This window comes from Equus caballus, chromosome 6 (assembly GCF_041296265.1).
Source record: "Equus caballus isolate H_3958 breed thoroughbred chromosome 6, TB-T2T, whole genome shotgun sequence".
Taxonomy (NCBI): Eukaryota; Metazoa; Chordata; class Mammalia; order Perissodactyla; family Equidae; genus Equus; species Equus caballus.
Window position 1 is genome coordinate 45,671,471 of NC_091689.1, and position 70,892 is coordinate 45,742,362.

General features: G+C 48.2%; 1 protein-coding gene and 2 long non-coding RNA genes across 8 annotated transcripts; 2 read left to right on the top strand and 1 right to left on the bottom strand.

Annotated features, from left to right (window-relative positions):
• The first annotated feature begins 7,774 nt into the window (after positions 1-7,774).
• Positions 7,775-16,471, top strand: LOC106783290 (uncharacterized). Of its 6 annotated transcripts, XR_011439954.1 has the most exons (8): positions 8,668-8,793; positions 9,207-9,277; positions 9,526-9,627; positions 10,568-10,670; positions 12,224-12,494; positions 13,046-13,229; positions 14,228-14,306; positions 15,653-16,471. It is a non-coding gene; the product is annotated as an uncharacterized lncRNA (long non-coding RNA). The 6 variants fall into 6 exon arrangements; XR_011439952.1 differs by lacking the exon at positions 12,224-12,494; XR_011439956.1 differs by lacking the exon at positions 12,224-12,494 and having other exon boundaries at positions 13,050-13,229.
• Positions 16,472-18,550: 2,079 nt separating this feature from the next.
• Positions 18,551-25,903, bottom strand: LOC138924760 (uncharacterized). The gene is made up of 5 exons (XR_011439957.1): positions 25,643-25,903; positions 23,679-23,867; positions 20,107-20,280; positions 19,948-20,020; positions 18,551-19,625 (listed from the first exon to the last, which is right to left on the bottom strand). It is a non-coding gene; the product is annotated as an uncharacterized lncRNA (long non-coding RNA).
• An 8,869-nt stretch (positions 25,904-34,772) lies between these two features.
• Positions 34,773-37,682, top strand: KCNA5 (potassium voltage-gated channel subfamily A member 5). Its single transcript, XM_005610855.4, has one exon. It carries the CDS (start codon positions 35,097-35,099, stop codon positions 36,882-36,884), a length of 1,788 nt encoding a protein of 595 aa, XP_005610912.2. The 5' UTR covers positions 34,773-35,096; the 3' UTR covers positions 36,885-37,682.
• Positions 37,683-70,892: the final 33,210 nt, after the last annotated feature.

A 70,892-nucleotide genomic window follows, 5' to 3' on the forward strand; every position in this document is an offset into this window, starting at 1 on the left:
CACATGCTGATGTGCCTTTCATCTGGCGTGTGGAAGGAGCGGTCAGACTCTTGCTGCTTTATCATTAAAAGGAGGAAATCAACTGATGAAAATGAATTTCATACAATTTATTCAGCTTCACTGTGTGCCAGTGTTTCAGTTATCTGTTGCTGTGTAACAAACCAGCCCAAAATTTAGGAGCTTAAGACAACAGTTTTTTATTTCTCATGATTTCTGTGGCTTGACTGGGCTCCAGTGGGTGGGCAGCTTTTCTGCTGGGGCTGGAATGTCCAAAATGGCTTCTTCACACACACGTCTGGCACCTCCTCTGGGATGGCGGGACCAGTTTTTGGGGAGAGGAGTGCTGACCAGGTGTCTCTCTGCAAAAGGTGTCTCCAACAGGGCACCTAGTTCTCTTCTAGGGTAGCTCAGGGCTCCAAGAGCTCCAAGAGTCTATGAAAGGCTAAGCCCCAACACGCAAGCACTTATCGAAACTCTGGTCACATTGCTTTTGACAAAGGAAGTCACATGGCCAAGCGCAGGGTCAATGCAGCAGGGAACCGCATGAGGGTGTGAATTACGAGAGGCGTGTTCACTGGGACCTCCCGTGTAAGTGTCTTCAACAGCCAGCCAGGGTCCTGACGTGAGGAGCCCTTGCTAACGCTGTGTGGCTGTGTCCCCAGTAGATTTGGGAATCAGGATGCTTATTGCTGCTGCTCTCCTACCCAGGAATGACTTTTAATTGGGAAATTCTAACGCTCCTGTAGCCTGGCGTGGCAGGGGATGATAGACAAGAGGTCTGTGAAGTCTTTCTTGGTCTTGAGTACAGGCTCTAAAGGCTGACCAAACACCCCTCCCCACCAGCTTGAGGACTGGCGACTCCTCAGTAGTTCTCTGCTTCATTTCTCTGAGTGGGAGCCATCCCAGCAGAGGCTGTCCGCACATAAAAGGAGCACCGTAAACTTCCGCCGTTATTTCTCCTTTCCTACATGTCATCGGTGAGAGAACGATGGCGTCGCAGGAGTAAGGCATAATGGCGCTAGGGTGTGATGGTGAACACATCGAATTTTGGAGCTGGGCTCCAGATACAAGGTCCAAAAAACAATTTCCAGCTGTCAAGTCTTAGCTGTTTGTTCCATTTTTATCTCCAGCATAGAGGTTTGGGTCAATCATACTCCTCAGGTCATTAAACTGGTCTGTCCTCTTTTATTATTTATGTGTGTATGTATTTATTTATTCATTCTCTTTGATTGCCATCCCCACGCCTCACCCCCACTGGCAAGCAGTCCGCTGTACTTCATGTCTATCCTCCTGTTTGCATGCATTCTTCTGAGCAGTGCATTCCTCTCTTGTGCACATACATGTTTAATGTACATAAATGGGGTTTGGTTATAAATCTAATTTTGCGTTTTACTTTTTTCCTAGTACGTGGTCTTTAGGTCCATCCGTGTCGCTCCATATTCTTCTCGATTGCTGTTCCGTGCGGGCCCTCCCCCAGCGCCTTTCTCCGTTCTGCTGTTTTACGGGGCCTTCTCCCAGGGGTGGGCTCCTGCATTGCCTCAGCTCCCGCCCCACAAATATCACAGCTGGGGGCCTCCTCAGCAGACTTTGTGAGAATTTCTTTGGGCTGTCTGTGCAGGAGCAGAAGTGATGGTGTGCGGGGGATGTGTGTAACACAGCGACTTGGTAGTGTTTTTCTCACCTCACCAGCCACCGTGGCTCTCCTCCCAGGGACAGTGCCCCAGGGCAGACCCTGACTTCCCAGGCCAGCCCAGCGTTAGCCGTAGGTAGAAGATGCAGACACAGCCCCTGCTCGCCAAGTTCCTGTGACATATTCCTCCCTGCATCCCTGGGACAGGGCCTCTGTGGACTTGGGTTTTCTGACCACCCTCACGCGGTCTGACTGAGCCCCTGGAGCCCCAGGCCACATCTCCCCTCCTTGGCCCCTGTGCCCCGTCCACCTGCCCTCCTCAGCTATGTGTCAACAAGTCCATGTCATGGCAAATGCACCAAAACTATTGGGAAGTGGATCTTCTCACAGACAGGAGCTTGATGAAGATGAGGATCCGACCTGCCCTGGTTACACGGCGCCCTCAGGTGAGCCAGGCCGAGATCACCTGTTTTAGACACTTCCCTTCACGGGAAAAGATGCTGAAACCCAGAAAAATGATCTCAAGACTGGGTAATGGGTAATGAGAGGCAAAGTCGAGGCCGGAACCCAGGAGCCTGGTCGTCCAGTCCCAGCCCCCCTCCCTCCACACCACTGCCTAGTTCCTCCTCCACTGTGGGGACCCCAGACCCACAGACAGCCCCCCCACTCTGTCCCATGAGGTTGAACCCCTTCCTTTCCCGGCTCAGTCTTAAGAAAGATGCAGAAATACTAAACTGGCTTTGTTGGTGGCTCCCCTTCCCTTTCCAATTCAATCAAATCAAACAAGAATAAATAAAATAGAGAAGGAGGAGAGAATAGCAATCAGAACTGTTTCTCAATAGTGAAAAGTCAGCAGTGGAATGAGGGAATAATGTCCTGTAAGAATTCTAGGCTAGTGGGTGTTTCCCCTGCTTTCCAGATGGAGAAACAGAATCAGAGAAGCACCAAGGGGGGACAGGGAAGAAATCTGGCCATTCTTTAGCCAATAGGTCTCAAACTGCCTGTCCGTATGGTTCCATGTTGTCCCGTCCATAAGTCACCAAAGTGGGTTTGGATCCTTTGTCTCCTCCTTGTGGCTCAAAGCATCATTCTTAATACCCTCATATTATGCCTTTATTCTTTCGTCCAACGTTCCCTGAGGCTCATAATAATAGTGGTAGCTCCAGAAACATTCAAATAACGTGTATACAACACTGTCAAAGTGACAAAGTCGAACATAAAGATTGATGAGAAATGTTAAATGTTAATTCTGGACAAGTGATTACTTGGGTGGAACGACAGGATTTGAAGAAGAGGGAGAGAGTTGTGCTAATAAAGAAACAAGGATTTCATTGGACCAGTTGAAGGTCCTTCTCCCTGGACGGCCTCCTGCTCCACGTGGCAGCATGCTGGGGCGCCCCAGAACCTTCCCTCATGAGTTCCAACAGGCTGGGGGAGAAGGGCCCCCCACAGCTGCCAGCTGACTTGGTTACCCACTCAATGGGAGAAGTGTCAGAGAGGGTGAGTGCTTTCTTTGTGCCAGTTTTGTGAACGGTCCAAAGAACCCTTTGAAGGGAATATGACACATACACACCCAGGAGTCTGTCTGCTTCTGTTCCCAGGGCTGTGCCAGGAACCGACAGCATCCCCGGTCCTGCAAGTCCAGCACTTGGCAGCTCCCAGCCCACCCCGTGCTTTGAGCTCAGGGAACGTTTTCTTATTTTTGAATTCACATACTATAAAATTCACCCGTTTAAAAATGTGCAATTCAGTAGTTTTTAGCTTATTCATAGAGTTACATGACCATCGTCACAATCCAATTCCAGAAAAATTTTCATTGCCTCAAAAAGAAACCTCACGCCCATTAGCAGTCACTCTCAATTTCCTCCCTTCTTCTGCCCCCAGCCCCTGGCAGCCACTGATGCGTCTACCTGTGCTGGGCACTCATGTGAACGGGTCAGACAACATGTGGCCTTTTGTGACTGTCTTTTTTCACTTAGCATAATGTTTTCAGGGTTCGTCTGTGTTGTAGGATGAATGAATACTTCATTTTTATAGCTGAATAATATTCCACTGTGTGGATGTGGCACGTTTTATTTATCTGTGCATCAGTTGATACAGTCAGGGTGGAGGTTAGTACTAATCTGAGCCGAACTTGAAACCTAAAAACAGTCTGCAGCTTTTTCCATTTCCTGATCGGGTGGCTGATGTGACAAAATTAGAGATTTAGGACGATGACCGGGCGCACCTGTGCAGATAAGATCTGCTGTGAGGCAGAAAGAGGGGGCGATGGAATTGGGAGCTTCCTTCTCCTAAAGAGGAGGAAAAGTCAAGGTCACCTAGGGAATCTTTGTGCCAGAAGCAAACCTGAACTCCCTCTGTCTCCAGCTCTGACCATAAAGCCATAAAGCCACAGGTTTAACCGCAAGGCTTATTCTGGGGGTGACAGCCCCGCGGTGGTTTCAGCTTTGTCTCATATTTCTCCTGGAGCTCCATTGCACACCAGCCTGCCACACGCCTTCCTGGAATGCACGTGACTGATAACGGCCTCTTGCACCATTATCTGCCAAACCCTGTTAATGAAATGAGTGATTTAGTTATCCTTGTTAGCAATGGCCCCCACTGTACAACGACCGTGAGTGCATGCGCAAGGCTGGCAGGGATGCCCTCCTGGGGCACCTGTGAGCCATCCTTACCATGAGCTCTGTCGGCTCAGCTGGATTGGGAGAGGGGGGCTGCCCAAGGTCATGCGGGTGCAGCCTGTGCCCTGCACACCCCGCGATGCATCAGAGCTGGGAGCATCTGGGGAAACAAGAAACGAGGCCAGAGCACGGCTCCATTTGCCAACTCTGACCTGCAAAGCTGGATGCTGCCTTCTCTCAGCACAAGGAAGGGACACACCGAAGGATCATGGTGACACGTGAGGGTCACTCAGGCCCAGGCAGACCATTTGTCTGTGGTGTTGGGTTTCTGGGCTGGTGCCTCCTCTCTCTTCCAGTGGTGGCTGTCCAGCCCTGAGTCCCTATTTCCTCTGGTCCAGTCTTCTTGCATTTCTCACACTCGCTGTTTCTCAAGGAAAGCAGGGAGGACGGGAGAAAGAAGATAGAAAGGGGTGTGGTTGGGGCAGGTAGGGCTGATCAAGGCCAGTACAGGCAGAGATATGGAAAGTTACTTGGAGCACATCATGTTCAGTGCACACACGTGTGGACACCTGCACACACACGCATGTACACATTTTCTCCTCATCTTGTCTTCAGGAATGTTCTATTCAGGAGTGAGGTCCTCAGGTTCGGAACTAGTTGCCCAGAGTTGCGACTGAGAAATGTGCCTCAGCGTAAAGGGACAAGACTCACGTATTGTTAAGGGGCTGTTGTGAAACGAGCAGAACCAAGTGGTCAGCCCCCTGTTCACCAGGGAGCCAGGTGTCGGACGCGTGCAGGTGACAGTGGGTGTACACTGGCCTGACTCCGGCCCCCACTTAATCCTCAGCTGTGTCTGACAGAGGCTCTAGAAATGCTTGCAGATGTAGAGATTGATTTTGACAGCCCCCTGAATGCTCCTCTCTAAAAACTTTGAGGCAGCTTACAGCACTAATAATGAAACAGAAGGGTGAACTAATTTCTGTGAGAGCAGCATAGTGTGTGCAGAGCAGAATGAAATCGAGGGAGGATCAGTGCCTGCCGGGCTCTCCCTTGGGGCTGGAGTAGCTGCACACCAGACCCTGAGGGGTACAGCCCTTCCCACTCCCCAGAGGGGAAAGGGATGCCTGGGTCCTGGGAAGGAGGTGACGAGGTGCCTTTGATAGCACCCTGCAGGGGAGAAGGAAAAGTCCTGGACCTGCTTCTCGGGGGTCCCTCCCAGAAGATGGGGCAATGCCAGCACGACCATCAGTGTAAGATCCAGACCAAGTACTGTGGCCTGTCATCCAGCTTGAGCTGGGGAGAGAATTCCGTTATCTACTGCAGTCATTTTCAAAGTTCTGTAAAAGGCAGTGGTGCTCTTCTCTTCCCGTAAAATCTTGTGCAAGCTCCCCTGAGGGGCAGGGGGAAGAGAGAGAAGGAGGAGGAGGCAGGGAGGGAGGGGGAGAGAGAGAGAGAAAGGAGAGAACCTTCCTCGGTTCAAATGACAGTGGGACCTGGCCATTTCCCCGTGGCCTCTCTCTCTCCACACACATGCGGCTGAGCACCTCTGCTCTGAATCCCAAGGGTTGGAAAAGCCCCATCTGATCTAAGAGAACGGATCCATACCAGGAGGGAAAGAGGGCGGGAAGGGGAGAGGGAGAGAGGAAGAAAGAGGGGAGGGAGGGAGGGAGGTTTTTAGTTGCTATTTGTACAGGATCATTGTGAGAACCAATAGGAAAATTTATATCCTGAGTCTGATAAATTGGGCTTCCTCTTCTTGTGAGGCAAGGTCACACTTCGGTTCTTTCCATCCTGGTGAAACAAACGTGGTACACCGGGAGACTGAAGAGCCAGTGTTGTGTACTGGCTGAATGTGTGGGCTCTGGAGCCAGATGCCTGGGTTTGAATCCTGGCCGTGCTGCCTAGGAGCTGTGTGATACTGGACAACTTACTTAACCTCTCTGTGCCTCAGTTTCCTCATCAGTAAAAGGGGCTGTCTATAGCACCTACCTGAAGAGGATTAGATGTGTTGGCGTGTATGTGGTGTTTAGAACAGTGTTTGGCACACAGCAATGACTTAAAAACGTTAGCTGTCATTATGTTATAGGTATCTAAGTGTACCATTTCTTGCAATGCCATGTTTTGCCCACACAACTTCCAGCCCCCTGCCCTCAGGTAGGTGCCCTGTCTCACCTCGAGGTTGCAGAGGTGGCTGAGCTGGCTCAGCATGGGGGCAGCCAGGGCTCTGTGAGCACGGTGGACAGCTGGTTAAGGAGGGTGACGTTTGTTGGGGTGGAAGGAATCTACGGTGACATCCAGTCATGATATTATTTTGCAGTTGCATGATGTTGAAAGATGAGCTTTTCTCTAATCTTTATGATCTATGAACCCGAGGGTCCTTTTAGGAGGGGGTGTGTCGCAGATGACCAGCAGACTTCTCCCTCACAGCAGGTGTGTGCCAAGCTCAGAGAAAGGGCAATAGACTGGGGTGGGTCTTGCCTAAAATTCGTAGTCCCATTCTCTTGATCCCACGTGCTCCCTGGGGATAAGGTGGGGTGGCAACATCTCAGGTCCTGTTGAGGAGATTTTCCAGCGTCTTCCATAACAATCGTGAGGCTGTCCACACGGAGGGGGTTGGTGTTATGGAGACACAGGTGACAGCTGCCAGCAGAGTGGTGACGTCAGCCTTTAGTGCTGTGTGTACCTCTTCCTGACATCACCTAGGTTTCCATCAGCCTGTCAAACGCAGCGTGGAGTCACTCCCCACAGGCAGGTTCCCATGTACAGTCGGCCATCCGCTTCCACAGTTCCACATCCGCGGACTCAACCACCGCAGCTCTAACACTGTGTTTACCAAGCACGGTCGGTTGAATCCACAAACATGGAACCTGCGGGTACAGAGGGCCGCCTAAGGGATGTGAGCATCCTGGGATTCTGGTACCTGCGGTGGGTCCTGGAACCAACTCCTCATGGATACCAAGGGACAACTGCATACTCTGGATGATCAAACTCGCAAGCCAGCCTCTGTGGTACCGACAGTGCCTCTCATGGGGTGAGGGGGGCAGGGTGTGTGGGAGGCTTTGTGGCAGGAGGGGCTCGCGTGAAACAAGAAAGACGAGGGTGGAGAAGGAAGCGTGACCCCCTCAGAGAAGTGCAAGTTGGTGTGGATGCGTCAGGGAGGGTGAGGCGTCCGGAGGGAGGAGGCTCCGGCTGCGATGAGGGCAACCTTGGAGTCCCAGCCAAATCATTTTGACTTGATTCCATAGGAAATGGCGTGTGATGTGTGTAGGAGGCCACAGGGGTCTGTCTTCCAGCTGGAGCCCAGAGAGGAAACTTTCTCAGACAGAGAAGTCGGGGCGCCGGGTGGGCTGCAGCAGCCCATGCGAATGCATAAGGCGTATAACCAGGCGTGTGCAGCCGGCCGTGTCTCTAAACCAGATTCTCGAAGTGGGGGATTATCCGTTACTTTGTCTAGTTCTTCAAATCTCTTAATCCTCTAGGCCCTGAGCACGGATAATCCAGGGCTTATGCTGACGTGATTTTTCTCAAGCCTTCATAAGACCATAGTGTATTGTCTTGTCAGAAGGAGAAACTGAGGCACTATGTTCTAAACAGCCTGGGTCCAGGAACGGCCCCCAATCCCTGTGGAGTGAGACTTACATGGTGGGCTGCCCGGCCCCTTCCTACAGCAACCTGCCATCTAAACTTGGTTCTTTTTCCCAAATCTCATAACGAGAGGAGGAAAAGCTTGTACCTAAGAGATCTTATTTGGACCAACGGCCAGTTCAACTGCTCCTGTTCGGCACAGGGTGACAAGCTGGGTTGGGAATTCCAGGGGTCCAGCATCCTTACCCTGTTGGTGAGCCGAGAACCAGAGGAAGCACGAGGATTCGGCAGGTTCAGAAAGATGTCCTGTATGCCTGATCCTTAGCCGTGTGGGAAAGGGGCAGAGCGAGGAGGAAGACTTGAGCCTGAGAAGAGAGGAGGCGTGCAGTCTGTGATGTCCCCAAGCACGCCTGCTTCTCTGGTGGGACGGCCTTTGCAAAGAATGAAGAGTGCGGGACGCTGGTCACGTAGACCTAAGAGTGGAGAGTGGGCAGTCCGCCTCCCGTGGGTGCTGGCCATCCCTCCATCCCTGACTTTCTCCCCACCCTCTCTGGAGCCTCTGCCATCGACCTTTGCCCTCTGAGTTTCCTCCTCTGACCTGGGCTTCTTCTTGTTCTCATTCTCCCTGGGGCAGTGGGAACAGCAGGCGGCCCAGCCAAAGCATGGACATCAGCCTCAGTTCCCCATTCCCAGTAAGTGTGTGAGTATATGTATGAGAGAGGGCGTGTGTGTGTGTGTGTGTGTGTGTGTGTGTGTGTGTGTGTAGAGGTTGGGGATCATCCACAGATCAGAGCACGGGGGCAGAGAACTTCTAAAGGGTTGGGCCCCCCCATGGGTCACACCCTTCACCCTGGAGCCTGGAGGGCCTGTCTCTTGGACCCACCACCAGCTTCAACACCTCGAGCAGCCAGAGCCGTGCCCGTCACTGACCGGAGGAAGGTGGAAGAAGACACGGGAGTAAGTCAAGCCCTTGGAGGGACTGGGTGCCGCTGGGCTCGGTGAGAGGCTGGAGAAGCCAGAGATGCTCAGAAAGAGCAGGCAGCACAAGGCTGGAGAGGAGAGGGAAACTGGGGCACTTTGTGCCTCTGCCCCTCCCCCTTGCTTGCTGCACAACAGCCATGCCCCCTTCCCTCGGGCCCTGCAATCTGGGGGCGCTGCAGAGGTGGGAGGTCCTACGTGGAGCAGCAAAGGGTGTGAGGATGGGAGGAGAGTGGTGGCCGATGGGGTCTCTCCAGAGGTGCACAGTGCTTGTCCAATGTCCAAAGGCAGGGACGATGGGGAGCCCCCAGCCAGTGGTCATGTTGTGAGGGAGGGAGAGAGTAAATGAGGGAGTGGTTTAGACAAGACAGAAACCCTGCTTTTACTCACAGGTCCTCACAGTGGCCAGTAAGTACCCTGGAAAAGCTCTGGAATAAATACTCCTGGGCCTTAGAAAACGGAGGTAGGAGACGGTATCATCTGGCGGGAGCTCTGGTTTGTTTATTCCCCCCAGACTGAGGTCAGACACTTTGAGGAACGGGAGACAGTGATGAGCAAGGCTTTGGAGCCAGCCGAGGGGAGGGCTCCGGACAGGTGGGCAGGAGGCCAGCTCAGCCGTCCCCCTTCCCCTTTGCTTTTGTGGACCCGAGGACCAATTCCTGGTTCCCGGGACACTGGCCACTCCCTGCCACCCTCCTTTTTGTCTTCTAGCTTCTCCTGGTGGTGGCAGGCCCTCACGTCAGGTCCCAACAGGAGCCTCTGAGGCTGGCTGGACGCCTGCCACCAACAGCCTGGCCGGGTGGCTCTCTCAGGGTGCGTATCCTGTAAGGTGAGGCTGTGGGGGCCCTGCAGAGTTCTCGGGTCTCCTCTTTGTTGGGTGCCTGCGGGATAAATAGCACCATGATCTTCCTGTGCAGAAGGCTGACCAGCCTTGGTGGGAACAGACACAGGAACCGGGGTCTGTTCCTTCTTCGGCTGCACCGTCTTCCTGTGGAGACACAGATTCCCATCGCGGGCTCCCATTTTCCTGTTCCTTAAATAAAAAAGCAGAGGTCAGTGGCAAGCAAGAAGGAAATTCGTTATCTCCCTCACACCTAAAAGAAACGCCTGCCGCCTCCTGTCTCTCCCTGGGCTCTGTCACCTCCGCCCAGTTTTCTGAGCCCCAAACCCGGTGTTCCTTCAAGACGCCTTGCTCTCAGCAAATTGTCAGTCGGCAAGTGCGCCCCGGGCACTTGCTTTGTGCCAGGCTGTGCCAAGAGCTGCAGAGCCAGCGCTGGGTGAGACACACCTGCCGTCCAGGTGCTCACGGTCCAGGAGAGGGAACAGATGCGGAAACAGGTGATTACAAGTCAGTGCGAGCCGGACAGCAGAAGTGTGCACCCAGGACGGGCAGGAGGGCAGAGACCCCGTTGGGATGTGGGGAGAAGCTTTTCAGAGAAAGTGGTCACACTCGCTGATGTTTGAGAGGGGTTATTACGGGGAGGCCCTGCAGTAAGCAGTTGATGAGGATCCGCTCATCCAAGTATCGTGACGGCACTGCCTGCACTGCCCCGCACGGAGGGGGTAGGTAACAGCAGGTGGCAAGGCGCCCTGGCCCCAGAGCCCGCACCCACCTCCCTCCCCTCCTGCCCCAGTGCGCCAGCCGGGAAGAGGCCAGGGGTCCCCCTGAAGAAGCAGCCGCTGACAGCCATACCTCTTCTTCCTTCTCTCCTTTACGGGTGGGCCATCCGTCCTTCATTACGCTCATCTTCAGTCCATTCTACCCTGCTGACAGAACGACCCCTCCGAAACACCAAAGGGATACTGTCACTGCCGTAGGTGGCCCTCCCATGGCTTCCCGGCCAGCAGAGGCTAAGGTGAGACTCCTCCGATGGCATACAAAGGCTCCCTTAGTCCTCTCCAGCCTCAGCTTTCCTGTCCGGTCTTACCTCCCCCTCTCCCCCAGCAGCCCTGCACGTGGCCTCATTGCACATACCCTGCTCAGTGGCCTCACAGCCCACAGCCCTGCTGGGTCAGGCCCAGGCCCTGGCACATGACTGTTTTTCTGCCAGAAATGCTTTTCTCCCTGGGTGCCCTGACGAGTTCCTGCACTTCCTGTAGACTCAGGCCATTGTCATCTCTTATGAAACTTCCCTGACTGCCGAAGGCCCAGTTACTCATGCCTTTCCTCAGCTCTTTGCCTGCACCCTCCGTGGTGGACGGGCAGCCTCCCCTGACGAGCTCTGACGGTGCGTGGCTTCCCAAGCCAGTGTTCAGTGACTTTCTGGTGGCGGTCAGTAGCTTGCAGCCAGCAGTAGGCGGTGGGAGTACTGGCACTGTAGGAATCTGCACGCTGCAGACAGGCCCTGTGTCCCTCCCCCAGAGCCGAGTAGGCATTTACCAAGATCGCCACCCCCGTGGGCTTCCTCCCCCGGGTCAGGGTCATGATGTGCGTATTTGTGTCTCCCCTCCAAACTGCAGGTGCTTCCAAGGCGGGCTGTGTCTTACTTATCCTTTCACAGACAGGCCCAGCATAACGTCGGGTACTGTGTGGAAGATGCACAGAGATGAGACAGGCCCTAGAGAGCTTGTCATTTAACTGTGGTGACAAAGGACTCTGCTGCCACCATGGTCCTTTGAAAATCTGCCATGCCCATGTCAGCTTCCTGCTTGAAGCCCTCTGTAGCTCCCTTCACCTATGTGACCAGAATGCAAAGTCCCTCGAGGTCGAGGTTTTTATCTGTTTTGTGTAACAGAGGCAGCTCGGTGCTCAGACAGTGCCCAGCGTGGAGAAGAGCTTCGTACCATTCGACACATCGTTGTCGAATGGATAAATAAATGGTATAGGTCACGCTCCTCAAGACAGCTTCAAGACCTCCCATTAACCGATTCTGCCTTCTCTCAGCTTCTGTGGCTGCTCCTCCTCTGTTGGGAGCCCCCTCACAGTCGCACTGCTCCCTCACCAGCCCCCTGAGTTAGGAGAGGTCCAGGCCAGGGCGCTCTTCTCCAGGCGTGAGCTCCCCTGCTCTTCATCTGGCCCCAACCTTAAGTCAGGATTGTTTTCTACATCCTCAATGTGGCTCTGAGCTCCCTGTGGGCGGGGCTGATGTGTGGACAGCTTCGTGTCCCCTCCAAGACTGCAGCACCTAACATAGTAGGTGCCCAGTGTGGGTTTGTGGTACATATTTGCCTACATTAAAAAAAAAAAAAGAGACCAGCAAGCTGTATGCAAGTGCCTGCCTCTGACCTAGCCACTCCACGGAGTTTCTCTGATTAGCAGTCATCCACCTAGTGTCAGTGAGGGCTGGGAGGGACGGAGTCCGGAACATGGCTGGAGAAGGTATTAGCCTCGGTGGCCTGAGCCAGTCAAGTCTCAGGGCGGAGGGAGCAGGCTTTGTGACTTGGTCTGTTCCTTCTCTATCCCTCCCAGGTCATGCCACCTCACTCCTGGCTAACTACAGCTGCTTCTGCTAGCCAGTGGACCACCATGGGGCAGCTTGGGATGAGGGGTGGCAGCGAGTGGGAGTGGCAAGCCTGGAAAGCGGGTTGATAGGATGCACTTCCTGATAACTGGAGCTTGGTCAAGATGGCGTCAGTCACCCGAGACTCTGATGGAGAGAATGAAGCGATTGGTTCGGTGCAGGCTCAGAAGACCTCAGTTTGAATCTCAGCTTTGCCAGTAACTTGCCATGTGACAATGGGTAACATACTTGCCTTTCATTGACCTCAATTTCCTTATCTACAAAATGGGCATAGTGATACCTACTTTATACGAGGAAACAATTGAAAGAAGAGTGAGCTAGATGAAGTATGAAAGTGATTAACCCTGGGCCTGGCACACACTGTGTGGTAGATATTTCATTATTTTTAGCTGTTCTGTGTTTCAACTGGAAGCAGAACAAAGGCTTCCTTGTAGGGAACAATCTGGCTGAGGCTCGACAAGTCACCAGGCAGTGATTTGGATGTAGGATCAAGGGATGTTGAAGGATGGGCTAAAGTCTTGCTACTCAAAGTACGGTCCACGGGCCAGCAGCATCAGCATCACCTGGGAGCTTGCTGAAAATGCAGAATCTCATGTCCCACCCCAGGTGCAGTGATTAAGAATCTGCTTTTTGACAAACAAGATCCCAGTGTGATCCATGTGCTCCCTAAGATTGCGTGGCTCCAGGCTGGGGCACGGTTGCAGAGTCCTGCTGTTATCACTCCATGCAGCTTCTCCTCCTCTTTCCTGTGCTAACACATCTTCCTGCAGACAGGTGGGCCCTGTGGGAGCAGGATGTGCAGAGGAACAATGAGGCCTGAGCTGAACCCAGCCCTGCCGGGGCGAGCTGAGCCACCAGCGGGACAGCAGTCTGACTGAACTTCCCCGTCCTGCCCAGGAGATGGCGAGCGTGTGCTGTTGGTGCTTCTCAAAGCCCGCTGAATTGCTTGATACGGTAAGAGCCACATCCATATGCCCTTGTACACTTGTATGGAGTCATCTCTGTCACCCAGGTCTGGTGTGGTTTTCAAGGTGCCTTGTGCAAACGCTTCCCTCCAGCATCCCTATCAGATGTTTGCAGGGTTTGCCCAGGCGGCCGTGCCTGAGGCTGATGTCTGAGCAGAACTTTGGTCCCACTAACCCGGCAGAAGAGAGATGCTCACTGATATAACATCTCACCGCCATAGGCTCCCACGGGCCCCTGCTCTTCATCCATGCACCACGTCAAAGTAGGCATTTACCCCCATTAGCAAGTGGGTTCCAGGTTAAATGAAAATGGAAAGATAAACAAATAAAAAAGCTGATATTATGTGGCAAGAATTATCAGACAGAAAAAGCCATCCTTAAGTATTATTGAAGGGAAGAAACCCTGCTTGTGGATCCAGGAGCTTGCAGGATTGAGTGGGGTGGAGCAAGGTCAGAATTTGGGGGTAATGATGAAAGGGAGGGGGCTCTTTCTTATCGATTTCTTGCCAAAACGGAGTCTGAACAGAGCATCTTTGGGAATGTGTCTGTGGTTCTCTGGGTCCTGGGCTGGGTGTTCAATACCTGAGCTCTCTCCCCAGTGCCCTATGGGGGTGGGGTAGGACGTTGGAAAGAACCCAGTCTCTGAAGCCAGACTGTGTTCCAATCCCAGCTTGGCTACCTGTTAATTGTATGACCTTGGGCAAGTTACTTCACCTTTCTGTGCCTCAGTTTTCCCATTTGTAAAATGGAAGTAAATATAAATTGCATACTATTCTAAGTGTTTATATAATTTTTTTTATACTTACAAAGTACCCGGCACATAGTAGGTGCTATACAGGTGTTTGACTACTGTTATTTCCCTTGAGTTTTAGTCTCTCCCTCAGTAAAACAGGCAGAATCACCCTGTCCTTGGTAGTCAAGGCCCCAGGAGAGGAGTCCAGAGAAAGGAGGCCCGCAGAATCGATACCATCTTCTCTTCCTCTCCAGATCTTCTTTATGTTATGAAAGAAGCCAGAGCAGGTCACCTTCCTGGACGTCTACACCATGGCACCATGCTCTTCAACTGGTAGGCTGGAGTCAAATATATGTCAGGTGGTCAAAGTAAGTGATGCACCTGCGGCAGCTGTCCCAGGCCCTTGTGAGGCAGACCTGTCTCTGCTGGGCTGAGACCCCGGCTTGAGATGTGTGCCCTCCTGTAATATCATGGTTTGGCTCTAATTTGCCTTTCCCTGTGGCCGTGAGACCAGGCCTCTGCTCCCGTTTTATCCCTGTTGCTCCTCAGCACTTCCGAGCCACCCTTTCCTGTCATGGGGGTTGCGTGGGGGGAGGCTGCTGGGAGGTGCTCATAGCCATCAGCCCAGAGAGTGCAGGTAGGTGGAGTTAGTTCTACTCACTCTCATTGAGCATCCCGTTAACTCCAAGCCAGCGTCAGGACTTCAGATGTCTCGCGCTGGACCTCCTCGTGACAGGCCCTTCCCAAAGATTTTCTCTAGAGGATGTGTAGAGGTGCTCTCTGCAGCTCGGAGGATTGAAGTATGAACGAGAAAACCCAAACAACAGCCCCACTCATTTCCGCTTATCTCCCCGCCCCACACTGCAGCCTTCTTCATTGTGATACTGAATTCTTTAGTCTATGTCTTCATGTACCTGTACTATGGACTGGCCAGTCTGGGGCCCCACATGCAGCCCTACCTGTGGTGGAGGTGACATCTTACCATCCTACAGCTGGTCAGAAAGACCCTTTGGCTTCAGGGGCCTCGGCTGACCCCTTGGTTTGATTCTTGGCTCCGCCGGTGACTTGGTGTCTGACCAGGAACAAGCCCTTCCGATCACTGGGTCTTCCTTAGTTTCTCAACTTGCAAGAGTCTCAGTAACCAGCTCATCAGATCTTAGAACCAACCCCAACCTCCTGACGTGATGTGGGACCTGGAGCAAGTGACTTCCATGCTTGGCCCTCAATCTCATCATCTGTGAAGTGAGGATGCTGGGCTGGATGACCTCGAAGTGCTAATGTCCTGTGAGCCTGTGATTACTGATTGGCCCTCCCGCTGCCTTTTGGTTTGGGGAGCATCACTGCCAAATGGTCAAGACAGCCTGAGGTGTCCCTCATGGGGCTCAGGATGGATTGAGTTCATCATCAGTGTCGACATGACATGGCTGGATTGGGGCAAATGGGGGGCCAGAACCAGGAGAGGGGTCAGGAGGATTCTTAGGATCATGGGTTAGGAAAAAATGGGAGCGGTGTTCTACCATGTTGCATTGTTTTCCTCTTCCTGAGCTATGGGAGGCCTGCCCCCTGCTGGTAGACAGAGGGGTGACCACAAGAGGAGTCAAGGGGAGAGTCTCTCTCGTTCCTCAGCCCGGCTTCTCACTGTTTCCCATCTCTTTCCTCTCGTGTGTTCTTTCACCCAGGGTCAGTTTGTGGTCATTGCTGCCCACTCCTCCTACAATCTCTTTGCTGACTACTCTTGCCCGACGAGTTAGCTTGGCTGTCCTCCTGTACACCTTCAGCCTCATCGCCATTTTCCTCAACTTCAACCAGCAGACATACCTGAGAGGCAATGGGAGAAGCTGACTTAAGGGGAAGGACCCCAGGGCTGAAATTAGCAGAACAGTGCCCACAGAGACTTGGGCAGAAGACGGCGTGGCTCAGCCCACCTGTGCTGAGCACATACCTCTGGGCCTGCATTTTGTCCTCTGAAGGAAGGAGACTTTCCTCCTTTCCAAAATTCAGGAGGGCAGAAACAGACCCAGCTTCCCGTACTCACTTCCGTTACGGCACTTCCCACATGGGTTTGTAACTGTTTGTACATCTCCTTCCTCTACTGGACGTGAGCACCTCGCAGGAGGGACTGTCTTGTTCTCGATGTTCCCCACACCTGGCACAGCGCCTCAATAAATGTGCATTTGGATCTTGTATTCCATGCCTGGCAGTCAGGACCTCTGGGGAAGTTCGGGGCTGGGAGCATGGAAGAAGTCAAGGCTGGCTTGATATCGAAACTTGTGTGGGAAACGATGACCAAGAAAACCCAAGAGTGAGTGTGGGTTTGTCTGATTTCCAGCATGGCTGTGTAAATGGTTACCCCCGTGTATCTTTACATCTGTTCACCACTGCCTGCATGTGTATTTGTGTAGCTGTCTGATTCTGTGTGTGTGTGAAGGGGTGACCCAGAGGGCTAGGTACGTATGTCTGAATACTTGTTTTCAAATAGATGCACGTTTCCATTTCTGTTTCTCTCTGTTTGTGATGTTTGCTTGTGTCTTCCGTAAATCTCTGAACATGCCACACTGGCAAATAAACACGCTGGGATCAAGAGCTCTCCTGTCCCAATGGGGGACATGGAAGTCCACTGAGAAATCTCCGAATATGTGTTCCACTGAGAGCCTCCAAGAGGGATGTGAGAAAAGGAGAAATGTGGCAAAACAAATACAGCATCCACTTCACAAGGAGAGGAACTGAGGCCCAGCAAAAGAGAATATACCCTCAGGGTCACAGGGTTCGGCAGAAGCCAAGGTCTGCTGAGCCGTGCAAACCAGAAGTGGATGGGTCTGGAAAGCAGCTCACCTCAGAGCTGTCCCTGTGCCTCCAGGGTGCTTATCCTTCTTTGCAATCTCTCTCCCAATTCTTTCCCTCCTTTTAGTGAGTTCTTACTTTGCGATGCCTCAACAGTCAAGAACATTATAGAACTGTTGAAGTTTATGCAATGCTATTTGTGGACCGTTTATCCATCAGGTACTCTAGTTAATTAACTCAAGGCCAGGCGGGGCTGCATCCTGTGGACAGAATACTCAGAGAAAATTTCCTCTGAGTTATGCAGGATGTGAACACATCCCACACACTTTTCCATACGCAGGTTGAGTGCCTTCGGAGGTGGGTGCCTATTTTAAGGCAAACTGGTTTTTTTTAAACACATAGGAGTGAAGTCTGTTCATTTGCTTAGCAGCCAGGATAAAGGAAAAATTAGTCATTCCAGAGTTCGGAGCTAATATGTGTCCAGTTCTTTGTGGCTGCCTCTGCCTGATTAAGCAGCACGGGAGGAAGCGACAGGTCCCTAGTCACGTCTGAATGAAATGAGATTCTGGTTGGGGAAGGCCCGGGGGGGGGCCGTGTGCTCGAGAAGGTTTGGGGAAAAATCCTCAGTGAGTGAAGATGCGCTTCCTTTTTTAACCTGCACTGTGCTGCAAGGACTCTGCCTGTTCAGGAGTGCTGTGCAGGTACTGTTTATCAGTTTGGAAAGATTCTGTGCATATTATAAAGCACAAAGTTATTTGTATTTGTCAAAACATAACCAAATTCTTAAGTAATGTTGTAGAAGTTCACTCTATGAACTTTTTAAGATAATGATAAGCAAGGGTGCTGGAGAGCTTTTTAAATATGCAGCAGGGCTGAGCTGTCGTCCAGAGAGTATCCATGTGCCAAGACAGGGAGGCCCAAAGTACCCGGTGGGAAGGTCCCATAGACAGAGTGAGGGCATAGCCCCCTCACCCCCCACATCCATTTCCCGTGGGTTCCTGGCTATCACCTCATAAATCAGAGTATATCTATTGAGGAATAAAAACCACCCCAAATGACAGCTTCGTGGTCCTCTTCCAGCTCAGAATACAGTGAAGGCCCCTCTCTCTGCCCGCCCCAAGGACTGCTGGGCCTGAGTGGGTGTCTGGAGGCAGAAATCAGAAGAAAAAGCCACTTTCCCCTTTTGTCACCCTCCCTCTCTCTTTCCTGCAGTCCTCTGCAAAAATGGAGGAGCCCCTCTATAAAGAAGACAACCTCTGTCTTTTGTCCTTTGTCCCTGGGTCTTCCAGCAAAATGTCTGTTACAAAGGAGGACTTTAATTAGCGCATTTGAAATTCAAACCCTCGCAATCAGGATCTAGGATCTTAGGGACCCCGCGAGCTTCAGCAAGCCAGCAAGGTGCTGCGGCAGGGCTGTGTGGTGGGAAGGGGAAGGAACAGGCTAGCAAAGAAATAAGGGACCTTGACCTCAAGGATCTGCATTTTAGAGGGGTAGGAGGACAAGGACTTGTGACTAAAATAAGGGAGGATTCCTTTAAAACACACCATACACAGCCGTTACCAAGCTGGAGGCGCATACTGGACAGCACTCACTGGGGAGGCGGCCCTGAATTCTCAGGAGCAACAACTGAGTTCAGAGGCTGTCTTTGCCCTCTGCTGCCTGGATGGGGGTCGTGGGGTGGGGTGTGTGTGGGGCAGCTCTCACCACCTTTTGGTGCCTTTTTTATGCATAGAATTCAGGATAGGAGGTGCATTCAGCTCTAAAAATTCTACTCTCACACAGCTGGAATAATAATATGTGATCATTAAAAACCGTTCTTTTAAAAATACTTAATTTAACAATGCAATATAAAATAAAAGTATAGGAGAATCCCAATTTTGCAGAGAATTACACACAAAACCTAAGCACAAAAATGTTAACAGTAATCATTTCTAAATGGTGAGATTATGAATGTTTTCAATTTCTTTGCATTTTCCTGTTTTCTGCAATGCTTATTTGTTTTTTAATCATAAAAAATGTGTTATTCTACTGTGATGAATTCAGGATACCTAGGTTGTTCTTTTTTCCGAGAATTATTAAAGCCTTTATTTGATCTGCTCATCAGATCTGCATTATGACATGGATGGCACACTGACCCCACTGTTGACCTGTCGGTCGTTCAACATACAAATATTGAGGACTGGCTGCCTTCTAGGCGCTGAGCTCAATGTGAGGAATTCGACCCAAACCAGACTTGATTTGTACTGGAGGAGCCATGTAAATGCTCAGAAGGCCAGACCTTTAGCCATTCCCACTGCTCCAGGGAAAGTCAGGAAGGACGCCAGTCTTGTCCCAGTGTGGCAGTGAGAGAGGATTTTGAACAAAGACTTAATCTCAGTGTCAAATGTGAAAATGGGGCTGCACCACATCCACGAGAATCCAGTCTTGCTGTTGACTCCATTCCTCGGCTTGCAGTGGGCTCCCAGAACTTGCTAGTGTGGCACCCAGACGCAAGTCTGAAACCTTCTTAAAAACGGAGAAATGTTACACACTTAAAAAAGTATCCACATCTAAGAACCAACTTTTGCCCAGATCTTGGACTCATTTTGGGTTCCTAGGAAGGGTTTCTGGGAGTAAGAATCTAAGGGGGAGGCTTGGTGATAGTATTCATGTCTATAACCACAGTCAGTTGATAGTTGTGAATGATAGCGATGCTCGAACTCCAGCCCCATCGAGTTTGAAAGGACCATAGTATCTACAAACTTTTCCTTGAGAAGTGAAGAAAATGCCTTCCATAGATGAAAAGAGACATGCCCGAATCAGTCTAGTGATGGAGCCGCACTTGGCACCTCGCCTTCTTGACTCCTATCCAGGGCTCAGCATCCTCCAGGGCTGCGTCAGGAGGAAAGGAATTTACTCCCATCATTAGGGTGGGTTAGACATCCCAGATTCCTGAATCCTAGCTTGTAGCTTATCCTAATGGAACCATCGCTATCAGGCTTCTCTACGCCACTCTCCATACTGCCCTGTGACTCCTTCCTTCTCCCGACCTTCATGTATAAAGCGCCTCTGTGGTGACTGAGTTTACCACTTAGCTCACAGCTTACAAAACGTCAAATGGGGTCAGGATGAAAAGAGGGGAAGAAGAAAGAGACACAGGGGAAAAAAATGTTAAAAACAGCCTCCTTTGAAAAGAAAGAAGGGAAAATGGTACCTGTCAGCCTTCAGATTCTCTAGGAGCAGAAACGGGAGACACAGGTGTGGCTCTCGGCACTCTAGCATCAGATCTGAGGACAACAAGTTTATTAAGAGACTGTCTCACCAGCTCCCACAGCTGCGGAGGGTCAGATCCCTGTGACTAATTCCTTATCACCTCACGTCCCCGTCCTTCTGCTTCTCTGATGCCTCGTTTCCAGACCTGGCCACACGTCATTGATGGCATCCATGGCTTCCTCCTCCACCACAACTGCAAGCGACTGTGCGTTTCAGGCTGGGCGTCAGCACTGACTCCCAGGCCCCATGGAGAAATGCACTTCCTGCTCGTTCCCTAAAACACAAATCACCGTCACACTTGAACTGAACCCCTCAGGGTGTCTGAATAGTACCTGGTACACGGTATGGCTGATGTCTTCCAGGACCCCTTGCAGGGATGCAATGTGGCGTAAAACAGAAGAAACATTTAGTTATAAAAATTTATGTTTTTATATTTGAGTTTGTGAACCTTGTGGCTTGCGAAAATGAATTCACCTAAGGGGCTCATCTAGGGTTTCAAACACTTGCTGTGGCGTTTTTGTAAGGAGTCAAGTTGGCGAGGCTGACTTATTTTCCCAGAAGTCGCCTCCCTGTATGTTTTGGCTTAGAGAGGGGAACAACAGACCATTTTGCACAAGATTTGAAGGACAGGAGAGAAGCAGCAGTCATATTAACTTTTCTCTCAGAAGCTTGGGCCATGTGCTCTTGTAGCTCACATGCTGTCACTTATCTGCCAACTCGGGTCCTTGCGAGGGCTGCACACCAGCCTGCAAGCGTTCCACCTTGCCCTAGGCCCTTCGGCTTCTCTGATTCTGGGGCCAGGTGTGTGCTTAGTGCCATGACAGAAGTGCCAGCTTCTCCTGCAGAACAAGCCCATCTCCAAGGCTGGAGGCAGTGACAACTGTCCTGTGGGTCGCTGGTTGTCCTTGCTCTCTCCCACTTTACCTCTATCTTCTCTTCCTGGCTGTCTGCCCTGGGGACATGAACTCCAGCATCAGACAGGAGGCACCAGCCTTACAGAGACTGTCTCACCAGCTCCCACATTTGTGGAGGGTCAAGTTCCAGTGACTAATTCCTTATCACACATACCTCCTAGTGGCTCTGCTTCTCTGATGGGACCCTGGCTGATGGGAGCTCCTTGCAGTGTCTACCAGCTCCACAAACTCATAGAAAACCCCGAATTACAAGTGAAGAGAAGTCTTGAGGCGGTAGCTGTACCCTGTGTGGGAATGAGCAAGCAGAGGAGGTGGAGGGAGCAGCTATTGCAGAGTGAGAGGCTCCTGGGAGAACCCAGAGTGGCCTCCAGCAGAGGGCTGTGGACTCCCAGGGGCCAGGTTTGCTGCCCGACCCGGACAACCTTGGGGCTGTTCTGAAGACGCAGATCCAGGTCAGGCTTACCTTCCCTCATTAGGGCACCTACATAAGAGGACATTCATTGCTTTAAGATCATCAACGAAGAAATCTGAGAGCAGAGAACTGAAATTCTTGGCTTTTAAAGTGAAAAGTCTCAATTCACATCTAAGGAAAAATTAGAAAACATATATGTGATGAAGCAAGGATTTTTTTGTTGTTGTTGAGGAAGATTAGCCCTGAGCTAACATCTGCCGCTAATCCTCCTCTTTTTGCTGAGGAAGACTGGCCCTGAGCTAACATCCGTGCCCATCTTCCTCTACTTTATATGTGGGACGCCTGCCACAGCACGGTGTGCCAAGCAGTGCCGTGTCCGCACCTGGGATCTGAACTGGTGAACCCCGGGCCACCGAAAGTGGAACGTGTGAAGTTACCTGCTGCACCACTGGGCCAGCCCCCAAGCAGGGATGTCTTTCTTTCTTTCTTTCTTTCGTTCTTTCTTTCTTCCTTCCTTCCTTCCTTTCTTTCTTTCCTTTTCCTCCTCTCCCTTAGCCCCTCCACTCAATAAAACAAAAGAAAGAGAGAATAGTTGTAGATTACGTGACAGAGTTAGATGCAAGTGTGTGACCCTGTGCCAGGCTCCCCTCATTCAGTCTGGAGATCTGAGAGAGGAGAGGCCTCGGTGAGGTCCAGGGAAAGACAAGTCTTGTAGATGAGATGCCGGATGTACAAATGGACAATGGCCAGACCACGTATATAAATACAACTCTGACCCACACTCTGCAGAGCCAGGCCAGGAAACCAACCCATCCTCTATAGTACTCAGCCCAGGAAGTCAGTGTGCTATCTACAAGTCAGACTTGCAGGAAGTAAGACCACCATCTCTAGCAATCAGTCCAGGAAGCCAAACAGTAACCCCTGTAACAATCGGGCCCCAACACCAGGACTGAATGACTGACAGCTTCCCTAACTTTTGTCCCTGCTTCCAACTTAAGACCAACCAGAGAAAGCTAACCATGCGCTCCTAGCCAGTCACATAGGATGCCCTGCTTCTAGTAAGCCCACCTCTGGCCCCCCCACGCCAACAGCCTCCAATCGGGGCACACCTGAAGCCTTCCCTTTTTCCACTATCAAGCTTTCCCACCTCTCTCTGTATCTGCCAAAATGCAAGTGATGATGGCTGACCCCCCCACCATAGCAAGCTCTGAATAGATAGCCTTTGCTTGTTTCCATTTGGTCGGGCTTCATTTATTTCTGCACAGAGAAGTCTCCTGTGCTTGCATAATGCAACAGACTCAGGTCGGATGGTGGTATGGCCTGCCTACGGTGGGGAGGGAGGGTAGAGACAGTGCCCTGAGTTCCCAGTGGCTTTGCACTAGCCCAGGAGGTCGGGTTGCCAGATAAAATGCAGAATGCCCAGCTACCCTTGAATTTCAGAAAAACAACAAATAATTTTTAGTATAGTTTAGCATAAAAACAACTAAAAGTTCTCAGGCCCCACCCCTACTACTAGAAACAGAAATTTAAGAAGGAGAAGGAGTGAGAGCCCTGATAAAGCCAGAAGGAGTCTCAGAGCTAAAAGGAGGGGAACATGTCAGCGGTGACATGGGTGACCATCCCCAGGACTGGATGAGGATGCGGTTTTATCTCAATGGATTTCCAGGGGGAGGTGGCACGGCCGAGAACTAGAAGAGAAATAATTATTCTAGAGCAGGCGAATGAGATCAAGATAGAAGGATGCCCACTTCTTACTGGTGCTTCAGCTATAGGTGTGTAAGCACCGCCCCCCGCCCCGGCCAGTTGAACATCAACCCCAGGAAGAAGGAAAGGGGAGGGGAGAAATACCCTGAAAGGGCTTGGCTGTCAACCTAAAATGACATTTTGGCACTTCTAGGGGAGCATGTCGAGACTGCTGAATTTGACTGGTTTACCTGGAATCGATGTGATCAATTTTCTGCATCAGTCAGAATGGAGCCTCAATATGAAGAAGCAAATCCAGTCATCAGAAATCTTTAAGAAATTAACATTTTGCGCGTATCAGCTCACTGTCAGTGAACCTTTCGAAAATTTATCCCCACCACGTGTACGAGCTTCTGGTCTTTTTAAGTATCGGCTGGAGGGGCACAGGACATGTTGTGAGAAATAAAACCTCCCCGTTTCCTCCCCAACCCTCACTCTCCAACCTGGCAGTTCCCCCGGGGGCCATTTTCTCCAGAGAGATATGTTGGCTCTCACTCTATTTGGTCTGTAGTGTGAAAACAACAGTGTTATTTTTCATTTTTGAAATATCAATTGACATTATTTCATTGAATATACTTTTCAACCTTCATATTCACCACCCACCTTTCACGTCGATGTGCTTCCCCAGACTCTTCATGCTTAGAATCACTGCCTGAAAGGCGACTGTCTCTTCCTACACAGCAAACTGATGATGGCGACGTTGTGGATGGCCATAATGACGATGGAGCCACCTTGATTGAGTGCATGCTGGATCCCACTTGTTTCCACAGTTCATCAGTCCAAGTGACGGCCCTGCAAGTAGATATCATCATCCCCATTTTGCAAATAAGAGAATGAGGCTCAGAGAGGTTCAGTGCCTCGCTCAAGGTAACACAGAGAGTAAGTGGTGGAGTAGGATTTAGATTCGGATTTGTCTAATTCCAAAGCCTGTGATTTTCCCACACTGCCTCACTGCCTGGCCACTCCAGTTCCCTAATTTGCAGGAAATTCCTGCATCCTTTGGTTGGCTCTAATTATAGTCTTTCTAAAGAGGAATGTGCTGGGCCCTCTTCCTGGCTTTGACTGTGCCTCACCGGGAATGCAGGGCATCTTTAACATTTCATTTATTAATAAACACTTACATAATGCCTGCTGTGTGCCAGACACTGCTCTGAGCAGCTTACAAATATTAACTCATTTAATCTTATAAAAACCCCATGAGGTTAAGCACCATTATTATTATTGCTCTCATTTTACAGATAAGGAAACTAAGGCACAGAGGAGTTAAGTCACTGGCCCAAGCTCACACAGCCAGTAAGTTTTGCAGAGCCGGGTTCCACATCTATTACCATGCAAGAGGACCCGCTTCCTTTATAGATTTGGACTTCTCAGCCTAACCTATCTCCTAACTATTTCCTGTGAGTGCTGAGAGGATGACGGGGTCAAGGGCTCAGAGCTCCCCGAAAGAAAGGTCCTGGATGAGCCCAAGTCTTTAAAAATATCCATCATAAGGTGACAGCTGGCACAGGCCCGCTGTAGCTCCCAGTAGCCATCAGCTCTGTTTCCAACAACAGGCCCTTCTTTATTTCCACTGTTTGCTAAGTGCTAATGGCCTCCAAGAAGCCTGCGTCTTTTGAGGCTGAAAACCACATTTCTGGTCTTGGTGGTCCTAACTTTCCTCTCCACCCTGCCTCCCTCCAACCTCAGCCGGCCTGCATGGTTTTGGCTGGTGCAGGGAGAGGGAGGAGCCGACAGGGGGTGCTGTCTCCTCTGAGTAAGCAGTCAGACTGCTGGCCCCAACCTGGGAAGTCCGGCCAGGCCAGGTCGAAAATCTGTGCCTCGTGGAGTTGCTTCATTTTGGCAAGATGCCAGATAGCCACATTTTAGAGATTCTTGTGTGCTAACAGGCGTGACCTGGGAATACTTTGGGGCTATCAGTCATTCACACCTTCGTCACTGGCTTCCCCCCAACAGAAGTGACTAAGGGCAGGGCGGGTAGTGTATCGAAAGTTAGGACTCGAACCCGGTGGAAGACCTCCCCGTGCCCCTCACCTGTTCAGAGGAGCTGCCCTAGTTTGGCACAATCGACTTCTCAATAAACCTTTGACGGTTTGCCTCACTGCATTAACTCTCGGTTTCCACGTCGATAAACCGGAATTAATAATAGCAGCTGGCTCTTAGGGTTATTGAGGATCCAATGCCATATGTATATAAAAAGCATAGTTCAAGGGGGAGCACACACCAAGAGCTCAAGGAATAACTGTCATGCTTGCACAGTAGACTCCAGCTGAAACGCAGCTTGCTGTTTTATGTGAACCCCATTATAACCCACGAAATCAATGTTTTCTTTCCCACTTTACAGATCAAAAGCTAAAACAAGACTTAGAGAGGCTAAAGGACTTGCCCAGGCCATGTAGCTAATAGTCAGAGGAGAAGAGTAGGACCCACAGTCTTGGTTTACTGCCTCCCAATGTCATGCTTATTACATTAGATGCTTATCACATGCTTAGAGACAGTGTTAGCAGCTGTGTCCTTCCCCCACCTCAGCCAACACACACACTCACTCATGCACACTCACACACACTCACTGTGACTTCAGCTTGTTCCTGAGCTCTAGGAGAGCAGCCTGCACGACTGGTGACGGGTTTTCAGTATCATCCAGTCTAGCAGAATCACACTGGGGAGCTGAGAGTAGCCAGGCAGCTCAGGAGCCGTGGGGGCGTTTGCCAGCCATTTCTTTGCTGGCAGAGACAAAGGCTCCGAGGCTTAGTTGAAAACTCCAATGGGTGGTGACTGAGCCCCAGCTGAAAGTGTGCAAGTCCTTATTATGATCCTCACTATCATATTCCTCCTAGTGGTGTCAGCCTGCTAAAAATAAGGAAGTTATCTCCCAAGATTAATAAAAAGAAAAGAAGAGGATCGGAGTGTGGGAGTTTCGGCATTGGGCTGGGGAAGGGGAAATAGAAGACGACAGACATTACAATAGCAACAAATGAATACCGTGTAATTTCAAACAGTCGATAACGTCATGCTGCAAGGTTGGTAATTCTGCTGAGATAATTGCCCTTCCCTGGATTACTGTGTTTACCAGAGAAATAAATGATTGCTGTGTGTGAGAAGTCATGCTGCCTCTCGCTTCACGAGACGTGGCAGCGAATAAGAGAGCGAATAAGAGCTTTCAATTCTCAGATATTTTCTCCATGCACGGGGATTTCAGGAGCAGAGAGACAGCTCTTGGGGAAGAAGCTAATGTGAGAAAAGCCTCTCTTCCTCCACAGAGAGAGGGAGATGCTCATGGATGACTCAGTCTTAGAGTTGCGCTCCATCTTCCAGCAAGTCTGGGTCTGAAAAATTGTGACTCGCTACTTTCGGCCACTTGTGGGCTTTTCCCCTGCTGCAGAGAGCTGTCTGCTGGTGAAAGCACTGAGCCTGGACTCTGCAGATCTGGGCTGGAAACCAGGGTCTTGGGATGCTCAGCCTCTGCTCCTTCTCTCAGGCAAACCTCCAAATGTTTGTTGACCGTAAAATCAAAAGATTTGACTAGCTAACCACTTAGATTCCTTTCAGCTCTCAAAGTCCCATCCTAGGAGTCTCCCTGTGTGTCTGGGAGGGGCAGGAACAGTGTGGCAGGCAGAATAATGGTCCCTCAAAGATGTCCAGGTCCTCATCCCTGGAAATTTGGACCTTACATGGCAGATGGGACTTCGCAGATGTGATGAAATTAAGGACCACAGAAGAGGAAAAGTACCTTGGATTAAATGGGTGAAACCAGAGTAATCACAAGGGTCCTTAAAAGATGGAAGAGGGAGAGAGAAGAGTCAGAGGAGATGTGGCAAAGGAAGCACAGGCGGGAGTCATAGGATTGCTGGCTTCGATGATGAAGGAAAGGGCCATAAGCTGAGGAATGCAGGTGGCCTCTGGGAGCTGGACCAGGCAGGGGAATAATTCTCCCCCAGAGGCTCCAGAAGGAAGCAGCCCTGCTGATCCCTTGATTTTAGCTCAGAGAGACCCATTTTGGACTTTCAACCTTCAGAATTGTAAGATAATAAATTTGCGTTGTTTTAAGCCAGTAAGACTGGGTAGTTTGTTAGAGCAGCAATAGGAAACTAACATTAACAGGAAGGCCAGAGGCCAGATGCTGGGGTTGCTTCCCCCACACCCACCACTTAGGGCATCTGCAATGCTGAGGCTAATGCCCAGGCATCCAGTTTCACTTTCCACCAAATTGGGAGCCCATGACTACCTCATGGGGTCAACAAAGAGAAAAGCCACAAATACAGTGACCCCACTGGTCACCACAGCCAACTAATACAGATGATTTAGGGCCTGTGCATGCATTCGTCAGCTGTCAGATGAGACAGGCTAGCTAGCATAACAATACTAACTAGCATTTATTGAGCTCTATGGTTTTCCAGACATTTAGTACCTAGAACAACTACAGGAGATAGATGCCATGGGTGTCTTTATTTGACAGAAGAAGAAGTGGAGGCTGAGAGAGGCTAAGTGTCACAATGAGTAAGGGGTGCTTCTGGCATTCTGCCCAGATCTACCTCAGTCCAGAGTCCAAGCTCTTATTTGGGAGAATTTACCTCCCAGCCCGGAATTCCACAGGCACCACAACATCCAATAAAAGGACCAGACGACTAAGTAGGACAGGCCCTCTATGACAGTGGTTTTCAAACTTTGGTGGCAGCAGAATCACCTGGAGATCTTGGAAAAATGCAGATTCTTGGGCTTCATCTCCAGATACTCTGATTCAGTAGGTATGGCGAGGGGCTTGGGAAATTACATTTCTAATCAGCTTCCACATGATCTTGACACTGCTGGTCCATGGACCGCACTTTGAGTAGCAAGCCATTGCAAGCCATCCCATCTCAGCTCCACCTCCAGGTCCAGTCCCATTGAAACTGCGGCTGAACCCTAATCCTGTTCTATAACTAAACCATTTTTTGTCAAATCAGAATAAAGAGGATTTGTTTTGATAGGGACATTGAGAAAAATGGGTGCCGTCTAGCCTGCATAAATTTCGTAGTGACCACATGTTTTTTCCAGACTTAGAAGAGATGATCCTTACAGAATAATAAAACTGTCTTACATTTGCTCATTCTTTTTAAAATAAAGTACCTTTTTCAAATATCTTGATATATAACCTAAATTCATAAATACATCTTTATGCAATGTGGGCAATAATCTAGCTAGAAAAGCAATTGCATATAAGATACTCAGCTACTGCCTTCCTTGATCTGGATGCCTAAGCAGAGAGTTAGGAAGTAAAGGTTGCAATTGTCATTGAGAAAGTAAAATGCAAGTCAAATATCTCTAACTCTAACCCAAATGAAGCTATTGATTCACGATTCGAGTTTGAAGGATTTCATGTTATGTGAGTGAATATAAAGTGAGATGTGTTGAGGGAGGAAAAGATGGACATGAAAAAAAGAGAAACTGAGGAACATAGTGCTGATGCCCCTGTAAGCCACCAGCTTGTCAGTGGAGGAGGGAGTGGGAGGAGGGCCAGGAACCATCTCTCCCCGGAGCTAGCCGTCCCTGGAGCCGCCTGGCCCCTGTATATCTAGGTCACTTTCCTTTCTATGTTTGGGCTCTGAAAATGCACTGGACTCATTAATGAACTTATTCCCGGATTATGTCTAGGGAAGGAGGGAGGGAGGGAGAGAAAAAGCCAGGCTCCAGATGTGAGCCTTGATTTGTGAACGGCCTCTCATCTTAATCCCTCTAAACAGGACATCATAACAGTTGGCCTGAGTCTCTCTCAGGATCGGGTCAATTTAAACCTCATCTCTCCCTCGCCTCTAACCCTCAGCCTCTTCTCCTGCTTCCGTCTCTCAGCACAGTAAATAAACTCGCCCTCCGCCACGCCCCACCAACACACGCACATTTGTTTTGTGTGTGTTTTGCTTCACTCCACCTTTGCTGCTTCTATCAAACAGGAAAGGAAGGTCATTTCCAGGGCTTCCTTCCCAAGGTGTTGGATTGAGGGGCAAGTGAGAAGGGAAGGGGTGGGAAGGGAGGACAGCTGCTCCCCTCATTAAAATGTTTTCTACTCCAGACCTAAAGGGGAATGCATCTGGGAGAGAGGATTAGCTGAGAGACAGCTTGGACCTCGCGCTGATTGATACTCTGTTACCAATTAGTGCCTGATACTCTGTGCAATATATTCTTTCATGGTAATGTACCAGAGAATTATACTCTTTGTAACATTCAACAGGAAGACCCAGCTTATCAAGGACCTATTAAGCAAGTTTTCCTCTAAAAAATTTTTTTTCCCAAAAAAAGTATTTTGGTTTATTCTAGCTATGCCACCATCTCTTCAGCCATCCCCGGTCCCGCCTAAGAAGCCCTGAGACTCTCCCTCCACTGCCAACACCTCCGTGTGTCCCAATAGATGTGACCAGGGAGTTGTGGGGAGGCTGGAGAAAACAAGTCCTCCCCAGTCTGGGGGTGACAGCTTTCCTCCTGGAAGAGAGACAATGGTGGTTTTATTCGATTTCCTATGTTAATGGAAAGGAGATTCAGGGTGATGGGGATAATTCAAAATAATTGGTTGACCAGAGAGATAGCAAAGGGCCTGGGAAAACAGCTCGGAGCACACCTCTCTTCCTTGAGAAGAGCCAAGATCTCCCCAAGATCTCTTCCAAAATCTCTCAGCCGTGCCTGGGTTTGCCTGGTGGAACCCTGCCAGAGTTGCTGAGGTGCTTCAGAGACGTGGGCCCCTCAGCAGAGCCTTTCTGTCCCTCGGAAGGAAGGAGCAGATAGCCCGAGCCCGGAGCCTGGACTGACGGGTTAGTACCTGTCCTGGTTTGCACAGTGTGTCAGCCTAGGCTATGGCTGGGACCCTCTTGTCACATTCCTGACTAGGTTCCCATGTCCATAATCCCCTCCAGGGTGAAGGAGCAAACTGATATTTGACGAGAAAGACTAGTGGTATAATTAGAACAGAATTTAATTTTTGCCCCCCCAGTCCCTTTAAATTTTGTCCAATGGCAGAAGCTTTTTCCTTGACCTAGATGAAAATTCAGCAGCTCTCCACGTGCTTTTGGTTTATTTCTTTATAATAAACAGAGCTACGGTAACTTTAGGTCTCAAACACCACCTCCATTTAGGAATTAAATTGCACAGTCCAACATGTTAAATTGTTTTTACCCACAAAGTTGTTTTCATCCACAAAGTTGAGCAGCTCTGTAGTGACAGGTGATGCACGTAACCTGGACAAAGGACCAACGCAGAGTTTATTGACCGCTTCCCCTGCTGGACCATCCAAACGAGTCTTAACGTTTTCTGGTCAGGTTCCATCTCCACACCTGCTTCAAGTATTTAGCTAACCCCAGTTCAGTTCCTATCCCTCAGTTTGCCCTCCTTCCCTGTTCCACAGTGGAATTTCCTTCCCTTTGTCCAAGTGCATTCAATACATATTTATTGCAGTTCATAACATGGACATGGCGCCATGTTTGGTGTTGTAAGGCAAATCAGAGGTGAGTAAAGTGTGGTCCTTGATCTCAAGATATCTCCACTTCTCTATTTTACCTATCTATCTATCCATCTACCTACCTACCTTCCTACCTATCATCTATAGATAGATAAATGCTGTGATAGATACGATTCATAGATGGGATAGATAGACAGACAGTCAGACAGACAGATAGATACACATACATACACAAGGAGAGATAAAGATATATTCTAGTGGGGATGGAGGGGAGAAGAGGCTAAAACAAGTAATGGAGAGCTAAAATAGAGGCATATTGGCACATTCGCTTTACAGAGACACGAGCAAAGTATCCGAGGGTGGAAGAAAGGAGGTGTTATTACATCTTTCTGGGGGATCATGAAACACGACCTCAAAAGCTCTCCGTGATCTGGCTTTCCCCCACCTCTCTAGTCTGATCTCAGACAACTCTTCCCCAGTCCTCTGTGTCAACCCTGTTAACTTTCTTTCAGTTCCTCGAACCACCCCATCCCTCCCTCCCTCGGCCTTGGCACAGATGTTTCCTTCCACCTGGAATAGTCTGTTTTCTCCATCATCACCTCAGGAGAGCTTTCCTGGTCCTAGATGGGGTCAGGCTCCCCACTATTCTCAGAGCACCCTATATTCTAGACGGTACCCCTTAATATTGTAATTAAACAACCAATATAAAATTAGATGCTCAGCGTCTTTTGCCTTCCCCAGGATGTAACTCCACAGAGGTTAGGAATTATGTCTATCTTGATCATCAATATAATCCTGAACTTGGAACAAGTGTGCCTTGCACACAGTAGATACTCGATAAAAATTTTGAGCAGATTAATAAAGATGTATTTAAGATTCTTTATCCTCCTCCTCTTCTCCTTGTCCTTTCTCTTCAAGCCCAGCCGTCCTTCCCTTCAATGTATTACTTCTAATAATATTCTTTCCTCCGTGGTTCTGCACACCGTACAAGACCTCCTGTGGTCTGCTAGGACCCGTCCTGTGAATTAAGAAAAGACCTCCCGTTTGTTCTCCTCTGTATATCTCATTCTGGGCGACATAATCTAGATGTTGCCAATAATTCCTTCAAAACATCATTTGGGGTGTGTCTGAGAGAAGATTGCAACTCAAAGCGTGATCTTTGGACAGAAGCGTCAGAATCACTGGGGAGCTTGTTTGCAATGCAGTCTAGGTTCCCCTGGGTCAGGTTTAACAAGCTCCTCAGGTGATGGTGTACGTTCAACATTGCTATAAGAGAGCTCACCTTCTGGGATCAGATGGCTGGAGAAGAAAGCAGGTTCAGTTATCTGATGTATCAGCAGCGTGCTCTGCAAAGAAGACACTGGGATGGAGTTAGGGGTGCAACAGTTTATTGGGAGGCAATGAAAGAACATGTAGAGCTCAGCAAGGAAAGCCTTCAGACCATGATGCTGATCTGACACCTGTAAAAGGAAAGAGAGGAGGATGGCTGGGTAGGGAGAGTCTCCGACTGCAATGTATTTCTTACAAAGTCTTGGCCGACCCAGTGGGGAACTCCAGAGCACAGACTGCACATTAGCAGAGTTCTGCATTGGGCAGAAATGGCCAGGTCCTCGTAACCCTGTTGTGCTCAGTTATTGGCAGAGGGCTCCCCAGGAAGAGCATGGCCTCTGTATGAAAGCGAGGCAGGGCCAGAAGATGCTAACAGCTGGAGGCTGTCAGCTAACTGCACTCTTTTTCTTTTTGAGGAAGGTTGGCCCCAAGCTAACATCTGTTGCCAATCTTCCTTTTTTCTCCTTCTCTCCCCAAAGCCCCAGTATATAGTTGTATATCCTAGTTGTAAATCCTTCTAGTTCTATGTGGGATGCTGCCACAGCATGGCTTGATGAGCCATGCATAGGTCCATGCCCAGGATGCGAACCGGCAAACCCCTGGCTGCCAAAGCGGAGCACGTAACCACTCAACCACGGGCCTGGCCCCTAGTTAACTGCACTCCTCGAAGCTGAAAAGCAAATTCCTTCTTTAAGGAAGATCCCAGCAATACACCCCCATGGCTGCCACATGTGACATCTGAAGGTAATTTTGCAAGAAACTTATAAAAACTAGTAAATGTATGGAAAGCGGATGGAAGAAAATACCACATTAAAGGAGGCTGGCTTGTGTGCCTTTCCACGAGTGTTTCTGCTGTGCTCTTATTCTTCAGGGAGTTGCCCCCCAAGAGCTCCTGGAAGACAAGGGCCAGAGAATTCTTTCCCTTAAGGAGCCCCAGGGAGAGCCCCTGTCAACCAACATGGCATCCCTGTATTTACAAGACGCATGAGTCAGTAAACAAGACACAGGGGCCACAGGTCTCTGAGCTCACTCGCTACAAGCTCAGTCAGCCCCAGGCTCCCCAGGGGCAGACCTGATCCTGATTGGCAACCTCAGAGCCGGAGAAGAATAAAAACCTGGGGGAGATGGAGCAGAAAGGTCAGAGGTCTGGGGAGGTGAGTGCAAGGACCTGAGGGTAACAAGTGATGCCTCCATGGACTGATTCTCACTTTCATGTCCCTTCCTCCCTCATGCATGTCTGCAAGGGCAGCTAACCACAGAGTCACAAATGATGAAAACATTTGCATATACCAAATTCACATCCATCCTCAGGGACAATTTAAAAAGCCAAATGCACTGTACTTCTCCAACCGTGACGCAGGCTCGTATATCGGGACCCTGCTACTCCAGCACACACTTGTGCACCAGGTACCAAGTTTCCACAACATCCCCTTTGTGTAGATACACTCACAGACAAGAAGTGTAACAGCCACATCTATAAACCCCAAACAACACAGAGGAACACAAATAGACATTCAGAAACACAGTGACTTTATGGTAACTTGAAACCAACAAACATCTGGAGGGTGTGTCTGCACCTTCCAGACGTGCCTCGACAGAGATTTCCCTTGGCCATAGATAGATGCCCATTCAAAGCCTGCAGCGGCTGGGCAGGGGCAGGTAGCTGGGTTCCCTAACCCAGAAGGGCTTAGCAGTTATCTTAGCCATTGTCCTGCCCCCTGCAGGAGGGAACTAAAGCTCTAGGCCCCATGTGGGTGGGGGTGCTTGTACCGGGAAAGGGGGCTACACATTTCCGTAGAGGAGCAGAGCGCAGGGAGGCCCAGGGCCCAAGCCCTACTTGCTGGGGTTTGAATCCCTGCTTCACTGCTTTCTACCTATATGACCTTGGGCAAGTTAGTCATCTCTCTGTGTCTCACTTTTCCTCGTCTATAAAATGGGGATAATAATGGAACTTAGAGGATAGGTTGCTGTAGGAACACCCCAGTCAATATTCGTAAAGTGCTGAGAATGGGCCTGGCACATCCTAAGAGCGAAGCAAGTGTTGGTTCTTATTCTGCCCCTGGGAATTCTCCAGCCCTGGGGATTCCACAGCCTCCCTGGCTCCCTCTCATAAACCAGGGCTAGCCCCCACCCCCCCGCACAGACCTGCTGCTGCTGCCAGCTCTGAGCTTCACCAAGCAGGAACAGCTCTCCTGGGATCCTTTTCTCTCTCCTTCTGTCCCTGTTAATGGTTTCTGCAAAGGGAGTTGTGGAGGCAGGGTTGGGTGTCAGCAGGGACATGAGACAAGGCGTGGAATCTTCAGAGCAGCTGCCTGCCTGGGGCTGTCTCACTGGGCCTGTCCGGCTGACCACCCATGTCTGGACTGGGAAGCAGGGGCAGTGCCTTGCTGCAAGGTTTCAGGCGTTACCTTTTGGTGGATTTGTAGGAAGATGGGAAGAGAGACGCTGCTCCAGTAGTCTGGAGATAGATACAGAGACAGAAATAGATATATCTTTATCTGTTTTGGGGAAGAATTACGGAAGTCACGGGGCGTGGCCGAGCTATGGGTCTTGAATTGTAATTCTTCCCAGAGACGAGAGAACCCTTATCCCTCCAAAGGGGAAGTGTAGAGAGGACTGTTGTCTCCAGTCTCTCCTATTCCACCTTAGCTCAAAGCCTCTTCCCTCCAACCCAAGGCAGTTCATTTCCCTTGAGTCCACTCTCCGTTCCGCAGGTTCCCAGGTGAACCGAAATCCAGAGCTATTCTCATCTGGTTGCCCTTGGAGTTTCAGCGCTCGCGGTACAACCTGTTCCTCCATCCTCTCCCCTCCCTCTCTCCCTCCCTCCCTCCCTCCGCCTGGCTGCGCCCTTCTCAGCCCCCCTCCCTCCCCTTGCCCGCGGCCCCAGCTGCGCCCTCCGGGGAGAAGGCCGCGGCCACCGTCCCGCTGAGGGGAGGCGGGCGGGGGAGGAGGGGAGGGGGCGGGGAAGCCGCGCAGGGTGGAGGCCAAGCGCCGCCCGCCGCCGGAGAGGGGCGGCTGAAGGTTGCATCTGCTGGAAGGAGGCTTTTGGCTGCTTGGTAACGGGCTGCCAGAAAGGAGAAAGAGGCAGAGAGCAGGGCAGCGGCTTCTTGACGTCAGGACCAAGCGAAGAGATCGCGCCAGCAAACGCAGCCCGCCGTCCGGTAGGGCCGCCGAAGACGAGAGCAGAGCCCGACGCCAGGCGTCCCCCGGGGCGGGAGTGGGGGCGCGGGAGCCAGTTGACAGGGGCGCAGCATGCCCCCTGTCCCTGGGCCATGGAGATTGCCCTGGTGCCCTTGGAGAACGGCAGTGCCATGACCGTCAGAGGAGGAGGTGAGGCTCGGGGGGGAGAGCTCCAGCGCCCCTCGACGGCTGGGCTCAGCGATGGACCCAAAGAGCCGGCGCCAAGGGGGCGCGGCACGCAGAGGAGCGCGGACCCGGGAGGGCGGCCTCTGCCACCGCTGCCCCAGGAGCCGCCGCAGCCTAGACAGCCTCCGGAGGACGAGGAGGGAGAAGGCGACCCCACCCTGGGCATGGCGGAAGACCACGCGCCGGGCGCAGGGTCCCTTCACCACCAACGCGTCCTCATAAACATCTCCGGGCTGCGCTTCGAGACACAGCTGGGCACCCTGGCGCAGTTCCCCAACACCCTCCTGGGGGACCCAGCCAAGCGCCTGCGCTACTTCGACCCCCTGAGGAACGAGTACTTCTTCGACCGCAACCGGCCCAGCTTCGACGGCATCCTCTACTACTACCAGTCGGGGGGCCGCCTGCGGAGGCCGGTCAACGTCTCGTTGGACGTGTTCGCAGATGAGATCCGCTTCTATCAGCTCGGGGACGAGGCCATGGAGCGCTTCCGGGAGGACGAGGGCTTCATCAAAGAAGAGGAGAAGCCCCTGCCCCGCAACGAGTTCCAGCGCCAGGTGTGGCTTATCTTCGAATACCCGGAAAGCTCGGGGTCCGCGCGGGCCATTGCCATTGTCTCTGTCTTGGTCATTCTCATCTCTATCATCACCTTCTGTTTGGAGACCTTGCCTGAGTTCAGGGATGAACGCGAGCTGCTCCGCCATCCCCCGGTGCCCCATCAGCCTCCTGGGGCCGCCAGGGGGACCAATGGCAGCGGGGCCATGGCGCCTCCCTCTGGCCCAACGGTGGCGCCTCTCCTGCCCAGGACCTTGGCTGACCCCTTCTTCATTGTGGAGACCACGTGTGTCGTCTGGTTCACCTTCGAGCTGCTTGTACGCTTCTTCGCCTGCCCCAGCAAGGCAGAGTTCTCTCGGAACATCATGAATATCATCGATGTGGTGGCCATCTTCCCCTACTTCATCACCTTGGGCACCGAGCTGGCAGAGCAACAGCCAGGGGGCGGAGGAGGGGGTGGCCAGAATGGGCAGCAGGCCATGTCCCTGGCCATCCTCAGAGTGATCCGCCTGGTTCGGGTGTTCCGCATCTTCAAGCTCTCCCGCCACTCCAAGGGGCTGCAGATCCTGGGCAAGACCTTGCAGGCTTCCATGCGGGAGCTGGGCCTGCTCATCTTCTTCCTCTTCATCGGCGTCATCCTCTTCTCCAGTGCCGTCTACTTTGCAGAGGCTGACAACCAGGAGACCCACTTTTCCAGCATCCCGGATGCCTTCTGGTGGGCAGTAGTCACCATGACTACCGTGGGCTATGGGGACATGAGGCCTGTCACTGTGGGGGGCAAGATCGTCGGCTCGCTGTGTGCCATCGCTGGTGTCCTCACCATCGCCCTACCTGTGCCAGTTATTGTCTCCAACTTCAACTACTTCTACCACCGGGAGACGGACCATGAGGAGCAGGCAGTCCTTAAGGAAGAGCAGGGCAGCCAGAGCCAGGGGGCAGGGCTGGACAGCAGAGGCCAGCGGAAGGCCAGCTGGAGCAAGGGGTCCCTCTGCAAGGCTAGGGGATCCCTGGAGAATGCGGAAGGAGCCCGAAGGGGCAGCTGCCCCCTAGAGAAGTGTAACCTCAAGGCCAAGAGCAATGTGGACTTGCGGAGGTCCCTGTATGCCCTCTGCCTGGACAGCAGCCGGGAAACAGATCTGTAAGGGGAAATCCAGGCGACTGGTAGCGGGGGTGGGGGACGATGGAGGCGTCCTGAACCTGCATATCTACTTTATACCACAGAGTATTTCAATGCCACCCTGTAACCTACATCTGTCCCTCTTTTACTCCTTCCCTCCCGTTCTCCCTCTCTGGATCCCCCCATTTTTCCTCTTCTTGCCATGACACCAAGGGTCGCCTATTTTTAAAAAGCACCACATTCCATGACGCAGAGCTGTTGAAATGGTGAGCGCTGTGAGATGGATGTATTTGTAGCCAGTTTCCTATACCCAAAAGGGGGATAACCCAAACAAAAATAACTTTAAATAGCCCAGATCCCAAGAGATTTTGTAATCCCCCCCAATGTGTTCCAAATTTGCTTTACATATGATTATATTTATTATAGGGGGAATATTATTTTTATGGCCGGTAAGTGGATTTTTGTACTATAGTTTCAGATGAAGATATTTTGGATATATTTTCAAGACATATGTTGTATTTATGGAAGAGAGAGTTACTGTGATGCTTTTCTATGATGCTTATATTAGAGCCAGAGACCCTGGTTACGGCTTTTCTGGTTCCTGTGTCTGCAAGCCTCTCTCTTTTCTGGGATGTGGTATCGGTGCTTTGCGTCTAGGGCAGGGAATATTCTGGAAGAAAGACAAGTCTGACTTTTTCTGTGCGCCTTAAACAATTCTTGTAACATTCTTTGAAAAGCATTTTAATGATGTTGGAGGGAGACTTCTGATCATTCATTCTTTTTTTTTTATCCCAGGAAATAAAATGTTACTTGGTTGAGGCAAGTGTTAGTTTTTCTACAGCTGTTGTATTTTTTGGAAATTTTTAAAAATAGTCTGTCATTTGCCATTTCTGGTTTTGGAGTGAGAGCAAATGCCACCTTAACTGGCATAGAAAGTATAGAAAGCTAATGAATTGCTCATCAACATGTTTTTCCCGGGCCCCTCTGTGCCTCAGAGACGGCGGGGGGAATTCTGTTTGTCTCAGGCTGTCTGTGACATGGATACCCTGCAAGGCGCTGTCTGCTGGCGTGGTCATAGACCCAGCCGTTAGCACGGAGTGTGGATGCAACTAAAAGGCAGAGGATGATCACACTCCACGCCCGCTGCGGTCTCCTGGGGCTGGATTTCTGGACTCTCCTTTGCTGGCATGTTTTAAGTGCTGCATATCATGGCTCTCAACAGCTCTGAGAAACAAGCCTGATTCGCACAGACATGAAGGCTCTTCACAAAAGTGCAAAGTCCTGGAGGGAGGGAATGGCGCTTTGTTGTTATACTTTCCCTGCCAACGGTGGCTGAGCAGAAAGCGCTGCCTTTATGGTGGACAGAGGCCACGAGAAACCAAAAGGAAGGGTGAGCTTGTCCACATTACAGGCCAGTTTCTACAGATTATAGCCTTGCCCTGAATAATCCCTAAACTCAGAAGGAAGCTTTTAGTCCCCTCTTCATTGATGGTTATGGCAGGCATCATAGCAGGTGTAACACTGGCTGCAGCTTCTCTCTGGGATTAGCTGTCTGCATGGGGCTCGGGGTTCCTGCTGTCGCTCTTTCTGCTGAATAATCCAAAGACTGGTTGTTCCACATCCTTGCCAGGGTGGGCTGGTGGTCCACAATCGCACCTCCTCTGTGACGATGCTGAGCTGATGGCTGGTTCTGAGGGTGCATCCCGGTCTCCGTGGGGGCGAGGGAGGACCTACTGAATTGATGTCTGGGAATTGTGGATTTAAATAAGATGCCAACAGAATCGTAAAAGCCAGTGTCTGTACTGCCTGGAGTCCTTTCCAGTGAGCAACTGCTAACAGCAGATCTGAGGAGGAAACAGAAGGGTTGTGCAGGCCGGGCACTGTTGTTTTTCATTACATGCTGAAGCTGAGGAAGAAGAACAGAGGCACCTTATTTGTTTATAATTTACAATCTGCCTGAAAGCAGGGCCTCTTTCTGAAGCTCGGCTCCACAGTCTCACCTCCAGTTCCCTTGCCTTTAAAGCTGCCGTGTGTAGTTAGGTACACAGCTAGTGATGGGGCCTGGGTCACTCCTCAGCTCTACCATGATTAATGACAAAGGGGGAGTCACCACCTTTGACCTGAAGACCAGCTTCTTTAGGCTTAAGCAGCAAAGAGAGAGCTGCCAGATCTTAGATGTGTCCATGTACCCAACAGATGTTGGTCCAAATAGAACAAATTGCATCTTAAATGTCTGGTAAATAGGTGCAAGCTTATGCAAGTCTTCAGGGACAGAGTAGAGGAAATTAGAGAGCGAGGCTCCCTATTTTGTGTACAGAGCAGGTTTACAAAGGGGATCCAGATGGTTCCAGATGGTTCCAGAGGGACCCCCCAGAGTCAGGTACCCCGGTCTCCTGCTGCAGCCTCCCATCCTGGGGACCAGTGACATGGTATCTGTCCTGGCACACCGAGAGGGACACTCACCAAGGGCACATATTTCAATCTCTCTGTCCTCTCAGTGCACCTGCTGCTGTGGTTCTGGAACAGGCCCAACCATCTCACTTAGACCTCATGGTTTGCCTGTGCACGTGTTTAGCAGGAAGGGAACATGAATGTCAAGGCTCTTACCCAGGCCACCTGAGGTGAGGGGCCCTTCCTGTCCTCTCCTCCCTCCCCTTCTCTGCTGTCATTGATTTTCCACAGCCCTTACCTTCCTGAGGAGATTAGATCAAGTGGCCTCAGCCAAGCTTTTTATCCAGATGCTGCTTCTTGGCTCCTGCAGCAGGAAACCATCCCTGGGTTTATAATCCAGCAGCTTTGGCAGCCACGGCATGCAGAGCAGGCCTGGGCTTTGTGTCGCACACTTGGGTGAGCGCAGCTTCTCTCCTGCAGAGCCTCTGGCCCCACTTCTTCACTCCTTATTTTTTTCCTGTCCTGCCCATATGCTCACTGAACCCTGAACAATGACAGGTTTAGAAAAAAAATCTTTGCCATGCTTTCAGAGCCCCAGCTCCTTGGCTCACCCTGCCTGGGACACTCCCTGGAGGGGAAAATGAAACAGAGCACCAGCTTGAAGAATCTTTCTGTAGAGATGGGCTTTGAGTGATTCTAGTGTTAATGATGCGAGCACTTCCAGTCTCGGAGTGGAGGGAGCAAAGTGTTTCTCTCGGTGCAGGGACACATTGCTCTAAGTCCCCTCCAGAAATGGAGGCTTGTGCACAGCGGCGTGCAGCCCTGGGTGATGTTCAAGTCCTCTTCTCTGGAGTTGGACCCAGCTGTGCATGTCTACTCAACAGCTCCCTGGCGACCATTGCTAGGTGTGCTGGGGATACAGAAGCAACATTAGGATGTGTTCCCTGCCTTCCTATGGCTTCCAGTCACACTGGGGAAGCAATCAGTGCAAACCAAAAACAAATCATGCAAGACAGTATGTGACAAGTGCCTGTAGGTGCTTCTGAAATGAAGCATTATCTATCGGGGGGTGGGGGGTGAGGAGGAAGGGAGTAGAAAAGAGAAGCTTCTGGATACTTTGAAGGGTGGCTAGGAAGAGCGAGGGCATTTGGGATGAGGGAAATGGGAGTAGTGGGCTAGAGGGGAACGGTTGCCCTGTCCCCATCGCCATCGTTTGGAGGTGGAGTCCAGAGTCAAGGGCTGGGACCGCCCCGGGGCCTCAGTGGGAGTTCGGAGTTTACTGATGGCGGCGGCGGGGGTAGGACGACATGGGACTTGGCAATTGTTTAGGGCAGCGGTCAGCAAAAGTTCCGAAAGGAGTCGGATAGTAAATATTTTAGGCTTTATAGGCCAAAAGGCAAAGTTGAAGCTATTATTGTAGGTTCTTAAATAACCTGTTAAAATGTAATCATTTAAAATGTCAAAACCAGCCATAGCTCGAGAGCTGTACCTCCCTGTCCTAGTGCTGGCAGTTGATCTGTCACACAGAGGGTGCCTCCTGGGCATCAGTCACACCTGGGAAGCCCAGATCTGGCTCCCTGATTTAATTTTACTCCACTCAACTTACATTTCCTGCAAATGCCAACCCCTGGTTTGGGGAGGGGATGTCATGCTGGGATTTCCCTGACCCTGACTATAAGGAAGGTGTAGCTTACTTCTACCTCCTCATGAAAATTAGATTACTCTAGTGGCCATGGGACAGGCTGCTCTATTTCTAGGCAGGAGGAAGGAAATACCAACCTGGAACTTCTGCCTAAGACTCTGGGAGATGGGTTTTCCCTGAGCTGTTGGTGGAAGAGGGCGCAGACTGCCGGAGCATGGCCTCATTCCCCTCTGGCCCTGAGTCTTTTTCTGGACATGACCTCATCCAGGGAGCCTTGACCATGCACTTCCTCTGCTGCTCTTCACTGGTCTCTTCTCTGGCTATAGAGATGGGCCCTGGGCTGGCGTGGCCTCTGTCTGCACACGGTGTGCATGTATAGGAATGTGCCTGGTGGGGCGCGGTGTGGCCCAGCCTGGCATAAACCAAATTCAGACCACAGACCTCCAGACAGAGCACAGTGCTTGCCAACTTCCCTTTTAATTGGCATTATTTTCTAATGTCAGACTTTGCACCATGCAATGTTTCAGCTGGAAGGAAGCTTACAAAGAGTCTGGTCTGTCCCACTCATCTTACAGATAAGCAAACTGAGGCCCATAGAGAAGAGGTGATTTACCCAAGGTCACACCCCACTTACAGGAAACTGGGACTAGAATTGGCTGGAATCCTAGGCTGGATTTCTCTCTGTATCCCACTCTGCTCCTTCTGCATGGAAGTCTGCAAGTTCTCGTGAAGCTGCCCTCTGCCCCATCTCCTGAGACACATCCTGCCACATCAGCTTATCTGTGTCCAGTCTGCCTGTGAGGGCTTCCTCCTGGGTATCCAGTCTGCCTGTAAAGTCCTGATCTGTCTCCTCTGATCTGATTGTTCTCAATTCAACTTGCATTTACTGCAAGTGTCAAGCCTGTATAGGCAATAGAGACGTAGCGCCATGATCAACAGTGTCCTGCATACAAGCCTCTCTCTGTCTAGGGGGGGAAACTAAAACGTTTATAATCCAGGGTACTTAGTACTATCATTCGTTTGTTCATTCATCCATTCATTCACTCATTCCTCCATTCATTTAACAAATATTTATTCAATACGTATTTACTAAGAGGCAGGCAGCGTGCTAGTCTCTGGGAGTAGCTGGCAAGGGATCTTCCCTGATTCATTTTTCAGTCAAGTGGGGAGAATCAACAATCAAGTAAGCAAACAAATATTTTGTTAGATCATTTTTAAATTGACGAAAGAGGCACAGAGGAAGTGAGCAACATTGTAACTGGGGAGAGATGCATGGTTGGAGAGGAGTGACATGGAGTGAAGCATGAGAAGGCCTGAAATGAGGCGAAGAGTGGGGAACGACAGGGATGTGGGGACCGGGGTCCCTAGGAGGGAGTGCATGTTTGCTTGCAGAGGCAGAGGGGCGGAGACCTCAGGCAGCTGGGGGCCAGGGAAAGCCCAGGCCCACTGCATGCTCCAGGCAGGCTTTGCCATCCCAGCACCACCCACCCCAGCCACTCGCTACTGAGGAGCAGAACTGTGGCCCTGCCAACCCAGGCAGCACACCCAAAAGAGACACAGCGGGACCCGCCACAAAAGAAAGCAGAACACGAGTTTCTACTGGGAGGCAAGCGATGGGTTCAAATCCGATTTTTTTTTATTTGCAGGAGCAGGCAAAGGCCTTCAAAGGTCCCTTGATTGCTTGGCCAACTAATAGGAGAGCACAGCAGATTCTTGATTCTGTGCCAAAAAGTAAGCATGGACAACCTAGAGCTGCAGACTGAGGCTGGCCCCAAGTTGGGAGGTGGGGTACTGGGGGACAAGAAGCCCAGGGGACCTATAGTTCCTCCCAGAAGAGGAACTGAAAAATCTAAGAGGGGCTGTGGTGGAGTCAAGAAGAGGGCATGGTGGGAAAGCCGAACTTCTGTGTGCAAAGCGTGTTGCCTAGAAATCAGAACAAAGCCTCCACTTGCACCTGGCCGTGACCTGGCTTGGGCACTGACATACGTGCTCCTTTGTGGTTCTTTGAGGACAGAAGGACTGGAGGAGCAGAGTGGGGCTTCCCCTTCAGCCTGCCCACACTCCCCCTTGCTTCCTGTTACTCACTGGTGGACATTGGGTCTTTTTTCCACGTGAGGGAGCCCTCCTTTGGGAGAAGGAGAGCCGTGGGGACCGTGGAGGAGCTGGAGATGTGCGCTGACCATCCAGGAGGCTTGCTCAGTGTCTCCCTCCTCTCACTGTGTTCTCCGTACCCTCTCTCAAGCGTGACATCCTGTGCCCAGAAGCCACTTCTGCCTCCTACAGGTGTCTCGCATCTGCTGGCACAACCCCATCAGTGCCAGGTACTGTGGCGAGGACGGAAACGAGACCGATTCTGCCCTCAGGAAACTCCGAGACTGATGTGGGCAGGCTGCACCTGCCTGTATACGAGGAGACACATGCAAAAATCATAACAAATAAACTAAAAATACAACCAAAGAAACTTCTGTGAATGTCCCTGAGAAATATCATTGTGCTTAAAGGTTTTGGCAATTGATCTAAGTCCAATGGGGTTATTGAGCCAGGCTTCCTGGGAGAAGTGGTCCTCAGAAGCAGTGTGAAGGAAAGAGAGCATAGATCTAGTTCTTATTGATAGAAGTCTTCCCCATCCTTCCGCCCGCGTGAACCCTCCTGTCAACTCCCACAGCCCTCTCTTGTCACTGGTCGCTCTATCCCCTGCATTGGTTATTTGTGCCGTGTCTTCTCTCTCAGGTTGTGCTGGCCTGCTCACAGCACATGGCGTCTTGTGCCTCGCTGTGGCTCTGTCAGCTCCTAGCACATGGCCTTTGTGCGCCAATATGGTGAGAGCTCAGTGGTGATCCACTGAACCCCAAGTTTTACATGGAAAGAATGAGCTTTGCCTTTTCTTTCCTTAAATCTTCAATTTTATAGTGACTGGTGTCCTGAAACATCTGAAGGCTACGGTTAGGAGTCTTTGACTTCAGTTTTTGGTAATACTGCAAACTTGTGTTTCAACACAGGACTTGTTCTTTGGGAACTTCTGAGTGCTTATAATGCGACCTCACTGCAATGTAATGTTTACTATAAATTTCCAAATTACTGCAATAATAAAACTGAAGATTTGCACAGCAGCTTTGCTCCAGAGAGTGCAAAGAGCTGTTGCTCTGGCGTGTATGATTAACAACTGAGATCACTACAGCCTGCATGGGTACCTCAGTAATCCATGCCAATTACAAGAAATGTACAGAAGATGTCCATGCATGTTTCCTCCCCAGCCAATGGAACTTTTTATTTCTGCAATAATTTGCATTTTTAAAATAGACGTCATCTTGGAAATTGAGACAACTCATCCCGATTGTGCTTAGGTGGCCAAGGCATCCAGTTTCAAGGAACTGTTTCTCACAAAATATTCAACTTGAACAACTACCAGTGGTGTGTATTTCTGCTCCTCTGTTGTATGCTCTTAATAGTGTATGTTATGTTATTGTTATTTATTGTTCTTCTTTGGTTGTGGTGAAGTCATCTATAAATGCCACATCATTTGGATACGAGTTGTAAAGTGGAGTCTGGGATGGCCATGGTCACCTCCTCATGGTCTTTCTGCTTCCCTTTCACTGTTTGCTCCAGGCCACCCTACACACGACTTCCAAATCAGTCACTCCAGAGGACAACTCACATCACCACGTCTGTCCAGGGCTCCTAAACAGAATAATTCCAGTCCCTTTAGCCTGACTTAAAGTCCTCCATAAGGGCCGGCCTGGTGGCGCAGTGGTTAGGTTTACACGTACCACTTCTCGGTGGCCCGGGGATCGCCGGTGCGGATCCCAGGTACGGACATGGCACTGCTTGGCAAAAGACATGCTGTGGCAGGCGTCCCACATATAAAGTAGAGGAAGATGGGCATGGCTGTTAGCTCAGGGCCAGTCTTCCTCAGCAAAAAGAGGTGATTGGCAGCAGCTAGCTCAGGGCTAATCTTCCTCCAAAAAAAAAAAAAAGTCCTCCATAATGTGATGCTAAATCTTCCTTTTCAGCCTTCTCTTTCTCTACATTACCCACCCCCAAAGACACCCATACTTTGTAGTTATGCTGGACAAAGTCATGGCCCAAGTTGACACCTATCAGCATACCATCTCATCCGTCAGTCTCTTGGTTGGCATACCTGACTCTTATTTTCATCTACCGAAATCCTACTCGTCCTTCAATGCACAGCTCAAGTATCTTCTCCTCAAAGGAGCTGTCCTCAGGCCCTCCAGTCCAAAGCCACTTCCCCTCCCTCAGTGCTCCCATCATCAACACCTTCTGCTCCAACTGTAGTCAGCTGTCTACCTACCTCTCTCCTACCCAAGCTAGAACAAGCTCTTCCTTGAGAACAGGAATTGGCTCATCATCTTCCTGTTCACCTCAGGGCCTAGAATTGGGCCCAGGATACAGCAGGTACTTAATAATAAGGCTTTGTGGACTAAATGGACTCTTCTTCAGACTTCTTGCCTGTACCGTAGAATTAGGTCCCAGACCTCTCAAACCACGAGACACCTAAAGTAGCTTCCTCATTATCTCCATACGTGATGTGTTGATGAGGTAACTGCGATGGGTAAGGAGCTGGGTTAAGCCCTTGACAAGCTGTTTTGTAATACAATAAAATATAATCTCTCTGGGCCTCCCATGTTGAACATTGTAGAGCAATCATTGATACCGTCATTCCTTGGCATCTAGGCAGCTGTGGAACAATGGCCTTCGTTTAACACTTGTCGTTGCTCTACCTCCTCTCACCGTGTGTAGACCAGGTGGATGATAGCATTTAACATGAGCAGGGACTTCTAGAATTAGAAGTGTGGAGCACTCTCTGGGTGAAGATTCAGGGGAGTGCTTCTGGGACCAAGGAAGAGCCATAGGGTGGGGATGGAAGAGAGAATGGGCTGAGGGATAGAGGTGGAAGACTGGAGAAATTCTCACTCTGGGTAAAAAAAATGTTGGTAAGGGTAGGGTGACTGTGCATCAGAGGTGCCAAGCTCAACCAGTGTACATCTGTTGTTGATCGATGAAGTCTTATTAATTACTTCTAACACTCCATCCTCCTGGCTCCCTAAACGTCGCAGTTTGGAAGATGAATTGAATGGTCACCCAGGCAGAGGTGGTGGTAGTGGTGGTGACAGTCTCTCTTTCCATCATTCTCTGCTGTTGTTTTCACGGGGAGCCCTGTCTCCCCAGGTTGGTTGGCTGTAATACTAGCAGAAGGTGGCGCCTGCAGGGCCGAGCGTAGTCAGGCTATCACGCATTTCCTGTGCCAGGTGTTGTGCTAGATGCTGGGATTTAGGCAGACATAAGACATTAGAGGGCCCTGTGTGCCATGAATCCGTGTTGTCAACCCAAGTCCAATGTCACATATTTCTCCAATCCTGGCCTAGGACTGGGTAAAATCTGCAGAAGTCTCAAGAATTGAAAAGACAGTAAGGCTCCCCCATATGTAATTCAAAATAAAAACAATACTAACCAAAACATAAATTTAAGAAAATACCAAAAAGTTCTAATATTTTCCTTGATGCTTTTACTGAAATATCAAGTTATTTCAAAAGAAAATTTCGATGCCCCCTGTCGAGCTGGTGTCCTCAGCTCAGCTTGCCTCTTCTTTTTGCATAGTCCAGCACTGACCCAATCCCCTCCCAGCTGGCAGGGTCCCTCCCCATTCTCCCTTGGTCACATCACTGGGCCCAATCATGGTTGCATGCAGTTCTGTCAGGGTGGCTTTTCAGAGTGGGAAATGGATTCCAGATGTTGACAGCTGGTAGCCACCAAAGCAGACCTGAGTCTGAGTGGAGCATGGAATTTCTCAGACCCACACAGAGGCCTTTGTCCTGCAGCGTTAGAGGGGCCGCCTTGATGCCACCTCCAGCGAGGCATGGCTCCTTGTGTCTTTTCTGGGAAAACACTGAGAGGGCAAAGTTGAGGATCAAGTCTCTGCTGTGAATTAGTGATGGCCCCTTTCTGACACTGGGCCTGGACTATCTTCGTGCTGTGGGAAACAGAGGGGATGTGTGGTGTGGACACTGAGTTTCAGAGACTAACTTGAAACAAAGGAACAATGATAGGATTATAATGAAAACTGTACATTAATAAGACAATTGAATTCTACGATAAAGGGTATGTCAATGAGGTCTGACCGTGAACTCATTAGACTTTTTTTTAAAGATGTATAATTCTTTCTTTATTCAACTATTTTATTGAGGTCATAATGGTTTATAATACTGTGTAACTTCAGGTGTATATTATTATTTATCAGTTTCGGTATAGACTACATCGTGCTCACCACCAATAGTCTAATTTTTATCCATCATTGTATGTATATGCCCCTTTATCCCTTTAGCACACCTCCCAACCCCCTTCCCCTCTGGGAACCACTAATCTGTTCTTTTTATACATGTGTTTGTTTATCTTCCACATATGAGTGAAATCATGCAGTGTTTGTCTGTCTCTGTCTGATTTATTTCTCTTAACAGAATACCCTCAAGATCCATCCATGTTGTTGCAAATGGGATGATTTTGTCTTTTTTATGGCTGAATAGTATACCATTGTGTATATATACCACAGCTTGTTTATCCATTCATCAGTTGATGGGCTTGGTTGCTTCTATGTCTTGGCTATTGTGAATAATACTGCAATGAACATCGGGGTGCAGAAGTCTCCTTGGATTGTTTAGTTCAAGTTCTTTGAATAAATACCCAATAGTGAGATACCTGGGTTGCATGGTATTTCTATTTTTAATTTTTTGAGAAATTACCATACTGTTTTCCATAGTGACTGCACTGGTTTGCATTCCCACCCATGTATGAGGGTTCCTTTTTCTCCACATCCTCTCAAACACGTTATTTTTTTTCTTGGTAATTATGGCCATTCTAACAGGTTTAAGATGATATTTCACTGTAGTTTTGATTTGCATTTCCCTAATAATTAGTGATGTTGAACATCTTTTCATATGCCTTTATCCATTTGTATACCTTCTTTGGAAAAATGTATGTTCATATCCTCTGCCCATTTTTTGATCTGGTTGTTTTTTTGTTGTTGAGTTGTATGAGATCTTTATATGTGTTTGAAATTAATCCCTCATTGGATATATGATTAGCAAATATTTTCTCACAGTTTGTTGGTTGTCTTTTCATTTTGTTCATGGTTTGCTTTGCCTTTCAGAAGCTCTTTTGTCTGATGTAGTCCCATTTGTTTATTTTTCCTTTTGTTTCCCTTGCTTGAGTAGACATGGTATTCAAAAAGAAGCTGCTAAGACCCATGTCAAAGAGTGTACTGCCTATATTTTCTTCTAGGAGTTTTATACTTTCAGGTCTTACATTCAAGTCTTTAATCAATTCTGAGTTAATTTTTGTGTATGGTGTAAGAGAATGGTCTATTTTCGTTCTTTTGCACGTGGCTGTCCAGTTTTCCCAACACCATTTATTGAAGAGACTTTCCTTTCTACATTGTATGTTCTTGGCTCCTTTGTCAAAGATTAGCTGTCTGTAGATGTGTGATTTTATTTCTGGGCTCTCAATTCTGTTCCATTGATATGGTGTATCGGTTTTGTGCCAATACCATACTGTTTTGATCACTATAGCTTTGTAGTATATTTTGAAGTCAGGGATTGTGATGCCTCCAGCTTTGTTCTTTTTTCTCAGGGTGGCTTTAGCTTTTCAGGGTCTTTTGTTGTTCCATATAAATTTTAGGATTCTTTATTCTATTTCTGTGAAGAATGTCATTGGGATTGCATTGAATCTGTAGATTGCTTTAGATAATATGGACATCTTAGCTATGTTCATTCTTCCAATCCATGTGCATGGAATATCTTTCTATTTCCTTATGTCACTTTTTATTTATTTCAATAATGTCTTACAGTTTTCAGTGTATAGGTCTTTCACCTCCTTGGTTAATTTATTCTTTGATATTTTATTCTTTTATTGTGATTGTAAATGGGATTGTATTTGTGAGTTCTCTTTCTGCTAGTTCATTATTAGTGTATAAAAATGCAACTGATTTTTGTAAGTTGACTTTGTACCCCGCAACTTTGCTGTAGTTGATTATTTCTGATAGTTTTCTGATAGATTTGTAGGGTTTTCTATGTATAGGATCATGTTGTCCGCAAACAGTGAGATTTTCACTTATTTCTTTCCAATTTGGATACTTTTTATTTCTTTTTCTTGCCTAATTGCTCTGGCCAAAACATCCAGTGCTACATTGAATAGGAGTGGTAAGAGTGGGCACCCTTGTTGTGTTCCTGTTCTCAGAGGGATGGCTTTCATTTTTCCACCAGTGAGTATGATGTTGGCTGTGGGTTTGTCATATATGGCCTCTATTATGTTGAGGTACTTTCCTTCTAGATCCGTTTCATTGAGAGTTTTTATCAGAAATAGATGTTGGATCTTGTCAAATGCTTTCTCTGCATCTATTGAAATGATCATGTGATTTTTAGTCTTCATTTTGTTAATGTGGTGCATCACGTTGATTCATTTGTGAATGTTGAACCATCCCTGTGTCCCTGGTATAAATCCCACTTGATCATGGTGTATGATCCTTGTTATGTATTGCTGTATTCAGTTTGCCAATATTTCGTTGAGGATTTTTGCATCTATGTTCATCAGCGATATTGGCCTATCATTTTTTTTCTTTGTGTTGTCCTTGTTCAGTTTTGGTATCGGAGTGATGTTGGCCTCATAGTACAAGTTAGGAAGGATTTTATCTTCTTCAATTTTTTGGAATAGTCTGAGAAGGATAGGTATTAAATCTTCTTTGAATGTTTGGTAGAATTCTCCAGAGAAGCCATCTGTTCCAGGACTTTTGTTTTTTGGCAGGTTTTTGATTACTGTTTCAATCTGTTTGCTTGTGATTCAGATTCTCTATTTCTTCTTGATTCAGTTTTGGGAGATTGTATGAGTCTAAGAATTTATCCATTTCTTCTAGGTTTTCCAATTTGTGGGCATATAGTTTTTCATAGTATTCTCTTATAATCCATTTTGTTTCTGTGGTATCCATTGTAATTTCTCCTCTTTCATTTTCAGTTTTGTTTATTTGAGCCTTCTCTCTTTTTTTCTTAGTGAGTCTGGCTAAGGGTTTGTCAATGCTGTTTATCTTCTCAAAAAACCAGCTCTTAGTTTCTTTGATCCTTTCTTTCTTTTTTTTTTTTTTTTTTTTTTGATCTCTATTTCATTATTTCTGCTCTAATTTTTATTATTTTCCTCCTTCTGCTTACCTTGGGCTTTGTTTGTTCTTTCCCTAGTTCTGTTTGGTATAGTTTAAGATTTTTTTTTGAGATTTTTCTTGATTGTTGAGGTGGGCCTGTATTGCTATGTATTTCCCTCTTGGAACCACTTTTGCTGCATCCCATAAGAGTTGGTATGATGTATTTTCATTTTCATTTGTCTCCAAATATTTTTTGATTTCTCCTTTGATTGCTTCATTGATCCAATGGTTTTTAGTAGCATGCTGTTTAGTCTCCACATATTTGTGACTTTCCCAGCTTTTCTCTCATAGTTTATTTCTAGTTTCTCAGGATTGTGCTTGGAAAGGATGGTTGAGATGCTTTCAGTCTTCTTAAATTTATTGAGGCTTGCTTTATTTCCCAACATATGGTCTATCTTTGAGAAAGTTCCATCTGCACTTAATAAGAATGTGTATTCTGCTGTTTTTGGATGGAATGTTCTATATATATCTATTAAGTCCATCTGGTCTAGTGTTTCATTTAGCTCCACTATTTCCTTGTTGCCTTTCTGTGTGGATGATCTATCCATTGGTGTAAGTGGGGTGTTGAGGTCCCCTACCATTATTGTGTTGCTCTTAATTTCTCCCTTTAGGTCTGTTAATAGTTGCTTTATGTACTTTGGTGCTCCTGTGCTAGGTGCATATATGTTTATAAGTGTTATGTCCTCTTGGTGAAATGTAACTTTTATCATTATATACTGCCCCTCTTTGTCTCTCGTTGTCTCTTTTATCTTGAAGTCTGCATCTTCTGATGTAGGTATGTCAACACCATCTTTCTTTTGCTTGCCATTTGCTTGGAGCATCATCTTCCATTCCTTCACTCTGAACTTGTGTTTGTCTTTAGAACTGAGATGTGTTTTCTGGCGGCAGCAAATTATTGGGTCTTGTTTTCAAATCCATCCACCCACTCTGTGTCTTTCTATTGGAGAATTCCATCCATTTACGTTTAGAGTGATGTTGATATATAAGGGCCTAATACTGCCATTTTATCTCTTGTTTTCCGGTTTTTCTATATTTCCCTTGTTTCTCTTCCCTTGTGTTTCTGACTGCCATTTCAGTTTGGTGATTTTCTGTGATAGTTTTCTCTATATTTATGATTTGTGTCTCTGCTTTGATTTTTTTGTTTAGTGGTTACCAATGAGGTTTGTATAAAACATCTCGTAGATGAGATAGTTCATTTTCTGATAGCCTCTTATCTCCATTAGCCTAAGCAGGTTCTGTCCCTACCCTCTTCCCCATCTACACTATTGTCACAAATCATTCTGTTTCATGTTGTGTGTTTGTGATTAAAATAAAGTGTTTATACTTATTTTGATGCTTTCCTTCCCTTTATCTTTTATATTATAATTGTTTGCTAACCTGTTCTGATAGAGAGTTGCAATTTTCTGATTTTGTCTATTTATCTCCTTGCTCAAGGCTTTGTAAACTTTTGCCTTTTTGTTTCAGGTGTGAGGGCATCCTTGATCATTTCTTGTAAGGGAGGGTCTGGTGGCAATGAACTCCCTCAGCTTTTGCTTATCTGGGAAAGTTTTTATTCCTCCATCATATTGAAGAATAGTTTCACTGGATACAATATTCTTGGCTGGAAGTTTTGTCTTTCAATATTTTGAATTTATAATTCCAATCCCTCTTAGCCTGTAAGGTTTCTGCTGAGAAATTCTCTGAAAGCCTAATAGGAGTTCCTTTGTGTGTTATTCTCTTCTGCCTCTCTGCTCTTAATATTTTTTCTTTGTCATTGATTTTTGCCAGTTTTACTATTATCTGCCTTGGAGAAGGTCTTTTTGCATTGATGTAATATAGAATTCTATTGGCTTTATATATTTGTAAGTTCACTTCCTTCCCTTGGTTTGGGACGTTCTCAGCCATTATTTCTTTGAACAAGCTCTCTGCTCCTTTCTCCTTCTCTTCTTCCTCTTGAATGTCTATAATCCTTATGTTGCATTTCCTAGTTGAGTCAGATATTTCTCAAAGAATTTCTTCTTTTTTCTTCCTTCTGAGGAAGATTTGCCCTAAGTTAACATCTGTGCCAATTCTCCTCTACTTTGTATGTGGGATGCCTCCACAGTATGGCTAATGAGTGGAGTAGGTCCACACCTGGGATCTGAACCCATGAACGCTGGCTGCTGAAGTAGAGTATGGAAATTTAACCACTCAGCCACAGGACTGGCCCCTCTTCATTTTTTTTAAGTCTTAGTTCTCTCTCCTCCTCCATGTGAAGCATTTCCATATTTCTGTCCTCTAAACCACTAGTTCTGTTCTCCATAATGTCAGCTTCATTTTTTGATGTTTCTAGATAGTTTTTTATCTCAATCATTGTGTTATTCATCTCCAGAATTTCTGTCTGGTTTTTATTAGTTTCAATCTCTTTTGTGAAGAATTACTTCTGCTCATTAATTCTATTCCTGAGTTCACTGAACTGTCTATCTGAGTTTTCTTGTAACTCATTGAGTTTCTTTATGAGAATTATTTTGAATTATCCGTCATTTAGATTGTAAATTTCTGTGACGTCAGGATTGGTTTCTGGAGACCTGTCATTTTCCTTCTGCTTTGGAGTGCTAATGTAGTTAATGGTGTTTGAAGAAGTGATCCCTTGCTGGTGCATAGTGGTAGTATCAGGTTGCAGATTCCACCTGCCATGACTGTGGGGGGGGGGGGGCCAGGAGTTGTTTTCTGAGCCCACCACATTGGCTGGAAGTTATGCCAATAGGATTTGTCTGCATTTGCCCTCTGACTGCAGCCACTTCGTGGGTCACACAAGCTCATGCAGGTGCTCTGGTGCAGATCCACTGCATTGGCCCGGGATGGCTGAGCTGGTGTGCTAGGCAGTGGAGGGGAGTGGGTGTGGGGGTGCTTTCTTTCATGCATATGAGGGCCTGCTCTGTGCTCATGGGCAGTTTGCCTAGGCTGCTCTGCTTGGTGGGGACACCTACGTGGTGGCTGAGCCATGCCACTCAGTGTGGAGTGTTTCTGCAGGCCAGGAAGCAACTCTGAAACTGAAAGCATTCACACCCAGGCCTGCCTGCTCTCCCATCTCCTCTTACAGTTGCACACTGGCAGCTGCTTGAGGACCTGCAAACTAGATTGCTGCTGCTGAGAAGAGGGAAGATATCTGCTTACCTCTTTCCACTGCTTCCTGGGAATCCTGTACCCCCACCTTTAGATGTATGGCTGCATGGGCCTCCCAGACGTCCTGTTGTGTTTTGTAGGGAATCCTCTGTTGGTTGATGAATGTCTGTTTACTTGTAACTTGGGGGGAGAGACTAAGTGAACAGCTCACACTGACCATGATTCTGACATCACTCTCCTCATTAGACTTTTTTTTAAGCAAATGTATATGTATAGACCTTCTGACACACAAATAAATGAGTTCAAAGGGGTCCTCTTATAGAAGTCTATGCATGTAACTAGGAAATGCTGCCATTGTTGAAAACATTTTGGAATTCTCCTTTAGGAACCCATTCAGATTCAGCTCCTTGTGTTGACAGATATTGTCTTATCAGGTGGCAAATTCCTACTGAACTTTAAAGGGCCAGCAGTCACTCACACTTTGGTATAAACTAGTTAAATCAAATGCAACTTAACTATAATCTGATAGTCTAGGAAATGGAAGGAGAGGGTTGTGTAGGGAGAGGCAGAGCTTGGCAGTGGAATGCTGGATGGCAGAGTGGGTTAAAGAATTGTGGGGAGTGGAGAACTTAGGGCCTCCAGAGAGCAACTGGAGAGTCTGCTTGCCCTAGGATACTAATTAAAGAAGGGGTGGGATGCAGGGCTCAGGGGTGGGAGAGGATTAGGAAGGCATAAGGAGGAGCCTTGGGGTCAGTAAGTGAGGAGGCATTGAAGCAGTCAAAAGTTCACTGAAGTGAGAGACTGGGAGGCAGGTGGACTGGATCAGAGTTGGAATCCTAATTTTGTCATTTATTAGCTATGCGACCAAAAGCAAGTGATACCTTTCTAAATGGCTTACTATAAAACAGTTTTTTCCAACTATAAAATAGGGGTAATAATAAGGCCTTCTTTCAGCGTTGTCACAGGGCAAATGTAATAAATTACATGGATGGTTGTTAGGCAGTCAGCGCTCGTAAAGGTCAGTTTGTTGTTATTACTTGTGTAAAGTTCCAGGAAATGGCCTAGCACACGCCCTGCCCCTTCCAAGTGAAGCCTCACCAAATTCATCTCAGCAACGTTTGTTGAGCACTAATATCCCCCCTGCCGTGTTAGAGCTATCAGATGGAGAAAGATGAATTAAAGGGAATTATTTGCCTACGATCTACCAAGCAGCCCAAACCAAGCTCACAAATGACAAAAACAGATGTAGGAGTCAGGTGTTTGAGAGGGAGTTGAAGGATGGAGGAGATTCACACAGGTGGGGGACGTGGGCAGGGTGATCCTTGAGAAGGAAGGAGTAGAGGCACAGAGGTGGGGTCATCTGAGTAGTGAGTGGATCGGTCAGTGCTGTGGAGCAGGAACAAGACTGTCCTGTTGCAGCCATGTATGAAGCCTGCAATGTATTACTGGCTTCTCATCTTATCTCAACTTGAGCTGTGTTTCCAATACAGGTCTGAAAACTGGGCTCAGGGCAGCTTACACTATTTGTCAATATTATACTTCCTTCATAGTGTTAAAGAAAAAACACTTTAATATCTACCAGTTTGCAAAAGATTCTTGTGAACCGATGAGATCCACAGGAGGAAAAAGATGCCACTTGTTTTACTATTTGTTTTTCCCAACCACAGAAACTAAATCTCTCTCAGATTGCCTGTTGTCCGAGATAAGTGACAATTTGAATGGATATTGGAAAAGGTGTGAACTTTTGGGTGTAGTTACATACCAGGTGAAATTTAATATATGGATGCTAACAATCCAAAGCCTGAAGCATACAGACTCCACCTCTGTGTCCCTCCTGGAAATTATGAGGTCTGAGATCACAGGGAGGGTTGTTCATTCATTCATTCACTCAAACCTGCATGCATTATAGTGTAGGAGACCAGACGGTCTGGAAATAGGGTGCCTGGGTTTGCATCCTGGCTCTAGCTTACTTTCTGTGGAGCCCTCTTTGTGTCTGTCATGTGGGGTAACAGTACGTTCCTCATACGGTGGTTGTGAGAATTAAATGAAATAGCGCATGGCATATACTTAGTACATGGCCTGGTGTGTAGTAAATTGTGAAAATCGCTATCACTCCACATCTTGTCTGTATCAGGTACTGTGCTTAGTGCTATGAATAAAGTAGAGCCCCTGACCAAAAGGCAGAGAGGGTTACAGTGGACAGTAGCTCTGAGTTCACGCACATCTTTTGCATTTCTCCAGGGTTTATGGGCAGGTCCCCTACTGGAAGGGATTTTTTAAGAGTCCCTTCTCTTATATCTTAGCACTTTTGACAGACTACTCATGCCACCTCTTCAGAAAGACTTTCTCTGGCCTCCAGCCCCTCCAATCCCATCTCCCTGTCTTCCCTAATTTCCTTCATAGCACTTACCATTTTCTGAACTTGTATTCCTTGCTTACTTGCTCACTGCCTTTTTCTCCTGCTCGAATGTAAGCTCTAAGAGAACCAGGACCTTGCCTGGTTCATTTCCCCTCGTATCCCAGGCACACTATAGTGTTTAATAAATGCTTCTTGGCTGACTGACTACTGAATGAAGGCCAGCAGGAGGTCTTGAGTGGTGCAGATCTGACAGAACAATTAGATTTTAAGTCGTTCCTTGAGGACAGAGGCCATGTTTACTTCTATTATCTTTCTTGGCTTCCCCCGCACCAACCCTCCACATAGTTCTGGACACACGGCAGAGCAGGACAAACATTTGTTGGCTGCTTGGTTGAATCAATAACTAGAGAGAAGGTATACCTGGATGGAGTAAATGGAGTATGGAGATTATGGGTCTTGAAGACAGAACCAAGCGTAGCAAATTGTTTTTAGTGTGGTGTGGAGGAACAAGTAGATTTATAGTCATTTTTACTGTTTGTGAGTTTAAAACTATGGCACATGAGCTCATACAAGAAAGCTGGAGGTTTCACAATTTTCCATTGCTTTGAAATAGAGGTCACTTCCATCTACATTGGCATCCACCCCTTAGGTCTACGTGACATTTACAAGTCATTTATCAGCACTGAACTCCCAAGAGCTTGCTCTGCCATTCTCCAAGATGTTGGCTGACACCTCTGACAGGAGAAGCCAGGATGTGTTTTGACAACCAAGTGGTTTCCTTAGCAAACTGCGGGTGTTCTCAGGCAGCTCAGTGGAGAAAGCTCTGGCTTTCAGATCAAGACCGTACCTCTCAAGGGCTTTCCCTCTCTGAAGCACACGTTGGCTTCATCCTCAGGCTGTTATTTGGATTTGTCCCTGGGCTCTGTGAATCTGGCTTGTCAGGTGAGTCAAAGCAAGTCTCGGTTCTCCTCACCTTTGTTATTTTACTTAAGAAAAGCCAGCGAACTTGTAACACAAACATCCAGAGACCCCAGAACATATGTTCTGAGCCCTTTCTAAGAACTCAGCAGTGAGCTAAGTACCATGGCGGGGAGTATGGTCAAGACACCAAGAGTCAAAGTGGAGTGTCAACTCCTACACAGATGAGATTTAAGAATTCAAGGTACTGGGTGCTACTGGTACTGCTAGCTACTCCTTGCTGATACCTACTGTGTGCCGGGCTTCATGGTAGATATTTTATAAACATTACCCTCAGTCACAGAAAAATCCTTGCCAAGTTGACCAATGAAATTTGTAGAAACCACACAGCTAATAACTGGCAGAGCAGGATTTGAACCCACGTTCTCTGCTTCCAGACTGTGTGTCTCTTTCCCCCCAGCCAGCTGGTAAGGCTGTTAAGGGTTGAACGTGGACGAGTTAAGATCCGTACTGGTAGGTACTCCAGGTAGAGCCATGAAGATCCACCTTAACGGTGAACACCGGATGTGAATAGTTGGAAAGGGGGGCTGTAGTGAGTTTTGAACTGCTGACTGAGGGGTTTGGAGCTGATTCTATAACGTGGGCGAGGGCAGCTGTGGAGGTTTTCAAGAGGGGGAATTAACCCTATGAAAGTGGTATTTTAAGAAAACTTGCAAGAATGGCATGTGGGCAACCCGGAACAGGGAAACCAGCCATGAAGTTTTGGGCCAGCAGAGGCGTGAGAATGCTCCCACTTCCCTATTGGCTGCTCTGTGTGAGAATGATTTCTCTTCCTCTCTACTCACCTCCATTTCAGCACAGCTGCTGATGTCCCCCTACATGGCCGAGGCAGTTCTGCCCCTCTGAAGCGCTCTCCCCAGCTCCTGCTGGGCCTGTGGCCTGACTCCCTCAGGCCAGGGGGCCACAGCTATGTCCAAGGTTGCCTGGCTGTGCAGGGCCTCAGCAGATCCAAATAAGCACATTTTCCTTAGCTTGAGGGAAGCCTGCCAATCTACTGCCATCACAAGGGGGTACAAATCTTTTGCTCTCTTGCTAAAAATGCAACTGGACCTTATAGAAACAACTTGGATGCTTTAGAACATAATTTATTTCCCTTATCTCATTAGGGGAAGGATGGGAAGATGATGCCTCTTATTTTAAATGGGAGACCAACGTCACATATTGCCTAACGTCATGCTTGACTTTTGCTGGAAGTTTGTCTGTGAAGTACAGATAGGATGTCACGATTTCTTTCTCCTACAATGTATTTAGGGCTCCCGGAAAAGACACAGCTACTTTTACCAAGAGAGAAGGTGCCAGTTCCCTGATGGTGGGTTGCTACCAGCACCCCAGGCTCAGGGACACACCTGTAGAGATGCGATTGTGGCGTATGGCATGGGGGAGGGCTTTGGGGCATCTACTCCCTGTTCTCTCCACATCAGAGGGGCAGCTTCAGCCTCTGAAAGCTGATACTAGTGGATCTGGCAACATGGAGTGGACCCAGGAGTTCATACAACCAGACAACCATAGAATCAGGGAGTATCAGAGCTGGAAGGTGTCTCAGAGCCCAACAATAGCAGTGGTCCTCAAATTTCAGGGTGTATAAGAATCCCCAAGGGTGCTCCCAAAAATCCAGATTTGTGGGCCCTCCCCCGAGAGATTCTGACTTAGTAGGTCTGAGGAGTCTGCATTATTAGTTGGAACTCTTCACTATAAGCTACAGGAACTCCTGGTCCTGGTCTGAGCAGGAAAGTAGCCATAGAAAGGATACATGTGGCACGTGGAGCCAAGGGAAGCTGGGCAGGCGGAACTGCTCTGGGACCTATAGACTCTGGGAAAGCAAAGAAGGAGGTGGAATGACATTTAGAGAGTATCATCGGGTCAACCTGATAGCTTAGCGTCAGTTCCACAAGAGGGACCTTATGGCGTAACTCACACACTCTGTACCCTTCCAGAAAGGTCTTTCCTCAGACCTCCTTCTTGAACCCCGTTGTCACCAGCCTTCTGATTTGGGCCCTTCCAGGTCCTTAACTATGGAGCCAAACTACTGTCTGTTTCCTGTGATTTTCTGTAGACCCTTACTTCAGATCGGCTCTCCTTCTAGGAAAAGTGGGCAATCATCGTCCATTGGCTAGAGAGAGGTTTTGTGTTACAAACTTGTGGTATTTTCTGGTGATTTTAATAGACCTAATACTTATGCAGTGTTACTGTGTGCTATTATACGGTTAATCGTTGCAATAACTCTGGAAAATTGGTGTCCCATTGTCACTCTCATTTTACACATGAGGAAGCTGAAACCAGAGAGGCTAAGTCATGTGCCCAAGGTATGTAGAAAGTAATGGCCCAGCTGAGATTTAAGCCTAGGCATTCTGGCTGCAAGGTTTGTGCTCTTCTAACCACTGTGCTGTAGCTGCTGTCCTTCTTTTGAAGAACTGTGTGTTTGTGAAATATATCAGGCCTCCACGCATCACATCCGGAGGGTTTTTAGGCTTTTACTGGGGTGCCCACTTAGTCCCTTTTGGTCGTAGATCCCTATGATCAGGTATCCACTGCCAAAGACGCCCATGGTTTGCATCCTGATTCCTTCCACAGTCCCCTGATCTATGGTGGTAACCATGCCCGCCTCGTCTCTAGTTATAGAGACACTGTCTCTAGATACAGCCAGTACCTAGGTTGAACCATTATAGTTAGAAAATCTTTTTTGTCTTAACTCTCAAAACTGCCTCCTCGGAGAAGGGTAAGGTATGGCACTCCTCCTTCTGTATCTTTCACAGGGCAAAATGAAAACTCCCCCTCAGCCCCCCATCATCTGCAAACAGGCCATAGTTAGCTAACACGTAACGAGCACTTATATTTCCCACAGGCTGTTTGAAGTGTGTCACACGTACCATCTCAATGAATCCTTAAAACAACCACATGGAGTAGGTACTCCATTTAGAACTCTGAAATGAGGCAGGGCAGAGGTTTGCCTCAGGTCTCACAAGAAGTCAGTTGGAGAACCAGGATTTAAAACCAGGCATCTGGCTGCAGGGCCAGCGCTGAGCCGATCTTGCCACAGCGTCAGCTCCTTCTCTCTTGCTATGTCAGCAGGGAAGGTTAATTCATCCACTCAACAAATATTTATTGAGCGCCTACTCTGCCAGGTTCGGGAAGGCCGTATGGTCTCTGACTTTATGCAGCTTAGTCTAATGGGGAGGAAGACACCGATCAAATAATCCTGTCAATCTGTGTGCAATTGCGTGTGTGTACAAGCACTGAAGCGGACATCTATGGTGCGATGACAGTGCGTAATAGGATGATTTTACCCGGTCAGTTAGGTCGGAGCTGGAGGCCTGAAACCACAAGGCCCCTTACGACTAGGACCTGCAAGCCTGTTTGCACACTACTGCTTCACACTCTGTGACCCAACCCCAGCTTCGGGAGCCTCAGGGCAAAGGGGAAAAGAAACAGCAGGAGAAAGTGCCGTGCACCCCTCTGGGATCTTCTCTCCTTTCCTCTCGTACCTGCTGCTTTTTCCAGCCCTGAAGGTGAACTCATGAGAAGAGTGAAGCAGCCTGGCCTCCTGGAGGGTGCCCTGAAAGCTCAGTCTTGCCCAGTGTGAGAACCCAGCATCAGAAACTCTGGGGTGGAAGACAGTTCCTGGAAAAAACTAACCACAACAGACTCGCTGGGAGAGAAATGGGCATCAAGCACATAGACGTTGTGAGAGAGAAGGATGGAGACTTCACAGGATCAGGGGTCCCACTGGCAGATCCTAGAGAGGTGGACATGCCCTTCATCTCTGTTCGCCTAGTGTGCTTTCTGTGGGAAAGTGAGGATGAGTATGGGGCCCCTTGAAGCCACATCGCCTCCACAGATTCGCATATGTCACCACACGCATTCGTGGGAGAGCTTTGGCAACTCAGGGACCACACAGGTGATTTTTGAAGCACTTTATCATCTCGGTTCAGTGTGTTAATTAAAGGAGAGGATGGAGAAGGATTCTCTGTCTCCTCTGAAAAGGCTTGATGGCGGAGGTCGTCTGCCTAGGTCTTTGATCCTTCAGCTCCAGCCCAACTGACATCTCAGGTATCAGAGACCCAGAAAATGGAAGATTTCATTCACTTAAAGCCAATTAAAAAAAGGAGGCTGATCAACCCAAACCAAACCTTTCCCAGACGGGCAAAAAGAGAAACATGGGGGGAAAATAAAAAGAAGATGACAGTGTGAGAGCAGAGGAATAGCTCTCAGAGAAGCTGGGAAGTAATATGAGGTCAGTGCCCTCAGTGGTGTTCACTGTCCCCACACTTCAAAGGCGAGATTCTTTGCCAAGTCCTAGTGTGAGGTTACATGCAGCACAGGCTGTCACGCCCTCCAAGATCAGGGCCAGGACTGATAACCAAGGCGGGATGCCGGGAGTGCAGGGCTGGCCAGAGAGCTGGCCTCCAGTTTATCAAGCCGAGGGGATGGCACTTTCTTCTAGGCTCACCAGACATGGTGACTCCACTGCCCTGAGAGCATTTGGTGGAAGGTTTCTGCCCAAATTCCCGTCTTTCGGACAACCACATTGCAAAAAACTAGTAACGATGAGGAGTTGATCCGTGTAGTATTCCTCCACTTAAGGGAAACCTGATTAGAAAAGATGGAAACAAAAAGTAGCTTTTGTTCAGAGTAAAGATGCTGAAGGGAAGGTGGCTTAGTTGAGTGAGTCTCACACATGGAGTCAAGAGAGAGAGTTCGAGTCCCAGCTTTGCCACTTACTAACTGGCATCCTTATGCGGTCTCTCAAATTGTATGGCTCTCCAATCCTTTGGTTGTAAAATGGAGCTAATACCAACTGCCTTATAAGGTTGTGAATATTTCATAAATGACGTATTTTGAATGCAAGGGCTTTTTAAGACTATACAATACTTTGCAAATAAAAAGGATTATTTCCATTAACCCAAAAATCAATAAAAGAAAAACAGTAGGTGAATTAAGTTTCTTTCTCCTCTGCTGTTACAAATCCAGAGCTGCTGTGTTGCTACTCACATTGTATCCCACACGAATGGCACTCCAGGAGCATATGTGAATGGTGTCCCTTGTGTGGCAATGCATGGCGTCAAATCAAGTGGAAGGAAGTCAGCTATAAATGAAAAGCACTTTAGGGCATGATTCCAGTCTATATGCTACAAAGCTATCAAATCAGCAAAACATTAATGTGAAGCAATGTGTCAGTAAGAATAGAGTAAATTATGCTGCAGTAACAAAATAATTCTCAAATCCCAAGAGCTTAAAACACAAAGGTTTATGTCTTACTCACATTACATGTCCATCACGGGATAGCAGGGGGCTTTGCTCATTCTAGTCACTAAGGGACAAAAGGTGACAAAACAGTCCCCTCTGTTGAACACTGTGAGTCACCATGCTGGAGAGAAGGAGAGCTCTGAAGATCTTGCATCGGTGGTTGCATGCTCCCACCTGGAAGGGAGACACATTACTCTCACTGCCCACCCATTGGCAGAGCCAGTCACATGACTGCAGCAACCCACAAACACCCCGAAAGAACAATTCTGCCCAGAAGGTGGAGAACCAGAAATACTTGGGAACACTAATCACTGCCCCGATCAGTAACTGAAAACCAACCTCGTCAGAATTTTATTTACTACTATCAAGTAGGGTGGGAATCCCCTAGTGAGGGCCAGTGTTCAGAAACTCCAGCCTCTGAAAGGATGTCTAGGTATGGTCTAGTCCTAATTTTACTAGATGCCCCAATTGTTTATTTGAGCTAGTCTCATTGCTATGAAAACTAACTGTATTTAACTATTCTTCGTTTTGTATTTATTGAATCATAGAATGGCAGAGGTGGATGAAACCTCAGTGCTCCAGCAGTTTCACAAAGAGGGAACAGACCAGAGAGAGGCTAGGGGGCTTTTCCTAATCACACAGCCATGTAGGGACTGGCCTGGGACAAGCATCCAAACTTTTTGTTCAAGTCTAATCCACTTGCCTCTACACCACATTTCCTTTAGCTTCTTTTGACAAGACCAGATGTTTCCATTTGGTGGGACCAGCTCTGATGTTATTTTTACTAATACAGCTGACTCATCTAACAGAATTCATCTGCATGACTTCTTTCATCAAATAATGGGATGTCTGCTCAGGGAGGCCAACAGACCCAGGCTTTTAGTGGAACTCCTTGTGGAGTGGCCTGTTTCTAAGACATTCATAAGTTCATTTGCTAGGAGGCTGGCTGGCCTATTGAGTTCACATTTGAAAGCTGTTTGTTGCAGCTTTAGGCAACTTATAAGATGAGCCCTTTATCTCCTAAAGATGTCTTCTAATGCTGTGTTGTGTTACTTGATTGGCTACTATAATAAGAACAACCATTTGTCCCATGCTAAACTATGAAGTCCGTGAGAGCAAGGACCATTCTTCCTCGGTCCATCGATATATTTCCAGTTCCCAGGCCCTCAGTAAAATTGGTGGCATGAATGACTGCTTGCTCTGGGCCACATGCAGTGCTGGGTGCTTAATAAATATCTTGTCCTCACAGCAACCTTGTAGGGTAGATATTATTGGTCCCATTTTATAGATGAGTTAACTAAAGCTAAATAGTAGAGGCCATGTAGCTAATAAGTGGATAAACTGGGGCTTAACCTGGGCCCATCTGGCTCCAAAGGATCCTCTCTGTCCACAGTATGGGTGGTTTGTCTTCTTTCTCAACATTTTTGCCTCCACAAATCTGTGAGCTTCTTAGGCTCAGCTTCACAGTGTAAGCGTCTCTGTCTGCTTTATGCCACCCAGAAAAAAGTGCTGTGTACATTACAAGTGGATCATGAATCATTGCTGACATTAATATTGTTGACAATAATATTGAATTTGGGCATAATCAGATTGAAATTATAGCCCCAGAAAACATTCCTGAGAGAGTCGGTTAGGAGTTCAACCCCTGGAGTTACACAGATCTGGCTTTGAGCCCCAGCTCTGCCACTTGTGGGCTGGGTGAGCCTGGGCAGGCATTTCACCTCTATCCACCTCTGTTTCCTCATCTGTAAAATGGTGATAAAAATGCCTAATTGATGAGGTTGTGGTGAGCATCAATGGGGTATAAGCAAGACGCTTAGTAAAGTTCCCGCTGTTCTGTCACTAGTCGCGTAGTAACATCAGGAGGAGGATTTATAAGAGCTGAAGCATTGGTAGAGATTGCTAATACGGAGAGAATTGCTGGTGGGTTATTTAAAGTTCCTCCTTGTTGTTTTCTTCAAGCCATTCCATAGTTATCCATTTGTTCTTTGACAAGTTCCTGTCTGAAGAGTGGCTAAGAAGACTGGGTCTTTCAAATGTGTGGTTCTCGATTTGCAGCTGATGGGGTTCAAGTCACACTACCCCAAACTACAGCAGCTTGGCATATGGAATGTCTTAAACTGAAGGGGTTTGAGAAAATGGCGGAAACAGGATGGTCACTCTGACCTCGCCCTCCCTCCCTCTCCATTATTCCCTGAAACAGGTCATAAATCTCCTGTGGGAAAGATGCCCTCCCTGGACCAGGAGGAAGGAAGACATTCTTATCACAGGAGATAGCATTTGGGGCCGAGAAATCCGTACAGACAAATGTTGTTAGACTCACCCTTATCTTCGCTGGTCCTCCCTCACGAATTACTCTCCAAGCCCAAAGCCCTCAGCACTCAATTCTTCAGAAATTTATTGTTTCTTTGTCTAAAAGGTATTTCTTTGTCTAACAGCTTCCAACTTTGGTCACTTCTTCAGGTCTTCGTTCTCTTGTGAGGACTCTCATGGGCATGCAAAAGTTCAATAAAATTTGTATGTTTTTCTCCTGTTCATCTATCTTTGTCAGTTTAATTTTCAGACCCAGCCAAAGACCCTAAGAGAGTTTAGGAGCGTTTTCCTCCCCTCCACGTCCCTGGAGGTTTGGGCAGGAAATCACCCATTGAAGCTGGATTTTAGGTACTCAGAACTCAACTGTTGTGGGTGAGAAAATGGGATGTACGCACAGTGCACTGAAAATCCACACCGTAAAGGCCCCTTTGAAGGGAGATGCTGTGACGGTTGGAAGGCAAGCAAAAGCAAATGCCGACAAGATCTTCTTCGTGAGTTACTTGTACGTGTGTATGATCGGTCAAATCCTATTTCTTACTTTGGTTTTCTTTGTTCATACAATTTGGAGATATAGCCTTCCCCAACAAGCAGAAATGGTAGGAAGATAAAAAACAAATTATTTAAGAATTGAAATCTCTGAGGTCTTTCAAAGGAAAGAACTATGAAGGTTCGATGTATCCTCATTACTATTACGGAAGTCAAATGACTTTAAATTTAGGGGGAAAGGTCTGGGCTTAAGTCCCACCTCTGTGACTTGAGCACATTGTTTAGTCTCTCTGAGTTTTAGTTTGCTAACCCCAGAGTGAGGCTGAAGGAACCCTCCGCTTGCCTGCTGTCCCTGTCTGAGCGAGATGAGATGAGGACCAAATGAAGGTGTTTCTGCAAAGTGCTTCGTAAACTCTCAAGTACTTTTCTCATCTTAGTTACTGCTTTTATAATTATCACCTTGACTCTCTGTGTCTCCGGGGAGTGAGCTCAGAAAGGCTCAGGCAGTGATGAGGAAGGTGTGGAGTGACAGTTCCCAAGAAGGGGCTATTTTGATCGTGGAGGGCCGGCCGCTCCCGCTGATTGTGGCGGGTGCGAGGAGACAGGCGTTGGCTTTATCTTCTGAGCGATGACCTGCAGTGTGATTTTTCTGGCCACCCTTCTCCCATCCTCTGGTGTCCCGTCAGGAGCACAGGGAGTTCAGTGGGGGAGGCGGGCCTTGTGGAGAGAGGGCCTCCTCCTTCCTACAGGGCATACAAGGGCTTATGGCAAGAGGCCAAGGGCTGAATTTGAAACCCAGGTAACAGAGCCAGTGGGACGAGATTTGATTCTGCTAATCCAGATCCTAGAGCGACTAGAATGAGGGATTTGTATTTTTATGGTGCATTTATAAAATACAGTTGTTCTTTTATATGCTATTAATAATAGATTATAATGATAATGTTATTGGTTGACAAAGGACCATTTTCCAAACTATGAGACAGATAAACACATTTTAGAATTGCAAGACTTTCTTTTCTCTCTTTCCATTTCTTTTACTTTGTTTTGTTTTCTCTGTTTCATCAAACATTCATAGCACTTCTGCTGTGTACCTGGATTGTGATAGGTGCTAGGAATACAAAGGAATAACCCCACCTCTGCCACCTGGGAATTATAATGTGGCTAAACTCAGTGGTGGATGGGCAAGGAAGGAATGAAGCTTTGTTGAATATTCTATTTATCAGTCACTGTACTTTCCATTTTCACATATATTTATTTAATTTAAAACTGTAAATGATCTCCATAAGGTAGCTAATGATAATAATAACGAAACACAAATATTATTTCATTTAATCCTCAAATAACCCCATAAAGCAATACTATTACGTCTGTACTGTCCTTCAGGATGCTGAAACTGAGAGAGTTCTGGAACTTGCAGTGAGTGACTAAGCAGGCATTCAGGCCCCTGTTCCCTAAATATGGAGCCCACCACGCAACTCCACCCTTCTGAGAATTACCCCAAGGACCCCTGGCTCTAAGTGGTGGAGCTGCATTTGTACCCAAGTCCCGGGCCCATGGGGCTCAAACTCTTTGACCCTAAGCAGAGGCCACTTCTCAGACACTGAGTCCAAGCATGAGGCCAGAGAATAGGCTGGAGACAGGACTTGGGGCAGACTGGGCAGGGTCCTAGCGAGCCAGGGGAAAGAGTGGGACTGTATCCAGTGTAACACGGGGAGTGAAGAGGAGAGAAAGGAGGAGCTGTGGGCTAGAAGCAGGGAGAGCTTGGCTTTCGTGCTGGCGCGCCATCTTTATTCTGGAATGGTCAAGATGTAGCCTCTTTATGCCTCAGTTATCCCGGCTGTGAATTGGGGACAGAGAGGGCAAAGGGCACTCAGTATTCCTTCTTTTACAACAGTGGCCTGGGAGCAGTAAGCCTGGCTTGAAGACAGGGCGCCAGCTCTGGCTCCCTCATACACCAGCTGAGTGACTGTCGGCAAGTCAACTTGATGCAGCCTCCCTGTTCCCCCTTCTCTGGAGCAGGTCATCCTACATTCCCCATGGGGTTCTTGTGAGTATTAAATGAGGCAACACATGAGTAAATGAAGTGACTGAAAACTGGATGGATAAATGTAAGTGCAATTAGGATGTTTATTTTAGTGTGATAAACTAAACATGCCACCGGGTCTGCAGGGTACTGTGTGGTTAATTTCATGTGTCAACTTGACTGGGCTAAGGGATGCCCAGATATCTGGTAAAACATTATTTCTGGGTGCGTCTGCAAGGGTGTCTCCAGAAGAGATTAGCATTTGAATCAGTAGACTGAGCAATGCGGGTGGGCATCATCAATCCACTGAGGGCCAAAAGAGAACAAAAAGGTGGAGGAAGGGTGAATTCGCCCTCTCTACTTGAACTGAGATCCCCATCTTCTCCCGCTCTGGGACATTGTTGCTCCTTGTTCTTGGGCTTTTGGACTCAGACTGGGACTTATGCCATCAGCCCCCTGATTCTCAGATTGAATTACATACCGGCTTTCCTGCGTTTCTAGCTTGCAGACAGCTGATTGCGGGACTTCTCAGCTTCCATAACTGTGTAACCAATTCCTATAATAAATCTCCTCATCTGTACATCTCTGTATAGCCTATTGGTTCTGTTTCTCTAAAGAATCCTGAATAATACAGGTCCTGTCCCCTTTTTACAGGGAACTCCTTGGCGACCTGTCAGCCTGCTATCACATGGGCTTTAGGGTCAGAATGCCTTGCATTTAAAAATCTCCTTCTTTCTAACTAGGCTGACCACTTTAAATAACAGAATCTCAGTCCCTTTAATTAAGCAGGGAAGGTAATATTGGCCTAAGATGCTTGTTAGAAGGCTTAATTAAATGTAAGCAGTTACTGCAGTGCCTGACGCATAGTAAGTTCTCAACAGACCGTGCACCATGTTCCTTCTCGGAGCTCAGGCTGCAGATGCTCCCTCTCCCTCTTGGAAAGCAAAACTATCACGGGGCAAGTACATCAACCTGCCTGTGTTTCCTGAATCTCTCCCAATACCGTAGAGCTGGACAAGGGCTTACAAATCTTCAGACCCAAGCCTTTCCTTTTTCAGATGAGGATCTTGAAGACCAGAGAGGTAGATTTTGATGGTAGCTAGCGGTAGCTCTGGGGACAGAAACACTTCTCTCACCTTCTCCTCTGGACTCAGCTCCCAGGTGTCTTTGTTCATCTCACCATTGCCTCTGTCTGCTCCTAGCCCAACAGCAGCCTTGCAAGCCAGCCTGCTCTGAGTTGCTCTGGGCTGCTCGCTGGAGCAGAGAAAGTGCTGCAGAAGGCCACACTGTGTTGGCCCTAGGAAGCATCAGAAGTAGGGCCTTGAGAGGTTCTGGCAGCAGCGACCTACTTACAAAAGGAAAAAAGAGGGAGCAGTCATCATGCATTTTACTGTTGGGAGGGCTGGATCCTCTGTGATCTGATTCTTGGAACACAAGCTTGCTCTAATTGAGCCTGAAGAAATGGGACTAGGGCGCCCTTGGGCTCTGCTGTCAGAGGCACCCATGCTTAGTGTGGTTGATCATCCAAATAGAAGCCCATGATGGAGGGAGAAAGAGACAGAGACAGAACCAGAGCACAGAACCCTTGTTATGCAGGAAAGGAAAGGGGGAGAAGTGGATGCGACAGCCCCAATCCATTCTCACTGCAGACTCCATTCCAAATGTTAACAAGAATCTGTGTGGCATTTCACAGTTTACACATTGCTTTTGTGTTATCTCATTTAATTCTCCACAACAGCACAAAGTTAGGAATTTTTCCTTCCTTTCAACAAATATTTATTGAGTTCTTACTATGCCACTGGAGGTAGGTATTGGGGTCAAGAAATTTTTGCTGGTCAAGCATATTTTGAATTATTAATCACATTTTAGAGAGGAGGGAGCTGAAGTTCAGAGACTGACTCATCGTAAGTACTCGATAAACAGATTCAGAACTCAGATTTAAGACTCAAAATCTTTCCATCATACCACACAGCTGGGTGCCCATTAGGGTCATCAGACCTTAATATCCCCCATTTTGCCCCACCTCCATCACCCTGGAATGACTCAGAGAGATGAATGCATGAGAGCTCTGCATTTACACTGGTCAGCTCACACAGGTCCACAAGCAGAGCCAAAACCCTCTGCTTTTCCTTGCAATCTCATCTTCAAACACGGAATGAAGGGGGTCTCTGATTCTTCCTCTGCTTCTAGGATTGAGCGCAGCCGGAGTTATACACGTAGATTCCCAGGTCAAGAATGTACTTATTTATAACTAGAAGGATATAGGCTGGATATCAATCAATAACCATCTATTGAGCATCTTCTAAACGCTGAGCAACATGCCAGGCTTGTAGAGAGGAGATGGGACTTACAGGGTGACTTATAGGATGTGTAAGAATTAGGGAAATCAAACCGTAGGATGCCAAGACTGGAGGCTGCGAGACAGTGAGACAATGAGCTGGCTAAGTAAGAATGGGCAGTTCTTGGATTGGTGCGCAGGGGAAGAGAGAGCATCCCAGGCAGAGGCACAGTTGGGGCAGACATAGAGGTGGGTATATTATGGTATTAGGGAAAGGCTAGCAAGAAAGAGGCCTGACTACGTGATCGCCCGGATTGCAAAGCACAGAACCTGAGACAATAGCCCTGGATTCCCATACCCTAAAGAGGAATGGGCTTTAATCACAGCAAGCCTAGGTAAGTCCAGAAAACCTTGGAACCTCTAGGGTCTGACCCTTCAGCCATTTTGAGATGCTCCTTATTCCTTGGTATGAGGCCTGGAAAAGGAGGAAAGCTGCAAAATTCCCACCAGATGGCAGTATTTCCTAGTGCGACTGCCCTGGGGGCGCGCCATGGAGGGATTTGCCTGCAGAGTGCCTGGTATTATGACTTACAGTACCAGGCAGCTGTCCCCAGAGCCAGAGTTCTGGTTCTTTCCATGCCCCACCCTCCCTACTCCCCCCTCCCCCCAATAAAATACTTCCAAGGATTCTATTCTGGGAATGGGAAATGTGAGGTTGTCAGGGGAACCCTCTCCAGTTCAAGGGGTACCTCCCCCTCCATTTAAAATCTGAATGGTGCAAGCATTCTCACTTTCCTGTGAGCCACAGGTGCCTGGGGAGCAGAGCATCTGGATCCTGTCTGTGTTCAGCTTTGCCCACCCCTGTGTGATTCCTCAGTGACGGGCTCTGAAGTATACCAGACGTTTCACTCCCCCTCGGTAAGCTCATGCACTTGGATCCCTTGAAGGTGGGATGGGGGCAGGTGGGGACAGAGACAGATGGAACCACAGATGACCCAAGGACAAGATGCTCACTTAGCTGCTTACTGTGCTACATACTTGAGCAAGGAGAAGGTGCGGAAGGCAGGAGTTGGGCCGGGGGGTCTGGGATCCCTTTTGTGCCTTAGTCCTACAATCTGCAAGATACTAGCGGGCTTTTGGATCAGTTTCACATCAAAGCAAACCCAATGCAAATGCTACCATTTTTCTGTTCCCTGAAGTCAAGAAGGTGGCTACCTTAAGAGTACAGATGATGTTATTTTCCAGTTTAGAGAAAGGTTTAGAGACAGCAACAGATATCATTCAAATAAAAGTCTTAATTTAGCAAACAATGGCTGAAATGACACATCATTCAGAAAGCGTATGTTTTATTTAGAGACATAGGGCTTGCCAGGACTTTGGCCGACACCAATAGCTGGGACAAAAGATGATCTGAGTATATGACAAGCAAAGGGGTCCGGAGATGGTGAGGGAAGGGTGTCACGATTTAGGTTTAGGTCAACCTCCAATGATTTGGTAGCCAAGGGCATTCCACACAATGAGGCAATTTAAGCTCCTCTTGGTTCTGAGAAGCTCAGACTCAGCTCTCTCTCCAAGCACACTTGGGTTGTCTATCGTCACATGATTCCTCTAGAACTCTGTGATGCTACTTGTGAAAATGCAACTAAATGTAGTATTGTTCTCTAAGTTTGGAAGCATTCTCTCTCAAATGTGCCTTCTTCCTCACCCCCTTCCTCACCCCTCATTGGAAGTGCTGTTTTATAAGCTAAAGAGAAATGCACATCAAGACCCTGAGCCTATTCCTCCTGACATCACTGCTGTCAGTGTTCACATATTTCATAGCAAATGTAAGAGAGACAGTGTGGCACAGTGGGAATCCCACCGGATTTGTAATCAGAAGACTGGAATTGTATCTTAGCTTATCAGAGAGCTGACTGTAGCCTCTTTAGCATCTCTGTGAACAGTTTCTATAAAAAAGTGATAGTAACTATGTGTCTTAAATCCCAGGGTTTTTTGTAAACTGAATGAGTTCATGTACATGAAAGAATGAGAGAAAC

Bases quoted from the DNA above. Each gene is read 5' to 3' on its own strand.
- KCNA5 (XM_005610855.4), top strand. From the start codon at position 35,097: ATGGAGATTGCCCTGGTGCCCTTGGAGAACGGCAGTGCCATGACCGTC.